General features: G+C 39.2%; 1 protein-coding gene across 2 annotated transcripts; it reads right to left on the reverse strand.

Moving 5' to 3' along the window:
* Window positions 1-22,328: 22,328 nt before the first annotated feature.
* On the reverse strand, window positions 22,329-58,078 carry CAV1 (caveolin 1). Of its 2 annotated transcripts, none has more exons than XM_077756034.1 (3): window positions 57,771-58,078; window positions 56,186-56,350; window positions 22,329-24,537 (listed from the first exon to the last, which is right to left on the reverse strand). In XM_077756034.1, the coding sequence occupies exons 1-3, from the start codon at window positions 57,798-57,800 to the stop codon at window positions 24,196-24,198; spliced, it is 537 nt and encodes a 178-aa protein (XP_077612160.1). In that variant the 5' UTR covers window positions 57,801-58,078; the 3' UTR covers window positions 22,329-24,195. The 2 variants fall into 2 exon arrangements, with proteins under 2 accessions (XP_077612160.1, XP_077612161.1); XM_077756035.1 differs by lacking the exon at window positions 57,771-58,078 and adding an exon at window positions 57,056-57,409.
* Window positions 58,079-64,905: the final 6,827 nt, after the last annotated feature.

Consider the following 64,905-nt stretch of genomic DNA (forward strand, 5'->3'; position numbering starts at 1 on the left):
AGTGAACAGTTCTATATTTAAACCAAAAAGGAATTATCCAGCTGATTTTAAACTTCCTCACTTGTCTGAGGTTGACTGGTTTAAATCATAATGGCCTATGTCAGAAGGTAGGATCCTGATTTCATGACTCTTCTCATGATTGATTCCCCACATTTTAAGCACAGAAGCTAAACCCCATCCTGCAGGAGGAGAGATACCCCAGCAGAGGGAGAATATGAATCCTTACTTTGCCTCTGACTCATTGAATGACCATGAAAAATTCTGATTACAAAACATGGAAAAGCAAACTTTTTCCCTTGAGAAACATCTCCTTGACAGTATCTATCACCCATCCACACACATTGTATGTCTAACACTACCTCCTTGGGAAGTAAAGAAAGCTGGGACCTTCACAACTGTGAGGGAAGGGGGAGCAAGCTGCAGACAGCTGGGGTAACCAACTTGGCTATGGGCCTAGCCTTTGCCATGGGTGTCTGCTTTGGTTTAATATGAGTGCAGCTGCTGTAACAGATAAACTCTGAAATCTTAGTAGTTCAATTTTTACTCATGTAAGAACCCATTAGTGCTGGAGAGTGATGTGGGGTTAGGGGATGGCATTTCCCTCTACATAGTCTGTGGAGGACCTAAGAGAAGAGATCCTCTTCCATTTCAACACATGTTTTTCATAGATGCCCTTGAACTAGACATCCAGCCAACAGATGGAGGGACATGTGGGAGGTTTTTATGGCTCAGGGCTGGACACAGAGCACATAATCTCTGCCCCAAATCCAGTGCCAGGTCTGAGTCACATGGCCATTCAAGAAGGACTGGGAAATGTAGTTTAGCTGTATGCCCAGAAAAAAAAAGGTGAAACAAGTATTATGCGTAATTAACCAGTCTCTGTCACAGTGGCCAAAGTCTCCTTCTCAGCATGGCTGGTATTGATGCCAGGGACTGGGTGGGTTTTGAAGTCAGATGAAAATTTGTATCTGCTTCTTTTTTTTTTTTAATTTTTTATTATTTTATTTATTTATTTTTTTTATTTATTTCTAGGAGAGAGAGAGGGAGACAGCGTGAGCAGGGGAGGGTCAGAGAGAGAGGCAGTCACAGACTGAAACAGGCTCCAGGCTCTGAGCTGGCAGTCAGTACAGAGCCCGACGTGGGGCTCGAACCCACGAACCGCGAGATCATGACCTAAGTGAAAGTCGGACGCTTAACCGACTAAGCCACCCAGGCACCCCAAGTTGTATCTGCTTCTAAGAGAGTCTGTTTAGTTTGAAGAGGCCAGTGGCAAGGCCATGGAGAATTGGGTTTAGTCACCTTGGGGGTGAGAAGAGAATGCTTAGAAGAACCAAGCAGGGTTGCAGTGTAGAAGATCACAGCCAACTGATCTGGGCCAAAACAGGCTTCAATGCTGGTAGAAGTCAAAATTATCTCCAAGAAATCCAAGATAGAAACTTAGTCATAATTCTTTGGCTAATACAACAAAAGAGGAGAAGTTATAGCCTGGGCTCTGGGTGGGTGTTCAGGGTCTGAGACAAATGTACTGGACATGATATGGAAAGTCATATTCCAGACCATAGCACCTGCTTGAGAGGGGTCTCTGTAACTCTGCCAGATTCAGTGAAGTGAACCATGGAAGTGAGCAGGGTAAAGGCCTGGTGTTTCTTCAGTTGATTGGGGTTGAGGAGTACAGTTACATAAACCCTTTTTCTCTTTCCTTGAATCTAGTAGACATTTTGGTTGACACTTCACAGTCTATTTTGCTACAGCTCTAAATTCATCTTGGTTATTTCATTCATTTTCCTGGCCAGAGCCAGGGAACTCCCTTGTGAATCTGCAGTTGTATAATTGATGAGAAAGTATGGAATTACCAGTCCCTTTGGTAGCCCTCTAGCCTCACTCACACCTATGAGTAATACCTTTCTCAGGTGGGGCATTTCCCAGCACAGGACATGGAGATGCCTTGGATCTGTCCATTTCAGCTCAGTGAATCCAAGTGACCATGGAATTTTAGCAAATTGCCCTCCCACTCATGGTGCCAGGGGCCAAGAGAGAAGAATTTTTACAACTAGGGCACCAGGCCTAAGGTGAAAGTGAAAGGCAAGGGCTAAGAGTCTGAGGACTGTAGTTGCCTGCTGCAAACCCTTCAGGTGACTGGGAACACTGAGGCCAGGAGAATGGGCTACTTCAGAAACCATGCAGGGGTCTGTGGCCCAGAATTTCAGACTGCATTCTCATTTTTGGAGGGACAGATTTACAGTAGGCAAAGTTGGTATATGTGCCTAATGGTTCAGAGCCAGGAAAACTAGCATAAGTGGTTTAAAATCTGCTAAAATTAGGACTTTTCCTCTTGGGTCTCTCTGCAAGCTTTGTTCTCATTACAAAAGTAGAAATTTTAGGATTACCATAAAAGTTTTACTTACCCTTTATTTGTTAGCAACCATGAGAGCCAAAACAATACTTGACATTACTTACGCTGCTTTCCGCCTGCAGTTACAACAGGGTGATCCTCTCACTGTCCCTAATTGAGTATAGTAGATAAGGATGGAGAGGATCCCATAGCCTTTCAGGTGAGTCTCAGGTGAGTCAGGGAAGATCAGGCCACCTGAGTTATCAGCAATGCTCTACCCATAACCCTTGGACCTTTCAGTATCTGCATCTCAGGGTCCAAGGGCTTTTTTGGAAGGCACAGCAGGGAAATTTCTTTGCCTTACTTTGCCCAGCAGCAGGGCAGGCTGGAAGTACCAGGGAATTAACACTGGCACCTCTACCCTGAGCCCTGGCATCAGGCTTCAGTCAACTTGGGAACTGGATATAAATGCCTTTTCTCTTCCCCCTGGGGTGGGATAATTTTGAGGCATGTGTTGTGCACTGTTGATCCAAGTTTTCTGTACACACAAGCTAAGCATAGTAGCTGACTTTTATAGCTGCCTTTCCTTCACTGTATCACTTTCCTAGCTCCCAACTGATGTTTCCTACTCTTTTCAAATAAATGGTTTGCCTTGTCTCAGGATCTGATTTTGGGAGAATGCAAAGACTCTACTTTTCTGAAAATAGCCTGGGCCTCATGTAGGGGTTATTCTCATACTTTCAAAATAATGTTTCCCCATGCATATATTTTGGGATCATGATAGAGTTTACTCCCAACCTCCTCCCTTAGCTAATCTTGATTGACACATGGTGATTCCCATTAGATTTTTCGTTTCCTTTTTTTTTTGAGATTCAAAGAAAATTTATCTCCACATAAATTATGGTAGTGGCCTAAAACTTTTTTTGGTATTATCCTCAGTAAGAAATGGGCTCTATACTGCAATTCCCTACAGACATACTCATAAAAGTGAAACTCACTAAATTAATCCTATTACCTTTGCTATCTGTGATCTATTTTAATATTTCTCTCCTATCCCATCCCATCCCATCCTATTTTATTCTATTATCATTGAAAAATGAAAGCTATTACCCACTAAATCAATTTTGCAATTCTATAATAGGTCAGCATTTACAGTTTGAGAAACATTAGTTGAAGGAGACAACTATTCAAAACAGAGACCAACAAAATAGGATTCTTAAAGGAAAAAAAGTTCAAGAAGGTGATTTACACACTATTATTCATTGTCTATAAAGATAGCTATATAGCTACCTTTGTTCTTAGAACCCACAATTAATTAACATCCTCTGTTCCTAGAAGAAAGAAAAAAAAAAATAAACTCTAGGTACCAGGCTGTTTGGCACTAGGTGGGTATTTTTTCAGATATCCTCAGTTCAGTGAGAAGATACACTGTGTTTCAGATGATACAAATAGATATTTGGGAGGAAATATCTATTGGACATTGGGAGGAAATTGAGAGGCTCCTGAAGGTTTGGAACAACACTACTGGGTTTGCACTTACTTTTAGGAATTGTTTTAGTGTGTTGACTAGCTGGAAGAACCAGCAGCAGGCCATATAAAAAGTGTATGCTCACTGTGATCTCATATATATGTAGTTATCTCAGGCCAGCTCTGTGGGCTTATCAGAGGCTTACATTTATGGGGGACTTAGAAGAAAGACAATGAAGGGAAACGCTGAACTCCAAGGTTAAGCCTCTGACTAGAAGAAGGAAGAGTTCAGACCTCTCAACCATTCAGAGGGAGAACTCTGAAGGGAAAACAATACTGTTGCAGTCTCTGTAAATTATAATTCTTTAGCACAAACAGAAGGGTGTGTGTGTGTGTGTGTGTATGTGTGTGTGTGTGTGTGTATTTTACCTTAGCAGTGTATAGTTAACTTTTGAAATACTGGAATAAGGGGTGCCTGGGTGGCTCAGTCGGTTGAGTGTCTGGCTTCGGCTCAGGTCATGATCTCATGGGTTCATGGGTTCATGGGTTTGAGCCCCACATCGGGCTCTGTTCTGACTGCCAGTTCAGAGCCTGGAGCATGTTTCAGATTCTGTATTTCCCACTCTCTCTGACCCTTCCCTGCTCGTTCTCTCTCTCTCTCCCTCTCTCTCTCTCTCTCTCTCTGTCTCTCTCTCTCTCAGAAATAAAAAAAAAAAAAGAAATACTGGACTGAGAAATTCATACTCTGTGAATATACAGCTAGTACTTGATAGAATATAACCAGCAATACAATTATAACTTTATCCCCAGTGAGCACAAGTGAGGTTGCTAGTTAGCACAAGGGGTGCTGCAATGATTTTTCTTTAGTGAAGTGAGCGGTGATCAAGTTATGTGCATTAGCTGGAAATATTGTGCAGGCACCACTGCCCTTGTATGAACAGTAGGGAATAAGACTTTAGAGAGAGGCCAGCTGCCTACCCCCTTCACAGAAGTCTTTTGGACCCCTGGCTCTCCAGGCTTTGCTTAACATCTGAATGAGGATCCTGTGGCCTGATTTCTGACTGCAAGTTCAGGTGAATTCTTCACAAGAGCACTAATATATGCTTGAGTAACTCTTTTAGATCTGGTGTTGCTTGGGAATTCGTTGTACTTATTGTCTCAGGTTATCTAGTTGTTTTGGGGCCTTATTATAATGGGTATTTGAACACATGGCTTCTTTGGTTTGAAATATGCTTTCAATGAAACATATCCCTTGGTAATGAGTTTGTGGGAAGAAGAATTATAATTTTCATTCATTTGTAGTTACTGAAAAATGACTGATATCTGCCAGAATAATCTAAAACTCATGAACAACCAAATTAGCTTAAGTCAGTTCCCTAGGTACACTCATTTGATCTAAGAAAATTGTCTGAGGGTTGGAGAGAAACACTGGTTTTTAAACACAGCCTAGTGAGTGTTAATTAGATTTGTCTTCAACTCAGCCCTTATAGTTCTGTGAAGATGGGGCTGTGACAAAGGATGAATCCAAAAGCCATCTCATTATGTCCCCTATAAAAAATGTGGAGTGAAAGGCAACCCTGCTTTCAGGCACAGTCATAAAGTGGGTAGCAGTCTGATTTTTCTTTAAAACACAGGACGTAAGTAATATTACATTTGTTTCCTTTCTCTAAATAAATTTTATATGCTCCAATCCCCTATTTGGCCTGACTGGTGGAAAGGCTAACAAGCTGTCATAATGGGGTTCTTCTTGGTAGCATGTGAATGCCCAAAGGGTCTCTTGTATTTGGTCCCTAAAGATCACAGTTGTCAGTATTCAGAGAAATACTATTCCTGAAGGACAGGGGCTCTCCTAGGTTACTGGGGTCATTGCCAAATCTGAGACCAGTGCCCAGGGCCCCGCCTCCTTAGGAACCCTAGGTAGACATTCATAAGTGGAATAAAAGTGGAAATAAAAGTGGAAGAAAGTGATTTTTGGCTTTTTTGGTGGGGGTGGCAGCAAACGAATGTCTTTACTTTGTAAGACAATGCATATTCAATTATTTGCTAATAACACAAGCATCATAGCTATAACAATTGTTATGTAAAAGTAGTATTTAATTCAAAATAGTAACATATTTTAATAATAATCTACATTTGTTTAGCATTATATATTTTCATGCATGTGATCTCATTTGTTGTTGACCACATCCTGGGAAGGAGTCACAGCAGATAGGATTTCCCCATTTTGCAGCTAAGAAAAGTCAAGTGCTTTTCATGGTATTTGAGCTCCAAAGTCAATCAGCTGGTAGACAGGTAGATTGCTTTTCTACTTAAGCACTTTGACCTAAGCTGTGAGATTGGAAGTAAAAATATGGTTTATAGATGACCTATTCATAGCTGAGTAATATTCCATTGTACGTATATATCACACATTTTTTATTCATTCATCTATAGATGGATACTTGAGTTGCTTCCATATTTTGGCTATTGTAAATAATGCTACAATAAACATAGAGCTGCATATATCTTTTTGAATTAGTGTTTTCATATTGTTTGGGGAAATACCCAGTAGTAGAATTACTGGATCATATGGAAATTCTATTTTCATTTTTTGAGGAACCTCCATACTGTTTTCCACAGTGGCTGCACCAACACAACAGTGACAAGAGTTCCTTTTTCTCTGCATCCTCACTAATATTTGTTTTCTTGTGTTTTTGATTTTAGCCATTCTGACAGGTATGATGTGATATCTCAGTGTGGTTTTGATTTGCATTTTCCTAATGATAAATGATATTTAGTGTCTCTTTATGTATCTTTTAGCAATGTGCATGTCTTCTTTGGCAAAATGTCTGTTCATGTCTTCTGCCCATTATTTAATTGGGCTATTTTTTTCTTTTTCTTAGTGTTGACTTGTATAAGTTCTTTATATATTTTGGATATTAACCCTTTATCAGATATATCATTTGCAAATATCTTTTCCAATTCAATAGGTTGTCTGTTTTGTTGTTTCCTTTGCTATTCAAAGGGTTTTTAAAATTGTTATTTATTTATTTATTTTAAAGTTTATTTATTTTGAGAGAAAGAGAAAGCACATGCATGTGTGTGCACACACACGAGTATGGGAGGGACAGAGAGAGAGGGCGAGGATCCCAAGCAGACTCCAAGCTGTCAGTGTGGAGCCCAACACAGGGTTCTAATCCATGAATCATGATATCATGACCTGAGTCAAAATCAAGAGTCAGATGCTTAACTGACTGAGCCACTCGGGCACCCCCAAAAGCTTTCTATTTTGACATAATCCCAACAGTTTATTTTTACTTTTGCTTCCTTTGCTTTAGGAGATATAGCTAGAAAAATATCAGAGAAATCAGAAATCACTGCCTATGCTCTCTTCTAGGATTTTTATGGTTTCAGGTCTCACATTTAGGTCTTTAATCCATTTTGAGTTTATTTTTATATATGGTATAAGAAAATTGTAGTTTTCTCAGCATCATTTGTTGAAGAGACTTTTTCCCATTGTATATTCTTCCCTCCTTTGCCAAAGACTAATTGACTATATAAGTGTAGGTTTATTTCTGGACTCTCCATTCTGCTCTGTTGATCTATGAGTCTGTTTTGGTGCCAGTACCATTAGGTTTTGATTACAATAGCTTTGTAGTGTATCTTGAAATCAGGGACTCTAGTACCTCCAGTTTTGTTCTTTTTCCAAGATTGATTTTGGCTATTTAAGGTTTTTTGTGGTTCCATACAAATTTTATGATTATTTGTTCTACTTCCATGAAAAATGCTGTTGATATTTTGATAGGGATTACATTAAATCTGTAGATGGCTTTGGGTAGTCTAGGGCCAATCAGTGACTTTGAAGTACATCTTTTGAATTAGCTACAAAAAACTTTCCTCATAATATCCAGCCAATAACTACATTCTCCCTTCCTTTAGACCACATATTTAACCATAACTGAGCCAAGAAAATGGGTAGGCATTGAATGCTCCCAGGATTGTGAAGCTGAGAGCTTTTGGAGAGATGTAGGTTTATGAAGGTTTCATTAGGTATGTGCAGTAATTCATTCTTTCAAAAACATTTGAATAGCAGCTACTATGTGCCAAGCGTCATCCTTGACTCCAGTGCTACTCTTTCCAATACAGTAGTCATGAACCAATAGTGATTTAAGTTGAAATTAAATGTGATTAATTTTTTTTCGATCCTAGTCACACTAGCCACATTTCAAAATAGCCACATATGACTGACTGGTGGCTATTATTGGACAATGTAGATACAGATTCCTAATAAATAAAGTTCCTTTCAGAGTTTTCCATTTATGATAATGGAAATAAGAGCTTTTCTATAATCACAAAAAGTTCTATTAAACAGCACTGCTCCCTAGTTACCAAAATGTAAAGGGATCAGACTTGATCCCTCTATTTTAAGAACTTATAATTATTATAGCAGAACTTAGAATATATCACAGTAAATTCTATAGCAGACTTATCAGTTAAGTTTAGCAGATATTTATTATGTCAGTAACTATGCTATACTGTGTGGACACAATGATGGCCAAAAATTGTTCTCTGCTCCACAGTATCTTACAGTTCAATGAAGATATGAATAAAAATACCTCAAATCCTTGAGGACCAGAACAGTTCACTCTTCCTGGGAAAGTTATGAGATGAAAACACAATTGTGCTCATATCTTTTGTGTTGTCTATCCACATACATGAAGAACATAGAAAATGTTAACTCTCTTACATAATAAGCAATTGTTATAATTTGGCATTAACAATCTCAAAGGACTGAGCTTCCTTTGCTCTATTTTACAAATGAGCCTGGACCATAGGGTGGGAGCCACGACAACTCCCAAAATTGCTTGGCAACATTATTCATAATGCAGGCAATTAGACCTCCTGCCAATGACACTTCCCTTTGCCCTCTGCTGCTTAAAGCAGAGAGAGCCTTCCTCCTGTCCTCTCCCTAACACCATGGGTCAGGTGCAGTAGATATTTGTATTTAGTAATAGTCTCACAGTTCTAAGTGGTTAGCAGTGATCTTTTTTTGAAACTCCTGGCAGCAGCTATTTTGTCTCTCTTTTTGCTTTTTTATGTCTCATTTAAATTACATAAATAATGAAATAGTTATGTCATTTATAGTAAGATAACTCCTCATTTAATTTGTGGGCAATGGCTGAGTATTAACTGTATTTTCCAAGACTCATATGAAAGAGGCATCTATTCATTGGCTGAATTCTGTAGGGGATGAAGGAGAGTTCTTCATCACCATCTAGGACTGGTGCCAAGGATTTAACCCTCAGGTTCTTTTCTCATTGGCATTAATGTTACTTTATAGAGAGGAAGTTGCTAAGGAGTGAAAGCACATTGCTGTGAAGACAGAAGTCTATTTCAAGCCAGTTTATTCCCTTACTTTAGTGACCTTGGATAGTTACTTCTTTTTATCTGTGCTTGAGTTTCTGCCTCTACAATTGATACTGGTACAACATTTTTTGCATTTGCTGTTTGTTTTGAAATCTTTGCAATCTTTATTGCTAAAGAGAGACCTGGAGCCTAAATTCTCGGAAAGTCTGGATTTATTTTTTGCTCCATCAGTTGCTCATTAAGTGACCCTAGGTGAGTCATTTGTCCCTCTTGTTTTATTCTTTTCATATGTAAAATGGGGTTATGAGCACACTTCTCTTCCTATTTAATGGGAATACAGGAGGACAAAGATGTCCATAAGACTAAAGTTTTATGGAGATTTAGATCGTAGTAGCCATGTTTGCTAGTTTGCCGGTCACATTTGATTTGCTGATTAGCTTCTCCTTCCTTCCACAATTCATTGAATGGGCAACTTTTCAAACCAAGCTACGACTGATAGGACCAGAGTAGACAATAAATGTAGGAGGAGCCAATATAGAATCTAGTCTGAGCCAATCAGATGCCTCTCTTGAGTCTGTTAATGTAGAGACACAGAAATGGAAGCCAGATGATGATGGATCTTTGAAGTAAAAGGTCAGGTAGATTCGGGCATTTTGACTCAGTTCATATTGATGAGCATAGAAACAATATATTCAATGAATGTTGAATGAATGAATATGTTTAAAGAATGACTTGGATGTGTTAAGAAAAGCAGGTAAGTTACCCTGAGGCATTCTAAAGAATGCAATAGGGTGATGCAGTGAGAGGTTGTCTGAAACTTCCTAATTTTAATGAAATCTGGCCCAGTTTAAGCATTTTCACGTTTTTCAATCTAATGATGTAGGAGGCTATATGGCTGCCAGTTTGACTAAGAAAGCTTAGTCAGTTATATGACTTATCCATGCTCACAGCTGCTTCTGAGGTTGGTTGAGGATTTGATTACAGGTTTCTGCTTCTAAGTGCAAGGTTTTTCTCTGTTACAGGATGGCTTATTATTTGCATTCACTATTGTTTAAGGTTGAAATAATAATTTCTAAAGAAATTGTTTGAGTCCAAAGTAGATACTGAAAACTTATATTTTATTTGTAAATTTCCAGGGCAATATTTGACATCATCCTAAATGATGTATGTCCTAATGCCAAAACCTCACTGCTAAATTTATTTTCTCCTCAGGAGTATAAATGACACAGCTACTTTTTTCCTACTCATCCCATTCAAATCATTACTCATTTCTGTTAGAACCAGAGTGTGAGAGTTTGCAAGGCAATCATATATTTTAATTGGTATGTACTCATGGTTTTGATAGATATTTTCTGACTTTGGTCATCTCCTTTGTTTGAGCCTACATCTTCAAAAAATATTATTAGAACATATTTAGTGATAATCACAAAAGCAAGCATCATTTCATATAAGATCTAAGTTGGTATAAAATATGTATTATTTCATTAACAAATCAGTTTTCAAATTTTCTTGGTGATGCAGCTTGTTTAATCAAACAAAATATTAAGCTGAAATGTAATGTGAAAAGAAATTATAATGGTGGAGCTTATCTGTCTGAAGGAAGTGGTAGATGTTATTCTTCTCATCTCTGTCCTCTAGCCTCTGTCATCTTGGGGAACCTAGTCAACACTTCCGGATTCTTTAGAGCACAGTTTTAAAACTATGACATTTATTATCAATTTTTATTGTACAAAAAGCTATTTTTGGCAAAATATTAATTCCATCTTGGAGTCCTTCATTGATGCATTTACTCAGCTTCCTTGAAGACAAAGACCTTCATCTCACCCATCTTTGTCTTATCTTTCTATTCCCTGCTACACCAAATAGATATTCTATAAATGCCTATTAAAGGAACAAAGTGAACCATTATGTGAACACAAGCTTCAGCTAGGGCACACATTATCTGCATGACTTTTAACCATTTAGTGTTCTTTTTTTCTCCTTAATAACACATACTACTATTGTAATACTGTCAAATGGTGGTCTGCTTTTATGATTTCTCCCAAGAATGGAGTGAATTTCTCCATAAAGAAGAGATTTGGAACTAATAGTCATGAGTATTAAATTCACTGGGTAACCTTGAGTGAGTTACTTAACTCCTCTGAGCTTCTAGATTCTGATCTCAAAGACAGAATAATGGTATCCTCTCAACACATACGCTGTATGGCTATTGTAGGACTACTAGTTGTCAAATGCTTCGTGCACTGTTTGGCGTATGTTATATATTCAATATATGGAAGTTATTTTTATTTTGAGGACAATATTAAAAATAATGGAGCAAAGAAGAAAATCACTGTGATAATGTAAAGTCAATGTCAAGACAAATTACATCCATCAATGTGAGCATTGTGCTACGTATTTCAGATTGCTTACTTGTATTATGTTGCATAAAGTTGACAGAACTTTCTGTTCAGAGTGGGCAGGTAACTAAATCTCACCTTTTTCAAGAGGTTTTGCAATGTGATGAAGGATTTAAGAAATATCCTCTCAAAAAGGACTTTGACTAATGCCTGGAATAGTTATTATCTCATTAATAATTGGTATAGTATTAATAAAAACGAAGGAGAAGAGTCGGTTTCACTCTAAAAAGGGCTTGCCCATTCATTAAGTAGCTCAAGCTGGTGGCTCTTATCTTTTTTTTTTTTTTTTTTTTTTTTTTTTTTTTTTTCNTTTTTTTTTTTTACTGCATTATTCCTATTGCAAATCCTCCATACGTTACGCTACTTTTCATGTTTTTCAATTGTTCAGTTAAAAGTACTAGGTAGGTGTACAGTAAATGATTCATCTTTCTGTAGCATCAAATCCCTCATTCCACTTGATTTTATTTGCTTTCCCCATGTCGCACTCTTCCCACTCCTGTCTCACACACACACACACACACACACACACACACACACACACACACAAATCCCTCCTTACTTGTAACTTTCTAGCTCTGTGGAATTTTATGTGACTCATCACATAATGGAATTGATGAAGTCAACAGCTGCTGGAAAGTCACCTTTTTCCTTAGTAACTGTATCAACATGTGTTTGCTATTATTCAGTTAAGAAAAATTTGTGAATCAAATATCCATGGGTAGTTTTTGCTAAAATTTTTATTGTTGGAAACTCATATTTTGACATATCAAAATGTGTAAATGGGTACAATAGAGAACGTTTTGATGAGGCAACAAAATCATGGAAAAATAAAGTGGAAGAAGAAGAGCAAATGGACAATATGTTGTTGGTAATACTGTAATTTATATCAGAATGTGTTAGATAGCTTTCTTCATGACACTATTTGTGGTAAAGCAGAAACTTTGCACCTCATGCCTTCACAGTCTCCAGAATGGTCTTAACTATCCATCCATCCATTTATGCATCTAACAAATATTAGTTGGGTGTCAATTATGGTGAAATTTGTGCTTCATGGAATTTACATCTAATGGGGATAAAAATTAAAAAATTGTAAACAGAGAAATAAAATGATTACTCAGTGTGATGTGTGCTGTGAGGGAAATAGGCAAGAGGTTAAGACAGAGATTAAGAAGGGAGAACTTGCTTCAGGTAGGGAAGACATGGAAGGCTTCTTTCTCAAGAGGCATGGAGACTGAGACCCAAAGGATAAGAATGAGGCAGTAAAATAGAGAGCAAAGTATAAGAGCATTTGGTCAGAAGGAAAAGCTGTGCAAAGTCCTGTGAGCTGATAGGGCTTAACATGTTCTTAGAACTGAATGATCAGTGAGTCTGGAACACAAATAGTGAAGAAGTGGTGGTATGAGGTAATGCGAGAGAAATAGGCAGGGGACGGGTCATGTAAGACTTTGCAGGATTTGATAAAGGGATTAGATTTTATACTAAATGCAGGGAAATGTCACTGGAGGTTTTTAAGCTGTATATATATATATGTATATGTGTGTGTGTGTGTGTGTGTGTGTGTGTTGCTGTATAGCAAAATGGCCAAATAAGTTAGATTGGGAACAAGAGTGGAAACAGAAAGACTAGCCAGGGTAGATCAAAATTTAAATGAGGTTGCTCACACTGAGGTTGTGACAGTGGAGATGAGGCCAGAGTTCCAAAGCAAGATACATAGTCAAGAAAGAACTGACAAAATTCTGACTCAATGATGTAAGGGAAACCATCCTAAGGAAAAATTACTAAATGATGTGGCAGGTCATTTTACAGAAGTGGAAAGCCACATGATCAATAAACATATGAAGAGATGCTCAGCCTCACTGGTAATTAGAGAGTTTTAAATCAAGACTAAATTAAGATACTATTTTATGCCCATTTGATTAGCAAAATTTAAGGAGTGTACCAGTTCCAAATATTGGTTCGACTGTGAATTGTTATCTAATAATAATGATTGAAAAGCCATTTGTCATTATCTAGAAAAATTGGGGATGTGTCATAGGTCAGGATTGAGCAATTTAGTCTGAATGATGATAACCCCTAGAGGAACTTATGTCCATAAGCCCCCTCAGGACAAATGTACAAGAATGTTTATAACAGCACCGCTGGCATCCCAAAGGCCGATAAAAAGGCAACTGAATAAATAGTGGAATGTTCACACACTGAACTAATATATAGCAGTGAAAATAAACTAAAATTATATTCAATAATATGGGTGATTCTTAAAGTAAAATGAAAAAAAAAGTGTCAGAATATTCCATTCCACAATGATACTCTTTAAAAAAAAAAGAAAAAGTATAAAAATAGTTAAACTAAGTAATTTCCTGCTTGGGATATTGTTTATATGTAAAACTTTTTTTTAAGTCAAGGAAATGATAAATAGAAAATTTAGGAGAATGATTACTTCATATAGGTGGAAGGGGATAGGTGAATGGGAAAGAGAAGAAACAAATGAGTGGTTGTGGGTTTTTTTTTGTTTTTTGTTTGCTTTTTATTGCCCTTGTTATTTGATTAAATTATGAATTCATGGATACTAATTAATAATAACTAAATAACAAAGTAAATAAAATAAAATATTGACTGCCACAGAAGACCAATGATGATGTTGACCTATGACTATGTCTATGCTTACATTTGGGCACCTGAAGTAAAAAATTACTTTGAAAACCTATTTGGCTTAAAAATACAGTTATAGCTAGGATAATTTCATGGTGTTGGGTATCTGTAGATAATTCTTTTGAGAAATTTGGCTATAAAAGGAAGAGAAAATTGTTGACGATTGAAGGAGGATCTGATTTCAAAGGAGGGTATTTTGTTTTGTTTTGTTTTGTTTTGTTTTAGTGAGAAAGATATACTTGGTATTTGTAGGCTGATGAAAACAATCCAGAGTACGGAGAGAGATTGATGGTAATGACATGGAGCTGATAATGAAGGAGCAAATGTCTTGGGAAAATAAGAAGAAATGAAATTCAGGACACCAGTCAAGGAAATAACTTTTTGTCAGAGCAGGGAAATTTCCTCCATTTTAGCAGAAGGAAATGAGAGAAGAAAATGGGAGCAAATATAAGTAGATTCACTGTCCCTTGTGGGAAGAGGAGAGAGTTTGCTTTGATGGCTTCAGAAAGTTGGGTGATGAATAATACCTAGAGAAGCTCATTATTGCTCAAGCAACTGGCAGATCTGAGAATGCATATGAAAGTTAAGTAAATTAAAGGATTTCTAGAGAAAAAAAATAGAAGTGTTTTAAATCTTAATGGTAAAATGGTTCTGTCAGTTATCTATATCCAATTGGATCCTAATACATTATTGAATTTCCTGAATTAATATAAATATTATGGTTCATTTCAGAAAGTTTATGTTTCTTTCCATCATTGAGCTTTCTGCCTGGAGATTGCTTCTCGGCCTTTTGGCTAAGATCAAGTGAACTCTCTGCCTGGAGTCTGTACATTAACTTGTCACTTAGTCATTTTATAATCTTGAGAGTCACTAAATTATAATGTGATCAAATATATACTACTGCAAGACATTTTATTATGTTGTAAAAACTTATATTTGAATATTGTAATCAAAGATTGTGGTAAAAATTAGTCTGTGAGAGTAATTTTAATTTTATATTTTAGATGTAAAACGTTTTAGTTTACATTTTAAGTGCCATCCATACTGACCATTACTTATTCTCGATAGAGGCACAACTTGCTTTTCTGGCATTATGGTTAATTCTGTAATTTGGTGCCATGGTTCAGATTCTACACTATGGAATGGAATCAGACTCCATGTCACTTACTGGCTTTTTGAGAACTTGGGCAAGTTACTTGTCTTCTCTGTGCTTAAATTTCCTGATCTATAAAATTGAGATAGTAATGATAGTACCTACCACATAGGGTTAAGTTAAGGGTTAAGGGTTAAGGTTAAGGGGGGATTAAGTGAATGATATATTTAACTACTGCTAAAGTTTACTCCAACCCTGACCACATTACTTTTTATGTATTTAAGACTGCATGAAATGATTCTGCAAGCCAGTAGGAATAGAAAACTTCATGAAGAGGAGGAAAGGTTAGGGGCCCGAAACCACACAGTGCAGACAGAGGAACAGAAGAAGCAGGGCTTTGGTCATCAGATACACCTGGATTAAATAACATACTTATTAGTTATATGAATTGGTGACTCCCTAAAATGGAATCTTTTGCAAAACGAAGACATCAGTACATTTTGAAATCTTGTATAAGTGACATAATGCTTGTAAAACACTCAGAAATGATGCAAGTTTTTGAATCCTCCTTTTCATTTTTAAAGCAAAAAAAGTAGCATATCTTACATACAGTTTTTAACTTTACTTTTTAAATTAACATATCATGAACATATTTTCATGTCATTAAATACTTGGTTACATAAGAATATTTAAAAGCTAATATTAGTTTATTGAAATGTATATACCATAATTTATTTAACCAATTCCCTATTTCTGAATATTTATGTTGCTTCCAATATTCTCTACTATTGACAGTCAAATGAACATTTATTGTGATGAACCTTTGGTATATCTGTTATTTTTATTAATAAGTAAAATGTTGGATCAATCATAAGTACATTTAATTGTCCTTCTAAATTGGTAATTGGTACCAATTACGTTCAGAGAAGCAGTGGTTGAATGTGCTTGCTTCCCTGGATCCTCACCAACTTGAATATTATTTTTTATTTTGATCACTGAAAACTCAGGCAAAAATAGCATCTCATTGTTTTGATTTTTATTACATTATTATTAATGAATATAAACATATTTTCATATGGTTGTTGTGCACTTATTTTTGTGAATTATTTTTTCATATCTTTGCCTATTTTTCTACTGCTGTGTTCATCTTTTTCTTGATTTTAAATGTACTATAATGCTTTGCAACATATATATATACATAAATATATATACACATATATAGATACACAACACATTTTCTTTTAACACTCTTTACCATCGTTTTATATTTGTTTCTACTGTTCTTGATATATAGAAGTTTAACAATTTTTAAGTTTATTTATTTTTTGAGTGAGACAGAGATGGCACAAATGGGGGACGGAGGGGCAGAGAGAGAGGGAAGAGAGGATCCCAGCAGGCTCTGTGGTGCCAGCCCAGAGCCTGATGTGGAACTCAAACCCACAAAATCACAAGAACATGAACTGAGCCAAACCAAGAGTTGGGTGCTTAACTGAACCACCCAGGAACCCCTAGAAGTTTAACATTTTTATGTATTCATGATCATGATCTCTTCTATGATTTTACTCTTTGTATTATGTTACAGTTATCTTTCTCTACCTCTCCTCTTTCCTCCCAATTTTAGAAATATGAATTTTAATTTACAACTAGAACATTTAAATATCAGTGCCTACATCAGAGAAAGTATGAGTCAGCTATTCAGACAGAGCTTTAATCCACTAGGTTTGTGTGGTTGGTGTGTATTATTTAATTAACACTTACTGAATGTATGGAGTATGTAGCTGCTTATTCCCAATAAGGAATAAAAATTGTCTGAAGCCATGTAGTTATTTATATGTCCAGAAATGAAACTATTTCATGTGTATGGCTGAAACAAAAAATTTTAAGTAAAGTCTTGATTTTGTTAATACGCATTCATTTAACAGTTCAAATAATAAAATCAAAAGAAAGATAATCCTTCTTTAAAGTCACTTTATGAATTTTTCTTGAATTGGGTGCATAACTTTGGCCAGGATTTCATATGCTGCAATGGTTAAATGCATGTTTCTATTTCATATGCTAGAAATGGATTTGTTGACTAAATATAAATGCCAGGTTGTGTTATTAAATAAGTGGCCTCAGTGCCTGCTTGAGAGTCCAACAAAGAGAGAGACTATAAACTTCATTGAAGAAATTTCAGACTGAGAGAGATTAGAAGATCCCTTTTGCAAAATTGTTTTTGAAGCTGTAATAGTTAATTTTATGTGTCAGTTTGACTGGGTCACAAAGCACCCAGATATTTGTTCAAACATATTCTGGGTGTTTTTTGATGGATCTCATTTACACTGGTAGAACCAAGTAGAGCAGACTGCACTCCCCAATATAAGTGGGCCTTATCCAGTCAGTTGAAGGGACTGAATAAAATAAAAGGCTGATCCTTCTCTGCATAAGAAAATTCCTCCTCTATGACTGCCTTCAAACCAAGACATTGGCTTTTTTACCGCCTTTGGACTTGAACTAAAATATCAGCTTTCGGTCTTGAGCTTTCCAGCTTTCAGACAGGAATTACACCATTGGTTCTCTTAGGTCACCAGCTTGTCAACTCACCCTGCATTATATTGAGACTTTTTAGAGTCTGTAATTGATGTGAACCAATTCCTTAAAATAAATCTCTTTATCTGTCTATCTCTATATGTCTTTATATATCTATGTATATTATTCTTTATGTGCCAATATACTTGTGAATATGAACAACCAGTATACTTCTTATTGGTTCTGCTTCTCTAGAGAACCCTACTACAGCAGCTCTGAATGTAAACTTAGTCAAAGCCAAAAATAAATTGTGACTGAAGTATTCCTCTTAAAAAATCCCAATTAATGAAGAAGACACAAAGAAATGGAAAAACATTCCATGCTCATGGACTGGAAGAATAAATATAGTTAAAATGTCATTACTACCCAAAGCAATCTACACACAATGCAATCCCAATCAAAATTGCACCAGCATACTTCTCAAAACTAGAACAAACTATTCTAAAATTTGTATGGAACCACAAAAGGTCCTGAATAACCAAAGTAATATTGAAGAATAAAACCAAAACGGGAGGTATCACCATCCCAGACTTTAGCCTCTGCTACAAAGCTGTCATCATCAAGACAGTATGGTACTGGCACAAAAACAGACACATAGACCAATGGAATAGAATTGAGAACTCAGAATTGGACCCAAAAATATACAGCCCACTGATCTTTGACAAAGCTGGAAAGAGTATCCAATGGAAAAAAAGACAACCTCTTTAACAGATGGTGCTGGGAGAACTGGACAGCAATATGCAGAAGAATGAAACTAGATCATTTTCTCACACCATACACAAAAATAAACTCAAAATGGATAAAGGACCTGAACGTGAGACAGGAAACCATCAAAACCCTAGAGAAGAATGCAGGAAGCAAACTCCTTGACCTCCACTACAGCAATTTCTTACTTGACACATCCCCTAAAGCAAAAGAATCAAGAACAAAAATAAACTATTGGGNGTGTGGGGGAGAGGGGGGAGATGGATATAGAGGAGGGCACTTGTGGGGATGAGCACTGGGTGTTATATGGAAACCAACTTGACAATAAACTATTTGTAAAAAATTAAAAAAAAAATCCCAATTAAGATATGGCAAATTTCAAAGCCTCTGGATGTGTCATTTACCAAATGAGAATATTAATATTCATCACAGAAAGTTGTTGGAGTCTCAAATTAGTTGACATATAAGGTGGGTGTGGTGATGGGTCAAACAGTTGACATATAAAGTGGGTGGGGAGATAGGTTAAAGAGATGATGAGATCAAGGAGTGTACTTGTTGTAATGAGCACCGGGTGTTATGTGAAAATTTTTAATCACTGTATCATACACCTGAAACTAATATTACACTGTGTATTAACTAACTGAAATTTAAATAAAACCTTAAAAACACAACCTAACCTTACACCTTAAAGAGCTGGAAAAAGAACAGCAAATAAAATCTAAAACCAGCAGAAGACAGGAAATAATAAAGATTAGAGCATAAATCAATGCTATAGAAACAAACAAACAAACAAAAAAACCCAAAAAACCAGTAGAATAGATCAATGAAACCAGAAGCTGGTTCTTTGAAAGAATTAACAAAATTGATAAACCCCTAGCCAGTTTGATCAAAAATAAAAAGGAAAGAATCCAAATGAATAAAATCAAGAATGAAAAGAGGAGAGATCAAAACCAACACAGCAGAAATACAAAGAATAGTAAGAGAATATTAAGAGCAATTATATGCCAATAAAATGAGCAATCTGGAAGAAATGGACAAATTCCTAGAAACATATAAACTACCAAAATTGAAACAGGAAAAAATAGAAAATCTGAACAGATCCATAACCAGTAAAGAAATCGAATTAGGAATAAAAATTCTCCCAAAAAACAAGAATCCAGGGCCTGATGGCTTTCCAGGGGAATTCTACCAAACATTTAAAGAAGAGTTAACACCTGTTCTCTTGAAGCTGTTCCAAAAATGGAAGGAAAACTTCCAAACTCTTTCTGTGAAACCATTATTACCTTAATTCCAAAACCAGACAAAGACCCCATGAAAAAGGAGAACTTTAAACCAATTTTTCTGATGAACATGGATGCAAAAATCCTCAACAAGATACTAGCCAACCAGATCTAACAATACATTAAAAAAAGTATTCACAATGACCAAATGGGATTTATGCCTGGTATGCAGGGCTAGTTCAATATCTGCAAAACAATCAATGTGTGTCATATATCACATCAGTAAAAGAAAGGACAAGAATCACATGATCTTCAACAGATGCAGAGAAAGCATTTGACAAAATACAGCATCCTTTCTTAATAAAAACTCTCAAGAAAGTAGGATAGAAGTGTTTTACCTCAAGATCATAAAAGCCATATATGAAAGACCCACTGCTAATATCATCCTCAATGGAGAGATACTGGGAGCTTTCCCTCTAAGGTCAGGAACAAGACAGGCATGTCCACTGTCTTCACTGTTATTCAACATAGTATCGAAAGTCTTAGCCTCAGCAATCAGACAACACAAAGAAATAAAAGGCATCCAAATTGGACAAGAGGAAGTCAAACTTTCACTCTTCACAGATGACATGATACTTTATATGGAAAACCCAAGATTCCACCAAAAAACTGCTAGAACTGATCCATGAATTCAGCAAAGTCGCAGGCTATAAAATCAATGTACAGAAATTGGTTGTGTTCCTATACACCAGGAATGAAGAAACAGAAAGAGAAATCAAGGAATTGATACCATTTACAATTGCACCAAACACCATAAAATACCTAGGAATAAATCTAACCAAAGAGGTGAAAAATATATACACTGAAAACTACAGAAAGCTTATGAAAGGAATTGACGAAGACACAAAAAAAGGAAAAATATCCCATGTTCCTGGGTAGGAAGAACAAATATTGTTAAAATGTCAATACTACCCAAAGCAATCTACATATTCAATGCAATGCCTATCAAAATAACAACAGCATTCTTAAGTGAGCTAGAACAAACCATCCTAAAATTTGTGTGGAAACAGAAAAGACTCCGAATAGTCAAAGCAGTCTTGAAAGAGAAAACCAAAGCTTGGGGCATTATAATCCCAGACTTCAAGGTGTATTACGAAGCTGTAATGATCAAGACAGTATGGTACTGGCACAAGAACAGACACTCAGATCAGTGAAACACAATAGAGAACCCAGAAATCGACCCACAAACATATGGCCCACTAATCTTTGACAAAGCAAGAAAGAATATCAAATGGATAAAGACAGTCTCTTCAGCAAGTGGTGCTGGGAAAACTGGACAGCAACATGCAGAAAAGTGAACCTGGACCACTTTCTTACACCATACACAAAGATAAACTCAAAATGGATGAAAGACCTAAACGTGAGACCAGAAGCCATTAAAATCATCAGGGAGAAAGCAGGCAAAAACCTCTTTGACCTTTGCCACAGCAACTTCTTACTCAACACATCTCCAAAGGCAGGGGAAACCAAAGCCAAAATGAACTATTGAGACCTCATCAAAATAAAAAGCTTCTGCACAGCAAAGGAAACAATCAACAAAACTAACAGTCAGCCAAGGAAATGGGAAAAGATATTTGCAAATAACATATTGGATATAGGGCTAGTATCAAAAATCCATAAAGAACTCACCAAACTTCAAACCCAAAAAACAAATAACCCAGTGAAGAAATGGGCAGAAGACATGAATAGACACTTCTCCAAAGAGGACATCTGGATGGACACAAAGAAAGATGCTCAACGTCACTCATCATTAGGGAAATACAAATCAAAACCATACTGAAATACCACCTCACACCGGTCAGAGTGGCTAAAATTAACAACTCAGGAAACAATGGATTCTGGTGCAGATGTGGAGAAATGGGAACCCTCTTGCACTGTTGGTGGGAATGCAAACTGGTGCAGCCTCTCTGGAAAACAGTGTGGAAGTTCCTCAAAAAATTAAAAATAGAATTACCCTGTGACCCAGCAATAGCACTGCTAGGAATTTACCCAAGGGATACAGGAGTGCTGATGTATAGGACCACGTGTACTCCAATGCTTATGGCAGTGCTCTCAACAATAGCCAAATTACGGAAAGAGCCCAAATGTCCATCAACTGATAAATGGATGAAGAAGATGTGGGGTGTGTGTGTGTGTGTGTGTGTGTGTGTGTGTGTGTAATAGAGTATTACTCGACGATCAAATAGAATAAAATCTTGCCATTTGCAACTATGTGGATGCAACTGGAGGGTATTATGCTAAGCAAAATTAATCAGTCAGAGAAAGACAAATACATGACTTCACTCATGTGAAGTAGGTCATACATGATGATGGCCTTAAAGATTCCACCTAAATGACTTTGCAATAATTGACAAACAGAAGACAGTTACCTCCCACAAACATACTACAAATATATATACATACTATATACATGCTTACCACACAGACACAGACATAGACACTGACACATACATATCTGTTTTGGGGAAAAATAATTAAGGTGATTGTTGAACTGTTAAACAATTTTATTGTGGATGCTTGTAACCTTTATAGGACATGCAAGATAAAAAAGTGTAAAATATATCAGTAAGCATATAAAATTTCAGCAATCTTTTGGACCAGCAATTGATTTGCAAGAGAGACTAGAACAGACATGTCTTGGGATACACAGTTTACAGATTGAATCACAAAGCAATTTCCCAAGTGAGTTTCTTCATATAAAGATAAAAATATCTTTACACTTAAAAAGTATGAAGTATACTACATTTTCAGTTATATACACAGTTTAAAAGTAAAACTATGTCCATGCCAGTGTCTGTTTTAAATGCAAAACTTAAACATAGGTAACAAGTTGATAATTAAAGTGTCAGGAAAACTAGAAGAGATGAAAAACAAAATCAAGCAGAGTTCCAATGGGTGCATGAAAATAAAAATAAAAGCATATAACTGAAGGTTAAAAATAATGTCCCCAAGGGCAGGATCTTAATATGAGCAGGAGGAATAAAAAGCTTTTAGATGTACCAGGCAGCTTTATTTATGACTCAGGTTTACAGGTGAATTTCCTCAGTTTGAGTTCAGAAGAATTTGAATTTATTCCAGCAAAATTACTTCAATCGTTTATTACTGCCTCCTCCCCATCTTCTTTCTGAGCAAAGTGATGCTTGGATTAGGTCCAAAGCTCCTGGCAGGGGGAGGGGCTGTGTGTCACAGCATAACAGATAGTTACAAGTGCTTTACTTTGAAGGGGTCACATTTGCAACAACTCTGACAGTCTTGCACAATGGCCTCCATTTTATGAGCCCTTCCCCAGAGGCCTGCTGATCAGCTGAAAAGGGAACACAATGTTCAGCCACTAAACCACCCCAGTGATGGATTAGTTTGGAGTCAGGAAAGCGTGATTATTCTTGAAAATAAACGAAGCTGAATAGACATGCTGACCTCATTCAGCTGATGAGAGGCAGGGAAAGTTGGCTTCCACTCCTGCCAGCCCAGAGAGGGCTCAGTCCCACTTGTCCACCTTAATTCATTTCATGGGGTTGATGTAGACCAAACTCAATATGGATAAAGATGCTGCATAATCAAATGCAGACATGAACTTCATCCAACTCTGTTTCTGAAGGTCAGAAACAAGCATGGAGAACTAGGTAATGGATTTTCTAATTTTGGTCTTCAGGGAGGCTGCTAACCTAATGAAAGTTTATTAATTGGACCCTATTTGGAAAGGAAAATGTGAAGAAGGCACTTAGGTCTCATTATCTATATGACAAATATTCAGGCACAGAAAGTATCACAGGTTAAAATTTCAAGAAGTGTAAGGCATTAGTTGGAACATGTGAATGTAGATTATGTTTTCTAACTTGATAAAGATCACTCGATCCAACCTGGATCCTTAAAGTGAATGGCAGCAATCTACTAACACTTCAGATGGTGGGGAAAGAGTTTGTTTAAAACCTGCCCACATACCTGTACACTCAATGGCCATAGCCTGTAATTCTTCCCTTACCATAAAATGATCAACATTTTAGAATAGGCACTTGAGGTTGTTCTTTTTTTTTCTCCTCAGTTCTTCATATTTATCTCAAATTACCTTTCAACAATAGGTCCATGTCTCAGCCAATAAAACAATGATCCACATGCAAATAAGAATGTAAGGAAAAACTTTAAATGGGCTTAAAAAGTTGAGACCACCAAAAAATAGATGAAATAGCTCAAAAGAAACAAATAATAGTTATGAAAACTGAGTGATTTCTTTGTTCTGAACCAAGAAAACTCATTCATATACTGTTGCTGTACTAGCAACTTGAAACTTGAAATTGGCACCAAGAAAATTAAATGGAAAAAAAAGAATCAGGTATACTTCTATCCTTAAAATGTCATTTATATTTCTTTCTGCATGTTGATGCGAATATTGCTGAATATTTTGCCAACAGCCTCAAAGAACGGGTCACAGAAGGTGTGGACGTAGATGGAATAGACACGGCTGATGCACTGAATCTCAATCAGGAAACTCTTAATGCACGGTACAACTGCCCAGATGTGCAGGAAAGAAAGAATGGCAAAGTAAATGCCCCAGATGAGCGCCATTGGGATGCCAAAGAGGGCAGACAGCAAGCGGTAAAACCAGTATTTTGTCACAGTGAAGGTGGTGAAGCTGGCCTTCCAGATGCCATCAAAACTGTGTGTTCCTTCTGGTTCTGCAATCACGTCTTCAAAATCAATCTAAAAGGAAGAAGTGACACAATGTGAGCTTATAGTAGAAGAAAAGAAAAGCAACCACTGTTGAGTATCCATAAATATATATTAGCTTTTATGTACAGGCTCTGTGTGAGATGTTCAAAGGCACCCAGAAGTGATTAGCATCACTTGGAACTTGTTGGAGGAAACACAGATATTTGGGCCCCACCTTATTGCATTTCTGGGTCTGGAATTCAGGAGAACTTGTAACATGTTCTCTAGCTATTTCTTTAAAATTCCTCCATTTAAATAAAACTTAGCAACATGGAAAAATATACAAGGCACACAATAAATGTTAATGACATGACCTAAGCTAACTATACTTCAACACAACTACACACACAGTGTTAAGGGATTAATGCGTAGTTGGTTACTGACTCTTTGAACACTCAACTGATAGAATTTCTTCAAATTAGTTCACTGTGAGCTATGAGGACTCAAGAAGTCTTTGACAGATGGTGGGGCTTGGAAAATAGGATATGATTTGCAGAGGAAGAAGAGACCTGGGAAATGGTGTGAGCGAGACCCCAGGAACAAGGAAGGGTGATACAGTGGTGAATGTATCGGCAGACAGACTTGCATACATAGTTAGAAAGAGAGGTTGAAGGCAATCTTGACTTTATTTTACCTACAGTGGAGGGTCTATTGAAGGTACTGGAGCAGGGAAAGAAGTCATAGTCAATGTAGTCATTTATCAAGATGAACTTGACAACAGTGTGCATATTGGAGAAAAGGGACTAAAGGCAGAGACTGTTTGCTATATCCCAAGTTTGAGATGGTAGGGCCCAAACTGGAATAGTGTCCAGGAAAAAGAAGAAAGAAAAGAAAGCAATGAATTTCAGGGATGTTAAAGGAAGACCCATGGAATTTGGTTACTTCAAGGCTAGGGAGAGAGAAAAACCTAAGATGAGCCCTGAGCTTTGAGATTCTGATTTGCCACAATGACATTAACAGCAAGAAGAAAGTTAGAAAGGAAGGCAGTTAAAACATGCTAAGGGAGATCCATGTTTATTTAAAATATGTAATGTTTTGAATAAAGACAGATGTAAATATCAGTGGTCCACACCAAGAAGTGGTCACTAGGAAGTAATCAAATGATGTTGCAGTCATATAGCACTTAACAGTCAGTAACCAAGTGCTTCTACATTCATCGTCTCCATATGACCTGGGGTTTCAAACCAATCTGAGAAGGTAGGTTGGTATCACTTTACATACGATCCAGAAGTTCAGAGACATGGAGGGGTGCCTGGGTGACTCTGTCAGTTAAATGTCCGACTTCAGCTTAGGTCATGATCTTACGGCTGGTGAGTTGGAGCTCCATGCAGGGCTCTGTGCTGACAGCTCAGAGCCTGGAGCCTGCTTCAGATTCTGTCTCCACCTCTCTCTACCCCTCCCCCACTTGCACACTGTCTCTCTCTCTCTCTCTCTCTCTCTCTCTCTCTGTCTCTCCCCATCTCTCTCTCTCCCAAATATAAACATTAAAAAAAAAAAAAAGAAGTTCAGAGATGTGAAGGTGACTTGCTAATGTGAAGCACACAGCAATGGTGGGACCAGAATGCAAACTTCACACCATTCCTAATAGCATTCTCTCCCACAGTACATGTTACCTAAACAATGAATTCCCAGGAGCTTTTATCTCTCTGGAAGGATTTATATAAACTCAACTGAAGCATAGGATTAAAAAAAATTAAGAATAGAACAGTAGGGCAGAGCCAACTAAACTGCTTGGCAAAGGCAGGTTTATGAAGGAATCTAATGTAGTTTGAAATTCAGAGAAATTGATGATTGCCAGCAGCAACCCAGGCAAGCTCGGGATTAGGGAATGAGGACTTGGGTGACTCTCTGAAGCTTCTCAGTGCCAAGAAGCCACGTTTGATTCAACACAATACAATTTCTTTTGGAAAAAGTACATGATGCTTACCAGTAGTTAAAGGTTATTTTCTAACATTCTGTTTCTTGATCTATTGTCCAATGTCCTAATAATGTAATATGTAAAAATGGTATGTCCACAGTTATGTAAATGAAGTTAAACAGATTTATTGTTGTTCGAATTTTTTCTTTGATTTAGCTCAAGACTTAGTAGTAAGCATTTACTTGTGTGTTAAAAGGTCATATGAAATAGGTGGCAAGTCAGATCAATCCATGCAATTAATTGTCTGCTGTGAGGTTTTGTTCTGACACTGTATTTTCCTAAAGCTATTAAGAATAAAAGCCTATGAGGGCTCCTGGCTGGCTCAGTTGGTTAAGCTGACTTCAGCTCAGGTCATGAACTCATGGTTCGTGGGTTCAAGCCCCATGTCAGTCTCTGCACTGACAACTTAGAGCCTGGAGCCTGCTTTGGAATCTGTGTCTTCCTCTCTCTCCTGCCTCTCCCTTGCTTGTACTCTGCCTCTCTCTAAAATAAATAAACATTAGAAAAATTTTTGAAAGAATAAAAGTCTATGATTTTTCTTCATGTAACTGCAAGATACCCAATAGTTTCGTCTTTTTAAGAAGACCTCCTTTCATAAAAGGATTTTGTGAAGTCGAAATTAATATACTAGAGCAGACATTCTTAATATGGGGTCAAAAGATGGGCAGTGGTGGTCCATGAATGCCCTGAAATAGGAACATACCTTTTAAGTGTACAGTGGGAGAGGGTACCTCACTTTTGTTAAAAATTATAGATAGTCTACTACCAAAGGAGGGCAGGACGCACTTTACGGAAGTTGGGTATTCCTACCTCTTTACAGAGCAGACATGAAGCTTGGCTGCCTTAAGATTCTTTTCCTAAGGAAGAGAGAGTTACTAACATTTGTTGACTGGCTATTATGATCAGAACACTGTTCTCAATTTAAGTCACATCAACACCCAACGTATTATTCCCATTTGACAGGAAAAATGCAAGCTTCAGAAATGTTAATAAATTGTCCAGATAGACAAAAGGTAGATCTGAAGTTTGAATCTGGTCTGAAAGATACTGACTCTTTCTTCAACACATCACTTTAGAAAAATATTTTTCAAATTTTATCCAAGGCAGATATAGTATTTCATAATTAAAAGGCACATTAACAAAAAAGATAAAATTGCTGAATTTTACAGTTCTGGTAACTGTAAGAATTCCCACAGTATGGTCTCTGAGGACAATGTTAACAATGAGGTTATATACATCATATATACAGTTGGTCTTCAGTGAAGATCTATGGACATATGAATGTGGGTAAGATTCTCGATAAGAAGTTTATTTTCTAAACATAACTATAAGTGCTTTTTTTTCAACAAACATATTGAAAATTCTTAACTGCCAGTGAGCATGATTTATCTTCAAGTGAATTTAGAGCAGGTCTCCAGGAGTGGATAGCAACATGACAAAAGTAACATGTAATATAAATATATTCAATTAGTTGCTGCTTTAGTCCTGAAATTTTTAAATGGCTAAAGATTACTAAAAGTATAGCCAATTAGATTCAGCTGAGAAAAAGAAAGCAAGGCAGGTAAAGGAAACACACTGGAGCCAGAAATAAAGCTTAGTTTCTGTCTACTTCCATTCCTGTAATAATAATAATAATAGGTTTTTGTGAGGAGCACATGAGATAATTTATTAAGTGCTTAGTATGGGGATAGAACATTAGAATACAGTAAATGCTTATTAAATAATAGTATTAAAAATTCCTTGCTGTGGTTAACTAAGCTTTTTAATTAACAACTATTATTATTGTTGTTATTATTATTATTATTATTATTGAAACTATCAACCACGAAGCACAAGTGACTCAGAAGAAGTAATTTCTATCTGGAGCCCCTGGGTGGCTCTGTTGGTTAAGCGTCCAACTTCAGCTAAGGTCATGATCTTGTGTTTGTGAATTCGAGCCCCACATTAGGCTCTGTGCTGCCAGCTTGGAGCCTGGAGCTGCTTTAGATTCTGTGTCTCACTCTCTCTCTGCCCCTCCCCCACTCACATTCTGTCTCTCTCTCTCTCTCTCAAAAACAAATAAACATTAAAAAAAGAGAAGTAATTTTCATCTATAATGATCTTCACCACAACCCTCTGAGATGCATGCCATTATTTCCATTTTACAGGCGAGGGTAGTATGGGAGGTTAAGAAATTACTCAAGGTCATACAAATGTTAAGTGGCAAAGCTGGAACTTGTTCAACTTCAAGTGTGAGCTCTTTCTGCTTATGTGTACCTGGGATTACAAGCCCCTCTATAATAGTCTTACTTGCTTGATTTTGATCCAGATAGATATGCTTCTTAAAATATTCACATTTTGATTATTAAAGGAATTACTGTTGATAGTGTTTCCATTTTAAGTTAGGACATCTAGTAACTAGGATGTTTTGCATTTTTGGTACTGATTGCATTTTCTTGGCCTTGCACAGTATGTTCTCACAAGCCTGGGCACCCAGCCAAGAACTGTCACTCTAATTGGCAGATAAGGAAACTGAGGCACAGAACGATTAAAATGGGCCAGACATTCTTAAAGTCCCAAGTGAATCAGTGGAAAAGCTGCAATTAGAACTCTAACTTCCTGATTCCCAGGCCTGTGTCTAGCCCTGTGCTCTGCACTATATCCCTAGGAATTACATGTCTCTCACTATATTCCTTCTCCATCTACCCCATCCATATCTCTAGGTCTCCTGTAAGTCTCTCATTACATTCTAAGACATTGTGTTGAAAGCTATCTCTATGTAAAGTTAGGAGAAATGTCCTTTTAACATGAAGATTAACATTTTTGTACATCTATCTAGGGTGAAGTAAACAGGAGGGAGTATTTTTAAAAATATCTTCATGGCACATTTTGACATGTATTCACAATGCATTAACCCAATAAAGTTCTGCTAGATAATCAGTAAATCCATACAAGGTCAGTTCACAATTTTCCATTAACCAAAGCATAATTGCATCAGCATTTTCATAGATATTTAAAGCTGAAGGAATCCTAAAAGAAATGGAGTCCAATTTGGGAAATTGACAGCTGAAGCTGTCAGATGACTCAGTCAAGGATACCTTCCCACTTAGTAGCAGACACAAGATTAGAATTTAGGCTTAGGAATTCTCCTGGGCTCCTCTGCTACTGTCTGCTATCACCACATATCACTAGTCAGTCTAGCTGCTACATTCTGTAGCCAGTGCAAGACAGCTAGTCTTGCACCTAAACTTGAACATCATCTTGCTCTCAATAGGCCCTGCAGGTCTATTGTTAAATGAATGATAGCACTTCTCTCTGACAGTCTCCAGTATGTTCACTGTTCACATCCATCATTGGTTGATTTATCCCTCATTAAAACTATCACTCTGGAGTCCCATTTCCTCAGGGACTTACTTACCCCTCTTACATGAAAGTAGGTCTTGCCTCGAGTGGGACTTTATCTGCTCACTTAGGTTTGGAGCAGAAAAGCAATTAGAGATTTCCTTTAAAATAAAAACAAAAACCAAGACTAAGAGGTGCAGGTGCCATTTATTTTCTTAAAATGAGATGTCTCAGATGAGCTTGACCTGCACCTCCAAGAACTGGTTTTCTGTTCTGTAATCTACAGAACAAGTTGTTCTGGCAAGAATCATTAAGCTGACTTCAGGATCAAAGGCACAAATGTGTTTCAGTGATATTTCTGTGTCTTAATAAATGCTTTATAAGGAATCAACAGTTTATATTACTAGGTTTTTATAAATGACATTAAATTCCTTTCTGCAACACTGACTTATGGCTATAATTTCAGAAACATAAGTCAACAAAAATCTAGCAGCAGTCAAGGAAAGCAGTCAAGGAAAGCAATCTGTCTCATGTTTTGATCACACTTGACTAATATAATAAACCTAAAAAGATTTCATCTTGTTAAAAGTATGCCATGGCAATATTTTAAAAAATTTAGATGTACACAGGATGAATAAAATACATGGTCATTTTTTTGTCTCAAAATCTGACATTTTATTTCCTAATAAGGATTTTTTAAGAAGGAAACTTTAAGTACATTTAGGATTTCATAAGCACTGAAGCTTGCATATTCTGTTTCTATGGGAAAATACCTTTTTAGACTGCTAGTGAAAATTGTGATTGTATGGAACACATAAATGTCAATACACAAGATGTTTACAGAAGACTTGTGTTGTCTGCCCAACATCCACAGAATCCTGATTTATTCAGGTATTAGCAATAATTCTTTGATCTCAGAGATGAGTCATGGTTGGTTTAGACTTGGCATGGTAGTGTTAGTCTCCTTGGTGAGAGATTGGTTTAAGGAAGACATGTGGCCCAATTCTGGCTAAGTGAAAGTCTACTGGCTGGGACTTCCAGGAAAGCTTCATCTTCCTTTTGAAAAGAGACAGAGGTGTACCATGTGGTCCTTTCCCCTTTTATCCTGCTTAGAATATGATATCTTGCCTTAATATAGGGAGGCATCTTGTGATGATGAAGTGACATGTATATTTTAAAGGTCAAGAGTATAGAAGATGCTGCTTTTGTTATTATCAGCCTATAAAAACAATTCCAGTAGCTGTCCATCTCTAGACTTCCTATGTGACACATATACACACTTATTTTTAAGACACAGCTATTCAGGTTTTCAGTTACCTATAGCAGAAAACACCCCTAAGTGATACAGTAACTAATAGTCTTTTCTGTTGGTTGACATAGTAATTGTATATCTCCACATTTAGAGACCTGAGTTCAATTTCTAACCTCAAAGTATCTTTCTAACACTACTAGACTATTTCCAGAATATGATACTCACCTGTATCAGAAAATACTGGCTTTACATTTACATTTAGTTTCAGTAAAGCACAAATAGGATGATAAATTAATTATGAAAGAGGCAGATTAACATATTATGTGATAAATAGCATCTATGATGGATCCCAGTGATTTCTCCTCCCCTACTTCCTGGCATTCATGTCCTGTGTAATACCCTCCACTTGAGTATGGGCTGGAGTTAGTGATTTGGTTCTAAATAATAAAAACATGGCAAGAGTGATGGGGTGCCACTTCCAGGATTAGGTTACAAAAGAGTGTGGCATCTGTCTTGCTTCCTTTCTTACTCTCTTGGTTGCTTACTCTGTTAGAAGTCAGATGCCAGGTTGTAAGTTGCCCTATGGAGAGGTCTATGTGGAAGGAACTGAAGGAGGATGATGGCCAACAATCACTAGCGACTGAGGCCTATAGTCCAATAGCCTGGGAGGAACTGAATCCTGCTATCAGCCATGTGAGTGAGCTGAGAAGTGGGTCCTCTCCCAGTTGAGCCTAGAGGTAACTTCAGCCCTGATACCTGGATTGCAGCCTGTTAGAGGCCCTGAGCCAGAACCACTTAGCTAAGCCACACTTGGCTTATACACTGCAAGATGATAAATGGTTGTTGTTTTAGGCCACTGAATTTGGGGGTAATTTGTTACACTGCCCTGGATAACTCAAACAATTCCAAAATAAAGTACCTTTATTTTGATTATCATTTCTTATTTTATATTTTATTTCTCTTTTCTATTCAGTTCTCATACTGATAGAAAATTATAGGGGTGCCTGGGTGGCTCAGTTGGTTAAGTGTCCAACTTTGGCTCAGGTCATGATCTCTCAGTTTGTGGGTTCAAGCCCCACATCGGGCTCTATGCTGATAGCTCAGAGCCTGGAGTCTGCTTTGGATTCTGTGTCTCCCTCTCTCCCCCACTCCGCTGTTCATGCTCTCTCTCTCTCTCTCTCTCTCTCTCTCAAAAATAAATAAACATTAAAAAAAAAGAAAATTATATACAATGTATGTATATAAACATGCTAGAATTCAGTCTTGGCGCAAAGTTCAGGAATGCATGAAAATTTTCAACTTTCTTCAATGTATGTCAGACAGAATGTTAGAAAAGTTTTAGGCTATTTATGGTTCCATCATTCATTTACCAAAAGTGGCTTGGATTTATAACCAAATAGGCACCAAGACCAAGAGCCAGCTCCATCTACTCCATCTAGAAGGCCCATCACCAAATCTGGAGATGCCTCTATCTCTGTCTATCTATCTATCTATCTATCTATCTATCTATCTATCTATCTATCTATCTATCTATCTATCTTTTAAGTAGGTTTCATGCCCAGTACCCAGCCCAACATTGAGTATAAACTCACAACCATGATATCAAGACCCAAGCTGAGATCAGGATTCAGATGCTTAACCAACTGAGCCACACAGGTGCCCATGGATTCTTATATTAGTACTTGTGAGTGAACTAGCTCAGGGGTCCCCAATTCCCAGGAGTTTTCAGCATGGGCCATGTAACAAAGGAATCAACTGGAGGAGAGTTCTTGTTAAAATGCAGATGCTCAGGCCCCTCAGATTTTCATTCTCAAATCAGATTCTCTGGTGAGGGGCCTGGGGTAATCTGATTTTTAACAAGATTTCTCTTCTCTTCTCATGCAAAAGACTAAACCAGAGTTATGCCCTGCCCCTTTGGATTTAGTGATAATTCTTTTGTTCATGCTACTCTTTCCTCTCCATGCCTTGAAGTCCTAGTTTGCTTTCTGCTTCTCTTTGAGAGCTCCTACTAGATGGCATGTGGCAGTTGGTGGATAATGAATGGAAATGCTCTTTGAAAAGCTTTTCCTAATTTAATCCTATAAATATGTATTATTGGACAAGGATGAATGACTTCTTTATTATGAAAAACACACCAACTGGCAATAGAAATACTGATTTATTTTCATGATTCTAAACCCAGTATAAACAAAAGTATATTAAAAAAATCAAATATGTACTTCTGAAATCCAAATGTATGTACCAAACCCAGACACACAGAAAGGAGGTTTAGACTAACTGCAAGCTCCCTTCACTGTTCTCACATATATTTCCAAAATGTTGAGCAGCCTTTGAAGTCAATGGAATAAATGTGCATGAATGTGTGGGTGTAGAGAGGGTTGAGAACTAGCACAATTAAATGTTACCAGAATCTAGGAACGTTGCCCTAATGTCCATGTGTTTCCTCAGGGGCAAGGGAAAATACTCATGTGTTCACTAGGCCGAACTGGCACCACTGAGGGAAAAGGCTGCAGTGTTCTTACAGCCTCAACTGGAAATAGGACACCTGGGTTCTGTTAATGCCTGTGATTACTTGGATTCCCAGAGAGTCCACACAAAGTCCTAGAAGAATGTCAATCTGGGTTGGAATACTGATGTATTTTGGGCTGCCTTGGGGTGGTAGGTACTAGGCAACTTGATCTTGCAGAACAAGGGGTTGCCTCCTGGAGAGGGAAGGAGAGGGTTACATTACTAATCCGGGTTTCAAGCTGGAAGATGGTAAAAGGGGGGTGTTTGCTCCCTGTGTGAATGAGAGGAGAGGATGTGGGTACAGGGGGAAGAATCTAGAGGAGATCTGTGGTCCCTGACCTGGGACTCCAGCTGGGAACTTTGAGTCTCTCCCTTTGGACTGACCTCCCTCTTATTGCTTTCCAGACATTACAGAGGCCTCCGAATAATGATATTTCACATTAATAGTGTCCTATTTCACTCATCTGCTTCTATTCACAAACTTGTGAAGTTCTAGGTTATCTTCATAATAAGAATGAAAATAATATTTTATATTCCCACTAAAAAGAGGTAATTTAACTAATAAATGACTGGACGAAACCAGGACTTAAGGGAGGTCTGTGTCTGTTGCATTCAGCTTGGTATCTTCCATGATACCTAGTAATACTATGTCCATATGAATTAGCAAATAAATATTTTTTCAGTAAGTATACTAGTTTAAAGGAGCCACAAGTGTCCATTGAGAGGATGTAGGCATATATAATATTTCACTAACCATCATATTATCTCCTATGAATTCTTTGCCTGGTATCACAAGTACACTTTTATTTATCTATTGTCTTTGGTGTCTCATTTTGTTCAAAATGGTTTTATTTACCATAGCCCTATACTGCCATCATCATTTGGATCAAAATGAAGTGGTAATCATTTAGGTGACTTGGGCACCATGGAAAGGGGCAATTCAAGCTCAGAAGTCTTGACCTTTAAGGAAAAAATGATTTAGAAGATGTTGATTAAAGCATATTTTTGCTTGGTTGGGTTTGTCCCAATGATCTGAATAACTACAATTATGTAAACAGGGGGCATGAACTGAAGTAATGTGAGGAGGGGTCTCCAAGAGAAAGCAAAGATGGAAACAGGAATAGCAGCTGGGCCCACCTCTGCAGGGGATCAGCAGAGCACATCAGTGGGGAATGGTTAAGGTGAAGGAGTGAATTTGTTCTTTTCCCCATGAATTCCTATCGTGTGTGTCTGTGTGTGCGTCTGTGTGTGTGTGTCCCCAGCTCAGGAAAGTAGACCTACAAGTAATTTGTACCTCAGAATGCTTTTAAGTGATTCTGTTTACTTTCTTAGCAGGAATGTAGGAAGATGTACAGAGAAAGGCAGTGCATTAGGATAGCAGAATCAGTTGACCCTTGAACAACATAGCTTTCAGCTATGTTTTTTTTTGGATAAACACAGTACCGTACTGTAAATGTGTTTTCTCTTCTGTATGATTTTCTTAATAACACTTTCTTCTTCTCTAGCTACTTTATTTAGAGGAATGGTACATAATACATATTACAATCAAAATGTGTGAATTGTTCATGTTATCAGTAAAGCTTCCAGTCACCAGTAGGCTATTAGTAGTTAAGTTCTGGGGGAGTCAAAAGTTATATATAGATTTTCAGGGACACCTGGATGGCTCAGTCAGGGAAGCATCTGACTCTTGGTTTTGGCTCAGGTCATGATCTCAAGGACTGCGTCGGGCTCTACTCTGACAGCATGGAGCCTGCATGAGACTCTTTCTCCCTCTCTCTCTGCTCCTCCCTGCTCTAGCGCAAGCTCTCTCTCTCTCTCTCAATAAATAAATAAATTTTTAAAAAGTTATATACGGATTTTTGACTGCACAGAGTGTTGGCGCTGTTAGCCCCCATATTGTTCAAGGGTCAACTCTATATTCTGAGGCAATACACTTTTACAAAAGCCTTGGAATAGCAATAACTTATGTTATAGAGCACTACATGCCTCACTGGGTTCATGTCACACCCTATATGTGAGGAGCAAGCTGCAAGGCAAAAGTTTTTTTTCCCTATTTTACAGACTAGGAGACTGAGCCTCGGGGAGGCTATCATTGAATTAAATATAAGACTTGTCTCTCAAGATCTTCATTCAATTCTTCCTCCATACCATTGTCTTTAGCCCCATCAAAATTCTCATTGAGTTTATGCAGTGCTGCTCATTCAAATGGAGACACATAGGAATTTCTGAATCCACATGCTCAGGTTGCCCTTCCTTGTCTGCACCCATGCTTCTCATCCAAATTGACACAGAATGCCTTTCTGACTCAGCAAATAACCGTTTCACCAGGACAGGGCATATGACCCAAGCCAGAGGATGTGGGTATCCTCCTGCTGTCAAATCTCCATTTTAAGCATCACCCTCGGGGTGCCTGAGTGGCTTAGTCAGCTAAGCAGTCGACTTTGGCTCAGGTCATGATCTCAACAGTTCATGGGTTCGAGCCCCGTGTCAGGCTCTGTGCTGACAGNCTAAATAAATAAATAAATAAATAAATAAATAAAAGAAATTTAAAATAAAAAATTTAAAAAAAAGCATCACCCTCACTCCCCAGCAGCCAAGCTCCTTTATAGCCAGAACCCTTGGGTCATTTGAATAACCATTGGTCATCAAGGTTCCCATTGGCTTGTCATCTTTCTGTGGCTTTTCCATATTCACCATAACATTGTATCTTATTCCATTCCTATAGGACCAGTGGTTGTCCAACATTAGTATACTCAAGAAGTTTCTGGGTGATATTTGTTAAAATGTAGATTTCTGAGCTCTGAGATTCTAAATTGGTGGGTTTGAGTGTAGGGTCCAGGTATCTCTACCCCTCCCCCATTTTAATGCAAGAAGTCTGGGGAGGATATGTTGGGAAACAAAAGCTGTCTTAGGCTTTTCCCTACTAAGTCAGAGGATCAGAAAAATCTGACAGTGCTGAGTAGGCATGATAATAGATTAGTTACTGTGTTGCTGCCTACTTTTGTGGGGCAATATTTCCCCCTTCCCTGGTTTATAGCATGATGGATGGATTTGAATCTCAACTCTGCTATGTTATCTTACAGAAGCGACTAAGCTTTTCTGTCTTAGTTTCTCATCTGTAAATTGGAGGTAAAATAGTACTTACTTCATAGGATTGTTCTGTGTACTAAATGACTTAACTTATGAAAAACGTTTGAGACAGTGCCTGGGGTCAATGGTCAGTGCCACATCAGGAGTTTCTGGCCTAGGCATCCCAACCAGGAGAAGTAGGGAAGTGTTAGGGATTTCAGTAACAGTGTTGGGAGAATGGCAGAGATATTTTGGAAAAGGAGAACCTCTTGACATTCCTGAAATCGTTTCAGGCAGGTGAGTGCTTATTTTGCATTCTGCCACCATGCAAACAAGAAGGATTAGGTCATCTCTATAAAGTGAATCAGCTTTCTGGAGTTTATTATAAATATGAGGCACACAGCAACCAAATATACCCTGGGGAAGATGATGCCCCCAGCTGACTGAGCTCCTGGATGTGTCAGAAGGTGGCACCAACACCAAGCAATGGGACTCTCTTTGCTCTAGATTAATTCCTATTTGCCACCTTCTGGTTTTTCATTCATTTGAAAGTAGCCAACAGGTTTCTCCATCTTTTGCTCTTCTTAGGAGGGAGTATGAATTACCCTAGAGTTTGTATTACACTTTAAAATTTTAAGTTAAATTTCTCTGTTTTGATAACAAAGATATACATTCCTAGTTTACACTTGTTGACGCATTGAACTGTGTCCCCCTCAAAAAGATATGTTGAAATCCTACTCCCTAGTATCTCAGAATGTGACTGACCATTTTTGGAGACAAGATCTTTCAGATGTAATTAGAATGAGGTCATACTGGAGTAGGGTGGGCCCTTCATCCAATATGGCTGGCATCCTTATAAGAAGATGGTCATGAGAAGACACAGAGGGAGAAGGCCATATGACTGACTGGAGTTATGTAGCTGCAAGCCAAGGGATGCCAAAGATTGCCGGCAAACCACCAGAAACTAGGAAGAGACAAAGGATTCCCATATAGGTTTCAGGGGGAGCATGACCCTGGTGACATCTTGACTTTGGACATCTACCCTCCAGAACCATGAGACTATAAACATCTGTTGCTTTAACCAAACCAGTTTTGGATTCTTGTTAAGATGGCCCTGGGAAATGAATATACAGTTTCTTTGAAATTGTTGAAAACTATCCTCCATGATGAGATGATTTCTGGGTTCCAGAATATTTTCATATTTCCTGGAGTAGGCTGCCCACCTTTCTTCCTGGGAATCCCAGGCAGAAACAATAAACTATATTGAGTGTATCTGCAACCAGCTGACTCTGAGCCTTCTTCAGGAACCTGAACCATCTCTTCTGTCAACATGGCCTCACATATGTATGATCACAAAAAGTGCCTAGCTGCAGATGGTTCAGTACAAATCAGACTGCATATCTTTTGATTCCTTATTTAAATCTTCAGTCTTCTGGTATCGATTTGGTGGCACTTGATGATGTTGAGTGTCACCAAACGAGTGACATGGAACAGTGAACAGAGTAAAAATAGGCCATACAAGGGCTAGTGATAGGAGCATTGAGACTGAAGCACTGAACTTGAACAGGAAGGAGTAGTACCTTCAGGGACTCTTATGTTAGTCATTCTTGAGGAGAAATAACTTCAGCCCTTGGAAGTGTTGGAAGTCTCTTAGTAGAAAAGTCCTGCATTGTTTAATGCATGGAAATCCTATCCTACCTCCAAACAACATTTATAAGGATTCATCTAGAGGCCTCACTTGCTCACGAAATTCTGTGTTTACCTTTGGGAGTTTGTTATTCTTTAAACTTCTGGGTGTGTCATGAGACAAATATGAATGATTACCACACTAAAGAAAATAAAAGCTCCATTCTAACAAAGACACACGAAACGGAAATGTCTTCACCCCATTTTCAAACTACTCATTGGTCTCCATAGATATTTGTTTGAACCAGAGCTTTTTCAACCCTCTTAACTTCTTTTCAGTTTCTACAATTCACTTCCTGATGGCAGGAGTTATTTCCTACCATTCAGTTAAGTCAAACTAGGGTTACTAATAGCATTCATCTTACCTCATTGCTGGAATATTTTCCCTTCCAGTGCTTAGAGTCTGTTTATTAAACAAATAGAAAATTAATGAAATAAATCTCTGCAGGTTTGAACATTGCTAGGCAAGTAAGGAAAAGGATCTAAACTAGAGTTCTTGTTAGGTCTAAGCAAGGATAATCACAGCCCATTATGTGGCTCCCAAGACACAGCCCCCAACTTCTACCACAAGGTTTCTCCATCTGAGCAGTGTTGGAATTTTGGGCTGGATAATTCTTTGTTGTTAGGTGAAGGTAGGGGTGCTGTCCTGTGGACTGTAGAATGATTATCAGTATCCTAGTTTTCTACCCAGTAGATGCCAGTAATACCCCCTAAACTGTGATAACTGAAAATAACCCCAGACATTGCCAAATATTCCCTAGTAGGGAGAGCAAAATTATCCCTGGTTGGAAACTACTGCTCTAGAAAAATCAGAATTTGATGTGATGAGCTAGGACCTGAACTTTAGAAATATTTATAGCCTAGAATGCTTGTATATTTATTTCAGGCACTTTTGGTTTATAATACTGTGGCCTTGTGAGTTGATTGACTGATTGATTCAGTTGTTCAATGTTTATGAAGCATCTACTTTTGAGGATGGAATAAGTGAAACAAAGAGACACAGCTGGTTATGAGTCATTGAAAAGTGGGCAGTGCAAATAAAATAGAGATGACCTCTGGCTGCTCAAGCTTACTCAGGAATCATTACCAAGGAAGGGTGATGGCTTTCTGTGGTGTACCACCTTATTGTTAAGGTAACAGAGGAATTTGCTTTCTTGCTCTTCCCCAAATCAGTAATTATTTGAATTTAGACTGGAATTTTAAGTAATTTCTTTCAGGACAATGGCCAAAGCCCTTCCCTGCTTTATGGCCTTACTACCTCCTATTAGTTTTGCTTGGAACACTCCTTCCATCACTCTTCACCTGGCTTGCTCTGAGTTGTCATGTATTAACCTAAATGTTCATTCTTCCAAGACTTCTTTCTGATTCCCATCCCCTTTTTTACCTGGATGTTTTAGCATCCAGCCTTTCTGACACTTATTTAATGGTTTGAGTGAGTGAGTGTATGTTTGTGAGAGAGAGAGGGAGAGAGGGCAAAAGCTAGAGATTATTTCTGTTACTAGACTATAACCTCCCCCAAAATACAGTTTGTGTGTGTGTGTGTGTGTGTGTGTGTGTGTGTGAGAGAGAGAGAGAGAGAGAGACAGCGAGCAGAGAGAGAGAGAGAGAGAAAGAGCACAAGCAGGGCAGAGGGAGAGGGAGAGAGAGAATCTTAAGCGGTTCCATGCCCAGTGTGGAGCCCGACTCAGGGCTCTATCTCAGGACTGTGAGATCATGACCTGAGCCAAAATCAAGAGTTGGAACTTAACCGACTGAGCCACTCAGGTCCTAGAATATATTAAGACTAAATTAATATTTTCTGAATAAATGAATGGATTAGTTAATGCTGCCATTTGCTTAGCTATATTTTTCTTTTTTATTTACAAGAGCACCAACCAGATAAAATCTCCTTTAGGAAAGAAGTTCTGAATGTGTTATTATTCCATCCAAGGGTTAGTAATTGCATTTATTGATTGCATTAATTTATTCTAACACAGTAATTTTGGTGAATTTTGGTGAAAGAGTGATCAAAGGTGACTAATAACAGCAAAGTCAGATTACTTCAATTTTTGCTTCTCATGAAATTTGGGTTCAAACCTGTGGATTTAGACATAGCTTTGCTTAAGGTGTTGATTAGTTCCTGAAGAATGTTCAGGTGGTCTGGAATTCATGTTTACCTTTGGCATCGTATAGGTTGGGTGCTAAGTGATGGGATTAAAATCATACGGGGCCCTAAATTTGAAACTTTATATGGATCAGAGAGAAATAAACTATAGCTGGCTAATGGGAAAATCTGACTCAAAGTAATAGTGCTTCTGCTCCATAGCTCTTAGTCATCTGATTCTATTGCTCACAGATGGGCTGTTAAAAGAACTTCAGAAATGTGGCCACATAAAATAGGTGAATTTGACAGCTGTCAGCACTCAATGTCTGAGCATTTTTTATGTAGCCAGAATTTTTTAAAGACCATTGCTCTAAAGTTATAAGTAACGGTGTAATCTGTTAAGTGAATGAAGAAGAATTAACTCGTTACAAAAAAGATTACTGAAAGTTTGTAACCTACTTTGGAACTGATTTTCTGATCTTTCTTGGAACACAAGCAGATAGTTTTAAGGCAAGAGCAATAACAGGGAAGACCACAGAGTTCTGAGCACAGATAAGAAGGGAAAATGAACTCCAGCTCTTCATCTCTTTAGTCCCAAATATTTATTTGTAGTAATTTGCATTCGGCATGCCATCTGTCGTTAGCTCAGCATTTCAAAGATTTAACTGAATCCCACAGCCTGAATATTAAGAATGAGAATGACAATTGTTAAAATCTAGGAGGAAAGTAATAAAAGTAGTATTGATGAGGGGTCTTCCACCATTCTCTCTGAAGGGACTTCATATACCTTTACAGGCTTCCACTCTTATGAATACTGGTCAACTGAATCTCAGAATTTTAGAAATGAAAACAACTTAGGGACCATCTAGTCTCTTCTTGATTGCTATAGGTGAAGAAAGTGCTGTCCAGAGGATCCAAGTGACTTTTCTAAAGCCCAAGGCAACATTTGAGGTCAGTGTCCAAGAAAGGGCTAGAATTCAGATTTCTTCTGAGGCTCAGTGTCCCCATCTGCTCTGAGGAGTGATCGGCATCAGTAAAGCACTTCTTAGTGACTTGAGGTCTCTTGCCTGTGCCAGGCACTGGAGAAATGAAGGAGACCTGCCTGTCCCTAGGTCCGGTGAAGCTTCCTGTGGCCTCTGCACCAGTAGAAGAAAAACCAGTGCATGTTGTTAGCTCCATTCTGAATATGCCTCAGCCATAAACCCATGTAGAAAAAGGGAGATGGGGATGACACTCTAACCAGATGATCTTCCTCTTGAGGAGAATAGAAAGAATGAGCAAAAGAAAAGGGAAACAACAGGACTGGGTTACATAAGTGACACGAGATTTATCCCACATACAAAGTCTGTCTTATGCAGTTACTATACTAGAGTTCCAGAAAGTATTTTTTGTAACATGAATTTGAGAGACAGTATCATACTCCAATAAAAATGCTAAGGATTCCCCAAAATGAAGACCTTGAGAAGGAATAATTTCCCCATGGTGGCCCTTATGGTCCTGAAAGTTTTATCATGACACATAATTTTATTACCAAGAAATTCAGAGAGTCTAAACCAGACTCAAACCTGGCTGTACATTAGCCTCAACTGGAAAGCTTAAAATAAAAACCCCCAAAACAGCAAGAAAAAAACCCAAAATAACAATAGATAGGCCTGGGCCTTATCATAGATTAGTTCAGTTAGGATTTCTGGGAATGGGATACAACAGTATTTTGAGATGTTCCCCAGTGATTTACACCTCCTGATCTAAAATCACTAAACAGCCACCCCTTTGCAGAAGCCATAGTGTCTAGTGAGTTTAAATCACAATAGGGGTTTATACAAACTGTGAAATTGTTTGAATATGCAATGTGTAGGCGGGAGTGGATGGGCAGGCTTGCATAGAGATAATGTTGCATACTGACCTTTTGGTACATACAATGCATGCATTTTTCAGTGTTCTTTTAGATGTTTACCACATGCATTCCCAACCACTGTTTAAAACAGTGCCTTAACAACTCCTCTTTGCCCCAAAACCAGGTATCCTGCTGGAATAGAGGAAAATGTTCATATGTATGCCAGTGCTTAATTATGAGACCGTGTGTCAATGTTATACATCTATTTGTAATTGTAGAGGTAGAAGGATTTGAGCAGTTACATAGACAAGTAAGGAATTTAACACACAACTATTAGAAAACAACCCCTGTGACACATTCCTGGGATTAACCACTCTTATTACTTGAAATTTCTTCTCCCAAGAAATCTAATATTTTTTTAAGTGTATACCCCTTCCTCCTTTTTCCTTGTCCTGAATGGTGATTGTGTCTAAGCAGTATTTTTCTTATAAGTTTCATAATAACCTGGCAATACCTAAAAGCAGCTGTCATTCCATATTCCCTTCCAACTCTTCTAACAAATTGTCCAGACAAACCAGTTCCTCCTCAGCCATACCTGGATGTTTCTCTTCATCCCTTATCTCCTTCCTTTTGCTCTTCCTTATCACCTTTCTAGCATCTCTACCTCTCTCATAAGATCAAAACAGGAGCATATTTTTAGTAAGTCTGACAAATAGCAAATGAAGTAGAGAATCTTGCAGGTGACATTTCTTCTGGTTGCATTGTCCGTTTGATTCCATCTATTATACTTTGTTTAAAATATCATTACATTATTGAGATATTTAATATTTATGAACAACTAGTAGACTAGTTTGCATCCCCTATTGCCCAAGGGGAATGGAGCAAGGTGGATTCATTTAAGGGCATGTTTACAATAGTGATTATCACCCTAAGGTCTTGGTGCCTTGGAGACTGTGGAATTATAACATGGGGTTTCCATATATGTTATGCTCACCAAACACCTTGGTTTTCCACATCACAAACTTCCATAGAAATTACAACCTTTTCCTGGTATTTTCTTATTTTTTATAAACTTACCTTATTTTTTATAGATTTTTATACAGTTTTTTATAAATTGTTTCCTACTTAATATCTATACATTTTATTTCTAGCCGTATAACATTATCTCAGTTTGTATAGGCCTTTATCTTATTTTTATGGGCTACTTATAATTTGTCACAATCACTTTGGTGTTATTTTTATCACAGATGGCAACAAGGTCATTGTAATTGGTGTCATTTGTAAGTTATGAGTCCTCTTGTTCATTCCAGTCATTGATAAAATATTAAATATGCTGTGGGCTGTGGTCTTACCAGTCACACCTAAAATTCTCATTACACATCATCAACCTTTTTATGATGGCTACATCCTAGTCTTATCTATTCTTAACTAAATAATGATCCTGACCTTCTATACTTAGCTTGTTGATAGGAAACTATTTGGAGTCAAACTGAAAAGTCTTACTTTTATACATATTGCAGTAAATCCATTTCCTCTCACAGAAGATGAGAGGAAGAAGCACATATGGAAAAGGACATTTGGCAAGGACATCAACAATGAAATGAACGTTGTCTGATTCTTTCTAGAGACATCTATATGTATTGGTTCATTTTTCTTCTCCTTCTCCTCCTCCTCCTCCTCCTTCTGCTTCTTAGACTTGAGATCTATGAGAGAGGACTCTGGGAGTACAAAGAAACTTCTATGCTGTTGGAATAGTGGATTAGTGGTTATCACCTACCAGCTAGTAAAATCTCAGATCTCAAAATCTCTGTAATAAAGCCTAAGAGAAGGAAAAAGAGGTTTGGATTTTTCAAAGCTTTTGGCTCCTTCAGGTGTGGAAGGTTTGGATTTTTCTTCAGGGCTATCTCCTGACTTAGTCATTCCTCTGATGTTTGCCATTGTCCAGAGGCATATGGGTGATCAGATAGGGAGTTCCCCCACTTCTTTGCAAGAGATTTCTCATGTGTCCCAATATCCAACTGTCAGTCTTCCGGCCCCAGTGGATAATGTCAAGCATCACTGATGGCATCTCTTGGCATTCTGATAATTTTCCTGCCCTGCCTACCAGAAATTTAGGAGATTATCCTTATCCTCCAGGCCCTGGAAGACCATCCAGGAGCCATAGCCTGCTCACTGAAGGCTCAGGAGTGATGCATTTGTGTCCTCCTCAAACTGGAGACAAAAAAAATTCTTAATAATAAACATATACACAGAACATATTTTCTCTTTATTAGAGTGTTTTTGATTTCTTTATTACTTGGGTATGTTTTTTCTTAGAAGGTTTAAAATGTGGCTGCTATAGAGAAAAGTGGCAAAGGAAGACACTCAATAATGTAATCCTGATGTCTTTTCACTCGCAGGATACATTCAGTTACTTAAAGAAGAATTTCAGCAGATTCAGTTTGATATCCATTTTCTGATGCCAGACTCACTGTGGGGCTCTGGGGTGGGTACTGGGCAGCCACAGTTCTGGGGCCACCAAGGGGCCACTATTTGGCCCTGAAGGACTTAGGCATGCAGTGGAAAAGGAAGGGGGGAGAAGGACATGGGGATAGAGAGGCAAAATACTTAGAGGGCTTTGATGTATGCCAAAATAGAGATAAAAACAAAATGTGGTGGAAGCGAAGAAAATAGATGACCAATTCCTATAAGATTGGTCAGCAAAAGCTAACAGAGGCCCCTGTGTATGAGGTGAGCCCTGGCAGATGGCTCTGGTTCTATCAGGAAGGCTCTGATATGGTAGGACTCATGACATGCTTTGTGCTAGTTTGGAGTGAATGCTTCTTAAATATTTGTTAAATGGCCTTTCTAAGGGAGAACATTATTTGAGAATGACTCTAATTCTCACCTCTCTAACTAGAGTAATGGAAGGATTTACTTAAAATAGGTGAACTGGTGATTATTAACTATTTTGGGCAACGAATTTCTCTCCGTATTAAAAAGCATGGTGCTTTTTTTTTTTTTTAACAGATCTGTTGACCTAACCAAAATAACTGGTGATTAAATACAATGAATGCAATTCCATTTACTTGACATATTTTGGTATACCCATTTCCAGCTGTATTTTATTACTGCTAATCATATAGAAAAGGCCAGCAGTGAACCATGGTTGATGGAACATTCCCATTGTTCTTCTGAGAGATTAATGGTGCCTTGTAAGATGCCTTATTAAGTCTGTTCCTTACTTTTGGCGTTTGTTTTTGAGAACAAATACATAATTATTAGGGAGGAAATCTCAGAGAAACTACTTTCAGAATTAAAGAGGCATTTCTCCCAGTAGCATAAAACTAAGGTTTTTCTCAACTGTTTTTCTGTTTTCACAACACGTTACTATAACAGCATAGATGTCCAGAAATCTAATAGGCAAATTAAGAACTTTAAATGAAGCTGTTAAATTGAAAGTGCCTGTCAGCACATGTCTCATTCTCTCACATCTGCTCCTCCCCACATATCCGGGCTGGACCAGCCACACCCCAGGCACTGAGGCCAACCTGGGAAATCAGGCTGCTTTAAAGACCCAGGTGATTCAACACAAGCCAGCACTGAAGCTTGTCTGGTCCTGGGCATGTGTTGGATTTCTAATCACTGAGACTACATCCCCACTTTGTACCCCAATTCTGGTCTTTGGGACTTGACCCTCCTGTTTTACTGGGAACTCACTCAGCATCCAGATTTCTTGAGGTATGGAGTCTTACATACCTCATTAGTATGTAATGTAGTATGTAATTAGTATGTAATGTAAGACTAATTTACATTAGTCTTCCCATTGGTCCTTCTCCCTCCTTCCCCAACCCACCTGCAAGCATCTAGAATCTGACCTTAGGGCTACAGGCCTATCACTCCCAACTCAGAGGACTTCTGGAATCCCCCTTGCCAAATGCTGTCCACCTACTCGGAGAGCACAGCCATCTCTTTCTGCACTATGATGACATGACTGTCTGCTTGGATTATGACCTACTGCTGGAGAGAGAGAGAGAGAGAGAGAGAGAGAGAGAGAGAGAGAGAGAAGCACTGGAGTACAGTGATTAAGAACCTAAGCTCTAGGATCTCACCGTCTAGGTTCAAACTCTGACTCAACCACTTCTTACCTATGTAATTCTGAGTAAATGACTAAGCCTGAGTTTCCTTATCTGCAAAGTAAATATGATGGTAATAATAATAATAGTCCCTACCTGAAAGGGTCATTGGAGGAGTAAGTAATCTGTGCCACTGAGCTAGCGTGTAGGAATGTTGGCGGAAGCATCCTATCTCCTGTTAGACTCTCGCCTGCACATCTGGCGTCCTTTAGTTGGCCCCACTGCTTGAAGTTAGCCCTTTTTATTAGTATAGGCCATATCTCATCAGTTCGCTTCCTGGCCTAATAATGCCTCTGTGGATTGCTGTGGCCTGTAAAGGGACAAAAGCCTTGGCTGGGCACAGAAGGCCCTGCTGATCTGTGTACTGCTTGTGTCCCTTGCTCTCACCAGACATGTCACCAGACATGGCAGCATTGTGCAAAGAAACAGACATGGGGATACTGGAGTTGGCATGTGCAAAGCTCGTTCTAGGACAGAGTGGATGGCAAGATGGGGAGAAGGGCCTTATTTCTTTATCTTGCTGCTTCTTTTTTTTTTTTATTTTTGGTCAATATTCCACTTTCTTAACTATTTGCATCCCTATATCAGCATCTTTTCCAGTTGCTAAGAAAATGTAATTGTGTTTGATACCTGCAAATAGGAGATGATCCAGTAGAAGCTCTAGACATAGTTTATCTTTCTACATAGACTCTATCAAGGTCCATTTGTACACTATAATGCCCTTGCTGGGTTCACGAAAGGTTTATATAGTGAATGCAGTTTTAAAAATTTTACTTTTAAATTGCTGTAAGATAGAATATTAAGCACATACACACAGCATCAAAATTTATTTAACTTCCTCCAAATTAAAAATGCCTGGATCTTAATTACCTAAACAGCTGACAGTAGCTGAAGAGTAAGCTTGTTTGTGCCTTTAGGAATATGTGTTTCCCTTGCCATGAAATAATGACCAACAAGAAGACATCTTCTCAAGGTTTAATAAAGAAAACAAGATGTGTTTTATATCTGAAACATCAACATAGTTCCCATGAGAGGCAGGAAATATGTATTCTGTGCAGGTGTAAGTCTGTTCTACCAATGAATTCCCTTGGTAGTTGCACAGTACATGGATCATGCAGATTTCCTTTAAGACAAAATTAAAAACACTTCTTCCGACCCTAAACAATGGTTCGTGTGAAAGCATGCCATTTTATGTTTCCTGGACTAACTGAAAAATAGTTAAAACTATTTTAAACATTTTAATACTTGATGGAAGAGCTGACAAAATATGTGATGGAAGGATGTCAGTTTCACTAATCCTGTGTTGCAGGGAAAGAAACTAAAGTCTGACAATAGAGTAGACCGACACTTAAAAGCTCTCCCTTTAAATTATAGTGCAGCTTGATGGCTGCGATGAAAGGCAGGAAGGGGTCACACTGGAAAGAAAGGCCTGTCATTCCTGGCATGTGAAAATTTTGCCCATTCTGCTAAAAATTAGTGTGTGTGTAGGGATTTCCAATGTATTCCAAGTTATAGGAATCAACTATATAAGTTTTCTCCCAAGCTATGATACTTCTGAATATGGAAGGAGCACTAATAATAGTTACTTGGGGCTGATCACTATTAACTGTTCTGAATGTGACAACCTAGAGCCTATGGCTCCCCACTCCTAGATCACCCTGCGGTCTAAGCTTATGGTTGGCTATAAGCCCAAGTGGCCTCAAGGGATGGAGAATCATTGAGCAAAGTTGATTTGGAAGCCCCTCATGGTGTTTCAAAACTCTCTGGTAGGTTTAAGCTAGCCTGACCCTCCAATATTCTTCTGGTAGGGAGAATATCTTGAATTATAGAGTGTTACTGTGTAGTCCTCTATTTTCTTAGGATAAAGGAATCCAGGGTATATGTCTTTAAGCCAAACTTTCTAAATCTGACTTCAAATGTAATCCTATAGGCCCACCTGGGTGGCTCAGTCAGTTAGGCATCCGACTTCAGCTCAGGTCATGATCTCACAGTTTGTGGGTTCAAGCCCTGCATCGGGCTCTGTACTGACAGCCATCTCAGAGCCTAGAGCCTGCTTCAGATTCTGTGTGTATCTCTCTCTCTGACCCTCCTCTGCTCACACTGTCTCTCTCTCTCTCTCTCAGAAATAAAAAAAAACAAACATTAAAAGAATGTAATCATATAGGGAATTTTGAAAAATATAGATCCTTAGGCTCTAGCCCTAGATATTCTAACTTAATAGTAAGCTCAGGCACCTGTATTTTTTTTTTTAATTTTTTAAATATTTATTTTTTGAGAGAGAGAGGGACAGGGAGAGTGGGCACAAGTGGGGGCAGGGCAAAGAGAGAGGGAGACAGAATATGAAGCAGGCTCCAGCTGTCAGTACAGAGCCCAATGTGGAGTTTGAACTCCCAAACCAAGAGATCATGACCTGAGCTGAAGTCGGACACTCAACCGACAACCACCCAGGCACACTAGGCATCTGTATTTTCAAAAATTCCTCTGGTGATTCTGATGCCTAGCCACATTTATAGCCCTCTTGGATTTGTAAAGAGGCTATAAGGTTTTTAAAGAGCTGCAAATTTTAAATTTTCAATAGAAATATTAGAAGTTGAGAGCCAATGCAGGAAGGGAGAATTTCTGAAAAACAGAAATATTTTCCATAATTTAATTACATTTTGTATAGGACAGGAACAAAGGCAAATTGTTTAAAAATATATATGTTCCTTATTTTGCCCATGCCTTGTTTACTGGCTCAGGAACAATTTGAGGCATTCATAAAAATGAGTAATTTTTTAACTAAGCCCTTAAGGTTATAAAGTTTTAATAGACAGTAGAATTTGTTAAAGGAATTCCAGCAAAAGTTTACAAAGGAAACTATATAAAAGGAGGCAAGGAACTAGCTATATACTCTGTGAATAGTGCTCATATCTATCTTGTTCTGTATGGTAGCCACTGGCATAGTATATACTAATTATTTTTTTATTATTTTTTAATGTTTTTATTTATTTCTGAGAGAGAGAGAGAAAGGGAGAGAGAGAGAGAGCGTTAGCAAGGGAGGGTCAGAGAGAGAGGGAGACACAGAATCTGAAGCAGGCTCCAGGCTCTGAGCTGTCAGCATAGAGCCTGATGCAGGGCTCGAACCCACGAACAAGGAGATCATGACATGAGCCGAAGTCGAACACTTAACCGACTGAGCCACCCAGGCACCCCAGTATGTGCTAATTATTTACTAAAAGGTAGATGGCTTTTTGAGGGAATGTTATTTAAATAAGGATGATTCTCATTCTTTATATTTAGAGAAACTGAAGCATAGAAACAATAGAGCTTGACCCAAATATTTTTAGGGCTGGTGTTTATTAGCTTTTATTAGCCAAACAAGATGATTCGTATTTTTAAGCCTAATTCTCAGGGACTACCGAGGGAAAGATATCTGTTGGCTCCACCATTCATTCTTTACTCTTTCCTTGGTGTCCAGTCTTCTACTAATGGGACTAGATACTTTCTAATTGAAAGAGATCATGAAAGCTTTAGGCCATTATGTTGAAACCAAAACTCATCTGATTACTATGTTTATGCTTTCCTTTGACTGTTAAAGAAAAAGAATTTTGTGTCTGTGCATATTTAAGAATGATTACATTCAAGTTTTAGAGAAGAAAGTTATAAAGGTTACAAAAATTCTTTTTCTTATCTTGGCACAATACTCTTTCCAATCTATCAAGGTGCATCTGAGTACTTACATGTCAGGCTTTATCTAGGGGCCGAGATCTTCTTTTTAAGGGACTTCTTTTAAAGAAGTATAATAAGCAAATCTCTTTCTCCATGGCTTTAGGGTACTGTAAAGCAGGTAATATATACAAGATCCAAAGTGTGGAGAAAAAAAGAGTGTTTCTTGGCATAAATCACTTTTATGTGAAAACAGGACCCTTGCCCTTTTCCTCACACAAATCAAACCAGGAAGATCATGAAAGGGCCCAGAACCCCACAGGTCAGTGCACCAGCCCCATTCTTGCAGGGGCCAATTCTCTGTGGGTGTTTCATCATAGAGAACTTATGTTGAAAAGTAGGGCAAACTGAAAGCAGTTTCATTCAGAATATGAAAATATCTGTTATTTTATGGACTTGAGTGGGCAGGATGCATAAGCAGGTAGTTTTTCAAATTACTGGACTTTCCAGATGCTGTTTACTATTGCAGCTGTTCTTACTTTAAGCCCTTTTAAAATGTAGCCAACGCTGCTGTTAATTGGAAGAATAAGCCGCATCATAAGCTTTTTCATAATTCAAAGACACTTGGTGTATCTTGTCTAAATTTTAATAAGTCTTATGAAATTTTATAACCAAACCAAATTGGAGTTAATCTTTCAGTGTCTTTTGATGACAGAAGATGGAGAAGAGAGATTTTCTTTTAATAAACATTTAAAATGTGTATCATTGTTGGTTAAACTTGTAAGTGTTTTCAGATGCTTAAGAATGAATAATATCCCCCATCTTAGTATCGTTCTTTGTTCGGTGACATGAGAATAATTTCCCACCAAAAATGACCATAATGCTCCTTTAAATGCTGGAGATTCTGAATTCTATGCATGGTCTCCTATGTGGCAGCATGTCAATCACCATCTTGTGAAGCTATCTCCTACACAAATAAACCAACAAAACTGACTCCAACAGAAGAAAATATTTACAGGGTGCTGAGTGCTTTGAGACAATCTGATCTTACAAATTTTATGCTTTGATTATATGTATATCAAATAAACAGAGAATTAAAAATGGCCTTTATATTGAGATTAATCGCCAATTGCTCTAGATTGCTTTCTAGTTGAAAGGGATCAGGGAGGCATTAGGACATTATTTTGAAATCAAAACTGATCTGATTACCATGTATATGACTTTTTTTTTTTTGACTGCCAAGGAAAATTTTGTGTGTGAAAATATTTAAGAATTATTACATTCAAGTTTTTAAAATTTTTTTAAATGTTTGTTTTTGAGACAGAAAGAGAGAGAGACAGAGCATTAGAGGGGGAGGGGCAGAGAGAGAGGGACACACAGATTCCAAAGCAGGTTGCAGGCTCTGAGCTGTCAGTACAGAGCCTGACGCAGGGCTCGCACCCATAGACTGTGATATCGTGACCTGAGCTGAAGTTGGGTGCTCAACCGACTGAGCCACCCAGGCGCCCCATTACATACAAGTTTTAGGATAGAAAGTTACAAATGCATATTTTTACTTTCCAACAAAGTTCTCTCAGATGTTCTGACTTTTCTCAGAATTAATCTCAGAATCATTTGAATTCATTTCTTCCCTCAAAGCAATAGTCTATAGGAATCAAATAATCTTGTCTATTCTTCACTTATAATATATTTCAAAATATCTTTTTTGGACAGTAATCATTTGAAAACATGGATAAAATTTTAAGTTTCTTTAGCCCTTAAATTTCCCTTAAGTAATTTGGAAGTTAGGCTGGTAACCATTATGTTCTCTTCCAATTCTAAAATTCTGTCATTTTGTGCTTTTTATCCACAGTGTCACTGCATACTGTCCTTTTCATTTCATGTCTAGACCAAAATACAGTTATCTCTTAACAGTTCTCTGCTCATCCAGACTGGCTACCTTTCATTACACACTACTGCTTAACCAGTCATCTTCCAGAAAGCCCACCCTCGTCATGTCATACTCAAACTTGAAGTCTTCTTGCCTTCTCACTGCTGAGATGATAAAGTCTAAAGTTATGAGTGCTGAATAAAGGACTGTGCCATCTGGCCAGGATTGTCTGGTTCATCTCTATGTCGTACCATTCTGCCACGTGAACTCTGTAATTCCTATCAAAATGGGCTACTAAACCTTCCATCATGCCCTCTATGAGACATTCCCATCTCTGTGCCTGGCTTAGTTAGAACCCTCCTGTGCTTTTCTCAGCTATTTGCATTCTGTTTGTCCTTAGTGATCCAACTCAGATTGCACTCTTCCGTGCTCTTCTCTATTAAACTATAATCCATCTCCCTTTCCCTCACCCTGTTGTTGTATCCACAGGAAGGTCGCCCTAACACTTAACATCGATACCATTCACTTTTTTAAAAACCTCATTGAAGAATAATTGACAAATATAATTGAATGTATTCAGAGTGTGCAATGTGATGATCCGATTATACATCTACATTGTTTGATTAGCAAGATCAAGATAATACCATTCACTTTTTAAAAACCTTTTTAGTATTCAATATTCAATACTACTTACTTTTGACTTATCATATTATATATTTGATCTATTTCCAAAATGATGATAAGGTTTAGAGACCACATAAAATAACCTGTCTTTAAAACATTTTTTTCAATGTTTTTTATTTATTTCTGAGAGAGAGACAGCATGAGCAGGGGAGGGTCAGAGACAGAGGGAAACACAGAATCTGAAACAGGCTCCAGACTCTGAGCTCGCTATCAGCACAGAGCCCAATGCAGGGCTCGAACCCATAAACCATGCGATCATGACCTGAGCTGAAGTTGGACGCTCAATCGACTGAGACACCCAGGTGCCCCAAAATAGCCTGTCTTAAAAAAGAAAGTGAAAATGCAAAACCATATTTGGGAAAGAATAAGTAACATGGGTTAATGAAACTTAAAATCTAGCTATATATTTCCTGGCAGTCAAAGCAAAAAAGGACCCATTAGATAGCATTTGGCAGTGGCTTACTATTGTGATATGGTGTGTGTGTATTCTTTAAAACTTTTTATCTCCATACATCTTGTCTCACTAACTATAATCCTTGTGATTGCTAGGACTTATTTGGGGAATTGTCCTCTGTAGTCTGTAACACAGTGTGTAGTCTAGCATATGATGAGTTTAACAAAGGAATTGATTGATGGCTAATAATGATATCTGAAGCCATTTTATTTATGTAGAAATTCCAAATAAGTATATAGTAAATATACAAGCAAAAATGTGAACATAAAAAAGAAGACAGAAATCTCAGAGGGAAAATGAGCCTCTGAAGTTGTGATCACTTTAATCAGAAGAAATTTTAAAAAGCATTCATAGCCTACTATTTTTGGACAAATGTCTATACAGATATCTCATAGTACAGCAAACCTTTAGTGAGATAAGGAACTAATTTTATTGGAAATAAATTGTATAGACCAATTTGTGTCATTATCACGAGTAGAATAGGTGATAATATGCTACTCTCTTGAAATATAAATTCATGGCATACCCAGCTTATGAGTTTTCTTTCCCTCCCTAAGTAGTTGTTTTATGAGACTGAAAGGACACTGCACAGATACACCATGCTGTTCCCTCCACTGTACATCAGGGTTTTATTTCTTCTACTTCTGGAGTTACTTTTCTAAACTTGGCATAAGAGTCTTTTAAAAATGTAGGGAACTAGTCTGGCGCTGTCCAAAAGCAATTTCCATGATGATGGAAATGTTCTATACCTGTGCTGTCTAATACAGGAGCTAGTAACCTCATAAGTTGAGAACTCAGAATGTGACTAGTGTGACTGAGGAACTGAATTTTAAATTTTATTGAATGTTAATTACTTGAAATTTAAATTAAAAGAGCCACAAGAGGCTAGTGACTACAGACTCCACAGAGGCAGCTTTTACAGAGCTGCGTGCCTTTAAAAACAGACCTTTCCTTAACTGATTTGGTATCCTGACCACTGTTTCTTCTATTATCACATGAAGTTTTAAGCTACCGCGCGTTCACAGTAGAACTTGGGATGATTTTGTTATTTTAAGAAGTCTGTGTCATCAAAAGTAAAATTTAGGGAAATTTATTATTTACTGCCATGTACGTTGGAGAGAATCACCCCTCTGTCATTATGTTTGTTCTTGGACTCAAAGAAAAACACTTCTAAAATAGGAGTCTCTGTAGAATGTAGGCCACCTTTCCTGGCTGTACTGGCAGATGGTACTCTTTGAGTAGAATTAGCTCTTGTAGCCTGGGTCTCTCTCTGTAGAGCATTCTCTGAAGTCCTCTCTTGACCAGACATCTGGTCTCCAAAATCTTCCCAAGGTGGATTTTTCTGTCTGACTGTCTTGTTTTGCTCATAGGAGCAAATGGGAGGGGTTTGCTTTCTCTAGGCCAGCAGGAGCTAGCTCTAACTCTTCCTTTTAATTTTTTTTTAATATGAGGATTCCCACACTTGCTCTTTGAAATGCTATTCTGTAAACTGCTATTTCCTCTAAGCCTGTTATGCCTTTTTTCCATCTGTGTTGAAGTCTCTTTTCCCAGTGGGGCTTTTCTTTCTCAGCTTAGTCATGCTATGTGTGAAGACCCACATCCACACTGCTGGCCTCTGTGACTCATCCTGGGAGGCTTGCTTGCTCCAGGAACCCCACTCACACTATGGTGGAACACCAGGGAGGCTCCAATGAAGCTGGACCTTTCTGAAATCTGCCTCTTTTCCTGGCATCTCTTCTCGTCCAAAGCTACATGAGAAAGGCAAAAATCAAAAATGCCCTTCCCCCCTGCCCCTTTGAGGTAATGCTTTTAGTAAATAAATAGTTTTTAGCAACTCTAATTTCCAGTTTATAAGCTACTCTTGTTATTGCTGTTGCTTTTAAAAAATCCATAATCTGGCTAGTAGGAAACCCCGCTAATGCTCCAGTTTTCCTTTTTCCTCCATCAGCACGCCAAGAGAGTCAATTCTGACGGTTAGATTTTCCTTCCAGTTACAGGTTAAATTGTTTCCCTTTTTGAAATATATTATTCATAAATGTGAACAGTCTCTGAACTCTAGCCCCTCCCATTCGCCGATAGGAGACTGGATACGTGGAAATCGCTCATCTGCCCCATTGGCTGTTCTGGGTTGTGGAGAACTGGGTCTTCACACTGTAAGCTTTCAGGCCAGGGTTTTCCTTGGCCCTCTCCACCCCTCAAGAAAACCCTCTGCCAAGAATGGCGTAGGCCCATGATTTCCCAATCCAGATGGGTTCAGACAATAAATTTCTGACTTGATTTGCTAAAAGGGTCAAAGTTGAATAATATAATTATAATAAAAAACTGACCACTGACTCAAACCTAAGTTTGGCCCATAACTCCTTTAATTAACTTTGTTTTTAAATCACTAAACACATTCTGAAAATATAAAGAGGAACTCCAACCTGAGTGTCCCATTAGCTGAGAGAAGGCTGACTCAGGTAGTCAATAAAGAAACAACTTTATATACCTAACTAGAGGTGTCTATGGGAGAAATCAAGAAGCACACATTATTTTTGATTGTGTAAATTAGCTTGATTGTGCATGAATACCACCTTTTTCCAGTTAAAATACCATTCATATATATAATCTATCCTATTATATGTAATATATATTATATGTATTATTTGTACTTAGTCTGAAGCATTTTTACCCATTGTATTATTTTCAAGAAAATATCTTGATTTGAGCTGTGATAATCTGCCCACCCTACACTCCGGTTCTCATCTTGGCACAAGACCTTACACAATGACCTTACTACTCTAAATCTATGTGCAATAGGGTACCACCCTTCACCAGGCTATAAGCCTGGGAATAGACAGAAGGTGATCTGCAAGGCAACTGTCCCACCTTCCCAAGGAGTCCAGGTCAATCTCTTGCAGAGATCCGGAGGTTCGTTTGCCAGGACAAAAGTGCAGTTATAGGAAAAGTGCAGTTATATGAAACTCCATTAGCTACATTCCAACTGAACTAAGTGGGGGTGGGGGTGGGGAGGGGATATGTGACATTTCTGAAGACTGCTGGAGCTCCCACATATCAAGCCCAGAAAACGGTATGTGTGGCAAAAGTACGGAAGGATCCACAGACTCCTTGCCAGAGGAGAGCTGTCCCAACCCTGACAACGTCACTGGGGCGGGGGTTGGGGGGGGGGCGTCCTTTACACGCTGGCCGCCTCACCTTACCTTGACAACGTCGTCATTGAGATGCTTGGGGTCGCGGTTGACCAAGTCGATCTCCTTGGTGTGCGCGTCGTACACTTGCTTCTCGTTAATCTCTTCTGCCATGGCTTTGTTGTTGGGCTTGTAGATGTTGCCCTGTTCCCGGATGGGGACAGTGTAGAGATGTCCCTGCGAAGGGCAGACGTCCAGGAGGGGGAGGGTGGTCCGGGCAATGGAACGAAAATTTCAAAAAGAAAAACAAGTGATCAGAAGTCGGGCTGGCGGTGGAGCAAACCTCGAGGCTCAAAATCGAACTAACCGCTTAGGCAGCGGTGGCTCTGCGCACAGTAAACTCCTTGGCGCCGCTAGCTTTTTAAGAGGATCGAGCAGAGGACACCACACCCCTCCGTACCAGGCAGGGAGCTCCTGTCTCCCCCGCCCGCCGCCAGGGGTCAGGGCAAACCCCGCGGCGCAGTCTGCCCAGGCCCCCGCCCTGTGCGCCCCAGCTGGCGGAGACCCAGTGGAGACCCCGGCAGGGGAGGGGATCGGATCTCTGACTTCTGCCCAGGCACTTTCTCTGCTACGCCACGCTCGTCCCGAGTACTCCACCTGCTCCATTACCCCGGCCCCGGCCCCCATTCCTACTCTCAGTAATCTCTTCCAGCTCGTCTTTCAGATCTAGGTTGAACCCCCGACCCATGGGGTGTCCTCATTTTTGTTGCTTCCTGGTCGCATCTCCCTCGCACCTGTTGGCACCCCCCTCCCCACTCTCCCTCTGCCCTCTTTGTCCCTACACTGTTCTCCTCACCCCCGCTGTGGTCACAGCCCGAAAGCCCCCATCTCTGGGCCGAACCATGTGTCAAACCCCCACTCCCTACAACAGTGTTATCTCACCTGCACGGCGCCCTCGACCCACCCTCAGGTCACTCCTAGGCTGCCGGCCGGTAGCTGAGCGGCGGCCGGGTTTGGGAAAACGAGGTCTCCACACTCGGGCGGAGCCCAAGCGCAGGAGGGTGGTTGGACCGGGTGGTGGTAGTTGGGGGGAGGAGAGGTGCATCCTTCTCCAAACACCCCCGCCAGACGCCAAGATGCAGGTAAAGTTCTTGAGGTGGCCCAAGAGCTTTGGAAAGTGCAAACATGACTCTCTGCCGCTGGAGCCAACCGGTCCAGGTGCCTGGCGGGGAGTCACGGGGACTGTCCCCAGGATTGCGGGTGAATGACTTCCAACCCTGCGTTCCAGCTCGCCGCCTCCCAGCAGTCAGGGGTTGGACCACTGGAGTCCCGAAATAAAGCAGCACCGCGGACCCACCTAGAAATGCGTGCTCGGTCCAGCAAGCAGACCTAATTTCATGACCCCCGCCCCCTTTTCCGCCTCTCTCTAGTTTAGGGGGCCCAGGGCCCCTTTTTCAGTAGGAAAATCTAAAACATTCCTGCTTCCTCGTCAGCTCCCCACCCAGGCCCATTCTTCAGAGGTGCCAGCGAGAGGAGTGTTCTAAAGTCAAGAGAGGGCTGGGGCAAGGAAAGCAGTCGGAATATTTGGAGTGGGAGATAGCAGAAGGAGGCACTCCTTGCGTTCCTCTGGGCCCGGCGCGCACCCACCCAAGCCTACCTCGGAGTCTACGTATTTGCCCCCAGACATGCTGGCTCGTGGCTGGATGAAGCCTCTGAGATTTCCCTGGGCTGTTATTTAAGGGAACTGAGGAAGGAAGATCTTGTATTGTATGGGGGAAAAAAAGGCGCTGGCGGGGGGGCGGTGGCTGGGAGGGAGCCTCCTGGCCTCCGGCCAAGGGTTTGTTCTGCTCGCGGTTGGCCGGGACTTGCGCTGCGCCGGGTCTAGGCACATCCCCAAGGTTCTGGCAGCGGAGGGCGGGGAGCGCCCGCAGGGAGGAAAGAGCACTGAAAAAGCGTTTCACCCGCTCTGGGTTGCTTGGGCACATAATTTTAAACCTGGGGCAAGATTTTCCCAGTTATGAACCACTGAGAGGCGTCCTGCGGAGAGCGAATGTTTTTGCAGTGCATCATCCTTAAAGGGGTGGGGAGTGCAGGGATCCGGTGCGCAAGCAGAGATGCCCAGTATGGGCACCAGAGCTTCAGAAAGAATTCTGCTCTGTTCTGAGCCGTTCTTCCCATCGCCCACGTTCCATCGCTGCTCAAGACACAGCTAGCTCCCTGTTTCACAGAGGAAGGGATGAAATGTGGCCTGGGAACTTTAGGTGCATTTCATCTAAACACAAGGAAGGAATTTGTGTGGGTGCGTGTGTGTGGTATGCTTTTGGTGACGATCCTTTACATCCAGTCGATGAGGATGGAAATTTGGAGAAGCAGGCATGCAGAATTTAATATTTCCCAAGCCACTTCTGAAATTTTCCCAAAAGCTTTGAAATAAATGAAAATGTTAAAGTTTACTGATCTTTTTGGAACAAAGGAAATTTATGCCAGACGTTATGCCATATTTACAAAATACATAAATTATTTACAATTGTAGAAATATTTAATTGGAGCTGCAAGTTTATCATATAGGAGGATTTTTTTTTCTTTCTAATGTACTTGCTTGTGAGTTAGAGGAGACTTTGTTTCTCTACTGATTGATTAGAAGTTTAAAAAATTGTTAGCAATTAAAATGTTTTATCTATTCCTGAATTCGGGGCTGCTTTCTTTATTATAAAGCAGTATAAGATGAATTAAACAATAAGCAATCATTTTACATTTAGGCTATAGTAAGTCAAGAAATTCACTATTCAGAGAGGACATTTTAACTAAGGTTCCATATGCAATCAAAAGTAAAATTATGGCTTGGAATAAAAAAGCTGAGAATAAACTGAAGGGGTACAGGTTAGATTAAAAATACAGGCAACCTGTACATAAAGGTGGGGCCACAAAAGGAGGAGGAGAAAGAGGAATAGAAGATGGAACTCTTAGAGTTAATTATCTAGCTGGACAGAAGATATGAAAATATAAAAGAAACTATAAAGGACAGGCTACTGTTGATAGCAAAAAAATAGATAATTAAAAAAATTTAATTACATGGCAGGGCTTATGTCACAAATGTTGGCATTACCTTAATTATGCTGGTGAGTCATTATTAGAATACTAAAGATTTTCTTAAAAAAATCGGGATTTTAAATGTTTATTTCTGCCAAATTTCATTTCTAAATTCTTTGAACAAATGAGTGTTAACAAACATGATATGCTAGGAAAGAAGAGTGTCAGGGTCAATGTGCTGTGTGGTGCCCAGTCTACCTCTAATGATTGCTGAAAAACTGCTGCTCATCTAACTCTTCCTTCATAAGTGTTGGTTGCAAAAACAGTTACGGTTATGTTCTTTGGAAAAATGTGGAAACCCTTTCCCATCTATTGTTATTCAGTCTTCAGCTGTGATGAGTAATCTTGACTGTGAAAAAAAGTCAACAGGAACAGGGAGAGAGTGTGTCCTGCATTCCAGCAAGGAATGGACTTTCGGGGAGGCCTGTGAGTGAACGCTTCACTAGCACTCACCGGAGGGAAATCCATGACGAAGCCAAACCAACAGCAGCACACAGAATCATAATGATCACTGAAGCGTTGTCAACACCAAAATGAATTCCTAATGAGAGGAAAAACCACAAACTCTTCATTAACCTGCCTCAACAAGAAGCTAGAACCAAAAACATTGTATTCTGGTTGTAATAGCTAAATTGGGAAATTGGCTCCAACTTCATGAGAAATAAAGATAGAAGAACATTGTTAGCATAGGTATAAGATTCGAAATGAATAGATGATGTAGAAAACAAAATATTTTTTTTTGATGCCCCCACAGATAACTTTAGGCTTGGAGGCAAGTTAATAACTTTCTCCAAATCATTTACTAAGAAATGACTAAATGGCAACTCATTTGGCCTTTATTTTTTTAAAGAAACAGCCTTAAAGGCCAGCTTATGCATTATATGTTACTGAATATATAGAGCTAAAAGGGACACCATTCATCTAAACCCATCCATTTTAGAGATGAGGAAATTCAAGTCTAAATACATAAAAATGATTTGTTCTTAAGGAGTTTTGTGGGGTAATGAAACATTTTAAAGTTGATAAATAACTAGAGCACCTGTTAACTGATGGGGTTTTGTGATGGGGGTTTAGAGCTGATGGCTAAGAGAGAATTCTTGAAGACATCTTTGGTGCAAAAAGGTAATTTTATTAAAGCACAGGGACAGGACCCATGGGCAGAAGAGCTGCACTGGAATTTTGAAGGGTGATTCGTTATACACCATGGAGTTGGGGGAGATAAAGTCAAAGGGAAGTTTCTTAAAGGGATTTCCATGTGCTAAAGAAGACTCACAGGATCCTGGAGGCCTAGCTATTGTCAGGCTAAGGTGGTTTTTCCTTCTAGTAAGCATTAACATTAAGACAGTAGAGCATTCCTGGACTTTAGGCTATTGAAAGGATTGTCCTTTTTTTTTTTTTTATAACTATACTAAGATATTTGTAAGCTGATGGAGACTCTTACCAGTTTATTCATTTGTTTTCTGTCCTTTCCTTTGTTGTTGGACAACCAGGAATGCCTGAGGAATATCACACATATCCCACCTTGGGGTGGGTGGGGAGTGGTGGTGCGCTAGCTTGTGCTTGACCCTCAGCTTGCCTTATGGTCCCTTATCATTAACATTTATGGGACATAGGATTTTTAAGTAGTCTGGTGAGGACCTGCTTATTTAGGTCCCCCTTATGCCATTGATAGTTGGGGGAGAGTGCCCATAAAGGACTTCATAAGGGGAGAACCCCATCTGCTTCATGTGACTACACCTGATTGCCAACACCTTGTTACCAACCACCAGTGTAGGTGGGTTTCCTGACATAGTTTCCTTAATTGCAGCTTCAAGGTTATGTTTATTCATTCCACCTTCCAGGAACTCTGGGTCCCTATGCCATGTGTAACTTCCAAGTGATCCTTAACCCCTTTGCCACCAGCCGCAGGACCTCAGCCATGAACACTGGCCCATTATCTGATCCCATAGTGATAGGGATCCCAAAATGAGGAATGATTTCTTTTAGAAGAAGTTGGGCCACTTTGTGTGCCCTTTCTGTGCGAGTAGGAAAGCTTCCACCCAGCCTGAGAAAGTACACATGAAGACCAACAGATATTTATAGGCTCGGACCCAGGGAAGCTCAGTGAAGTCCACCATCATATATTCAAATGGGGCTTTCCCGATACTCTGCACCCTAGGGGCAGCCTTGGTTGCCTGACGTGGGTTATTCTGGGCACACATTTTACATTAGTCACATACTGCTTGGGTTATGCTGGAGAGTCAAGGAATGTGGAAATGTTGGCTCAACATAGTCTTAAGAGCTATCTGGCCAATATAGATTTCCTGATGGAACTCCTTGACAAAAGCTGGAGCCAGGACCTCAGGACTTGCTACTTGGCTGTCTTCAAATTTCTACCATCCACCTGGGAGGTAGCTTCCATTTTCAGTCTTAAACCAGGTACTCTCGTGTTGTGAGTAATTAGGGTCCCATTCTGCCCAATGGACTAGGGGACAGTGCAGTGGTTAAAGCCTCTGATTCACTGTTCCTTTGGAGGCCACAAGCTTTGCCTCTTGGTCTGCCTTAGGGTTTCCCCATGCAGCCATGTTGTCTCCCATTTGATGTCCCTGACAATGCATGACTGCCACTCTTTTAGGGGCCCACATAGTGTCTAAGAATTTAGGGATTTCCTTCCCATATTTTTTGCCTTTTCCTCCTGGGTTTTTTAGAAACTTCTCTTTATATAAAGCTCCATGTCTGTGGAAGGTGATGAACACATACTTAGAGTCTATATATATATTAATATGTATCCCTGCCACCAGTTGGAAGACTAAGGTCAGCACTTCTGACTTCTGTGCCAAAATCCCCTTTGGCAGGGGTTTGGTCTCAATGACAGAATTCAGGGTCACCATGATGTACCCTTCAAGGGTTGCCCCCTCTTTCATAAAACTGCAATTGGTGAAATACTCAGCGTCAGGATTCTTGAAGGGCTGGTCCCTCAATTCTTGTCGGCTGGTGAACACCTCATCCATGACTTCAGTGCCAATCATGATCTGGTTGACCTGGCCCAACAGGCAGTAGGGTTGCAGGATTTAGGGTCCACACTACTTCCAGGTGAATGCACAGGTTCTCACTTAGCATTGCCTGATACCTGACCATCCTGGTGTTGGTTAGCCAGTATTGTCCTTTGCATTCCATTAATGTCAATACTGAATGTTGCACTTAGACTGTTAATTCTTGTCCTATAGTTAACTTGCCATCCTCAGACACTAAGAGGGCCATGGCTGCCAAGTGCCCATAGGTAAGGTGGCCAGCCTTGGGGAACAGAGTGAAGCTGCTTGGAGAGATATGCCACTGGGTGATGCCATGATCCCAACATCTGGGTTAGGACTCCTACTATGATGCCAGTACATTCATGAACATACAAGAAGGGCTTGGACATATCTGGGAGCCCCAGATGAGGTGTGTTGGTGAGGGCCCATTTGATCTCTTCAAAGGCCCTTTGCTGTATTTGCTCCCATAATAGAGGTTCCCACTCTCCCCCTTTTGTGGCCTCATAAAGGGGTTTTGCCAAGACTGAGAAGTTAGGTATCCAGATTCTACAGAAACCTGTGGCCCTGAGAAACTCCCGAACCTGACATTGGGTCAATGGGACAGGGATCTAACAAATGGCCTGTTTTCTCCCTGGGTGGGCCAAGTTGGCACTGCCCTTGGGAGAGGTAAAAGCCAAAGTACTTGATTTTCTTTTGACAGATTTGGGTTTTTTTTCCTTGAGACCTTATAGCCAGTTTCCCATGGGAAGTTAAGGAATTCCTCCCATGCAATCCTCCTGAGACCTCACAGCTAGCAGTAAGTCATCTACATATTGAAGCAAGATGCACCCACGTAGATCCACTGGGAAGGCTTGTAAGTCTAAGGCTAATGCAGTGCCAAAAATAGTTGGGGAATTTTTGAACACCTGAGGCAGTCTGGTCCAAGTCAACTGGCCCTTGTCTTTGGGCGTTCTTCCTTCCACACTGCCTGGTCATGGTTGACAAACACTGTAGTTACTACTTCCAGCAACTGACTGTCATTTATGCTGGTGAAACCCTCTAGCTTTTATAGCTTTCGCTGTGTGTCCCCTTGGGCCTGACCTATGAAAGCCACATTGGCCATCAGCTGGTTAACAGGTGCCTTTGGAACAAAAGGGGTGTAGAGATAAAAGGCCTCACATAGTCTCACAGAACTGGCTCGGGCTCTCCTCAGGTCTCTGGAGCATTTCTGATGTTTTACTCATATTTATGGCCTTTTCCTCCTTTCCTTCATGCCATTTAGAAGGGCTTCTTGATACTATTCAGTCCTTACAAGCCCTGCATCTATACCTGAGTCATTTGGGTCCCATTTGAGGTCCTACCCAGGGAAGTGAGCCCTAGCATAAGCCTGGGTGTCTAGCATCACAGCCAGAGCATTCTCCTCTAACCATTTTAAGGTCACCTGGGTAACTCAGTGATGCTCCTACATGTCAAAGGGGGTTAGGAGGAGTTGGTGGCCGTCCTTCCAGGTAGGTTTTTGGGTTTAAATTATGGACTGCATTAGTTCAATCATGCCCTGGAGCTTCTTCGTATATGAGGGAGTATGGTGCTTCCAGTTTAGGAGGTCCGTAGTGGTAAAGGATTGTTGCACAAAAACACTCTGGCCCCCTCAGATATGGCCTTCCTGATCATAATAGATGGGTCCCCTAGTTTTCTTCAGTGGCATCTTGTAGGGCTCCCCGGTTGCTGCAGGGAGGGACTGTCTCTATTGGCTTGATCTTCTAATTGCCTTCCAGGAGTGGTATATGAGGTTAGGACTGGTAGTCCGGATGAGCCAGTCACATCCAGAGAGGCCAGTGATGCTAGAAGTGGCAAGTCCTTGGGACTAGGGGCAGGCTCTGGTGGGATTTTGACAGCCAGGGCGGCTGAAGGTGCAGGTGGCAGTGAGGGGTACAGTGAGGCATATGGTGGTAAGGTCCCTCAGGCTCTCCTTACAGTATGGGTTTTTCAGTTTTGGCTGGCATTTGGAGAAAACTGTGACACCAGCCATCATAACTTTACAGCTCTCTTCAATACAGACTTTTAGCCAAAGCTGGGATAGGACCAGGTCTTGCCAGCAGTCAATGTAAGGAAATTGGTAGGGGTGGCCTGGACCTCCCACAATTAACCTTGAACACTCGGGCCAACTAATTCCTTATCAACTGAATCCTCAGAGGGCCAATCAATTTCATAAAGTGTCGGGGCACCTGGGTGGCTCAGTCGGTTGAGTGTCCAACTTCTGCTTAGGTCATGATCTCGCGGTTCGTGGGTTTGGGCCCCATGTCTAGCTCTGTGCTGACAGCTAGCTCAGAGCCTGGGGACTGTTTCAGACTCTGTTTGTCTTTCTCTCTCTCTCTGACCCTCCCCTGCTCATGCTGTCTCTCTCTCTCTCAGAAATAAATAAAACATTAAAAAAATTTTTTTAAAGTGTCTGGAGCTTTTTGGGAGTTAATTTCATACCATAATCTCCTGAAAATCCCTTTTTGAATTTCCTCACCATACACTCTAGGGGAATCAGTTTATTCTGCTTTATACCCATTTCCTCTCACTAAGGGACAACTTTCATGCACAAGAGAGGAAAAAGGGAGGAAGGGGGGACTAATTTGGAGAGGACACGATTCAGCTTCATCTGTTTCTGGCCTCTCTCCTCTTGGAGATATTCAGGCACCTCTTAGCATTGGTGGGTTGTCTTGG

The sequence above is a fragment of the Crocuta crocuta genome, unplaced genomic scaffold (genome assembly GCF_008692635.1).
Source record: "Crocuta crocuta isolate KB4526 unplaced genomic scaffold, BGI_CrCroc_1.0 scaffold452, whole genome shotgun sequence".
Lineage (NCBI taxonomy): Eukaryota > Metazoa > Chordata > Mammalia > Carnivora > Hyaenidae > Crocuta > Crocuta crocuta.

Bases quoted from the DNA above. Each gene is read 5' to 3' on its own strand.
- CAV1 (XM_077756034.1), bottom strand. From the start codon at position 57,800: ATGTCTGGGGGCAAATACGTAGACTCCGAG. The intron at 56,351-57,770 runs GTAGGCTTGGGT...TGCCCTTCGCAG, and splicing joins GCAAATACGTAGACTCCGAG to GGACATCTCTACACTGTCCC. The intron at 24,538-56,185 runs GTAAGGTGAGGC...TCTTCCTTTTAG, and splicing joins TCAATGACGACGTTGTCAAG to ATTGATTTTGAAGACGTGAT.